General features: G+C 36.5%; 4 protein-coding genes across 4 annotated transcripts; all 4 read right to left on the reverse strand.

Annotated features, from left to right (window-relative positions):
* Window positions 1-211: 211 nt before the first annotated feature.
* LOC123668080 lies at window positions 212-7,585 on the reverse strand. Its single transcript, XM_045601874.1, has 5 exons — window positions 7,500-7,585; window positions 7,087-7,184; window positions 2,062-2,243; window positions 1,296-1,462; window positions 212-407 (listed from the first exon to the last, which is right to left on the reverse strand). The coding sequence occupies exons 1-5, from the start codon at window positions 7,583-7,585 to the stop codon at window positions 212-214; spliced, it is 729 nt and encodes a 242-aa protein (XP_045457830.1).
* Window positions 7,586-14,833: 7,248 nt separating this feature from the next.
* LOC123668081 lies at window positions 14,834-18,921 on the reverse strand. The gene is made up of 5 exons (XM_045601875.1): window positions 18,836-18,921; window positions 18,421-18,518; window positions 16,681-16,862; window positions 15,915-16,081; window positions 14,834-15,026 (listed from the first exon to the last, which is right to left on the reverse strand). Exons 1-5 carry the CDS (start codon window positions 18,919-18,921, stop codon window positions 14,834-14,836), a joined length of 726 nt encoding a protein of 241 aa, XP_045457831.1.
* A 6,614-nt stretch (window positions 18,922-25,535) lies between these two features.
* Window positions 25,536-30,276, reverse strand: LOC123668082. The gene is made up of 5 exons (XM_045601876.1): window positions 30,191-30,276; window positions 29,777-29,874; window positions 27,383-27,564; window positions 26,617-26,783; window positions 25,536-25,731 (listed from the first exon to the last, which is right to left on the reverse strand). Exons 1-5 carry the CDS (start codon window positions 30,274-30,276, stop codon window positions 25,536-25,538), a joined length of 729 nt encoding a protein of 242 aa, XP_045457832.1.
* A 21,492-nt stretch (window positions 30,277-51,768) lies between these two features.
* On the reverse strand, window positions 51,769-55,864 carry LOC123668083. Its single transcript, XM_045601877.1, has 5 exons — window positions 55,779-55,864; window positions 55,367-55,464; window positions 53,619-53,800; window positions 52,853-53,019; window positions 51,769-51,964 (listed from the first exon to the last, which is right to left on the reverse strand). Exons 1-5 carry the CDS (start codon window positions 55,862-55,864, stop codon window positions 51,769-51,771), a joined length of 729 nt encoding a protein of 242 aa, XP_045457833.1.
* Between the last annotated feature and the right edge of the window lie 7,997 nt (window positions 55,865-63,861).

Below are 63,861 nucleotides of genomic sequence, written 5' to 3' on the forward strand. Positions count from 1 at the left end.
ATTAAAAAATGGCTATCTACTATAGCTAACAAATACACAATTATAAATTCATTCAATTAATTATAAAATTGTAAAAAGAATATTATTTCTATTGTATAGTTAATGTCTACGTATTAAAAGCTTATCAACTCTGTCTTCTACCTCTCTCCTTTTAATGTCAACCATTTTCATTCGTTTCTGGTACTTTGGGGTTAAACTTAATCTTTAAAGTTTATTCATATTTCTTCCCCATAACTTTGGCACAAGGACTCTCACAATTTCGTAGGTCGATGCCATAGTTCAACATTATGGAGTACTCCATTGTGGCTAGCACTTCAAAGCCAGCTCGGGCGGCTGCAATTTGTGAGGACGTCGCTGTGAACGTTGAACATGTAGCTTTGATCCCGAATGTTTCGCAAATCTTCTCTCTGGAAAATAAAACAAATTTGTAAATATGCTATTAATTGAGGTAGAGATTATCTTATTCAAAATATGGAGCTGCCCGACTGGGACAGTATCTCAACCTTATAGAAAATTACTCCCAAATCATACTGTTTCTAGTTCTGGGGTGAGAAAAAAGCTTGCAATGCTCCTGGTGTTGATGGCTTCCGTAGCTTACGGACCAGGCCACCAGGTAAACCAACCAACCACCGCTTGATGCGGTAAGATCCGCTTACCACCAGGTACCGTACGTTCACTTGTTTTACCACGAAGTCGGTCGAGTGAGGTCCGATTCTCACTAAGAACTCTAGCTACCTTACTCATAACGAACACAATACATCTTCAGAGCAGTATTATTTAGCTGTGACCTTCTATAAGGTAGAGGAACTTCTCCAGTCTAATTTGTAATGCTCTAAATTTGGAGCAAGATCCTGTTGTGACGTATGTCACTACTCCTATATCTAGGGCACGGACATTGAACGTATTAAGGTGTAATCTGATAAATAAGATTGACGATAAATTTACGTAATAAAATATATAGAAAAAAGATGCATAATGTCCTTTTAGAAAATTTTCCGATGATATTCTCAGTTTAGATCGATTGTTATCAACAGTATCAAACAACATCACTTCGAGGAACTGAATAGCTATATCAGTGAATTATGGCTGTTGCGCTGGAAGTCAAGGGGTCGATCCCGGCACATGGCATACATTTGTATTGTCCATACAGATGTTTGTCGTGGTCTGGTGTTTGTGCTTGTATACTGAGTGTTTCTGGACCACAACGCAGGATTTAATCCTAGCGGAGGCTGTTGAGCGTGAGGCGTTTATTATTTCTTTAAAAATATTATCACTTATAGTTTTTTCAAACTCACCGAGCTTCTAAAAGTTTCGCACCAATATTGTTCCCCCTGTGCGCCGGAAGCACGACCAGAGCACAGGAAGTCAAAAAAGTATCTGTGCTGAAATATTCGTAAACGTTCACTAATGTCTCGATGACTGTCAACGTCCTTATAATATTTTTCAACGTTTCTCCTTGTGGCTGAAAAAATAAGATATTTATTTATCTTTGGACATTTAAGGACTACTGTATAGTTATAGCAGTAAAGAATGTAGCCACCACCTCTCTCGCCAAGGATGTCGTAAGAGACGACTAAGAGATAACACAGTTCCACTACTACCTTGGGACTTAAAAAGCCGACCGATGGCGGGATAACCATCCAACTGTTCGCTTTGAAATACAGAGGTCGAAGACGGGCAGCAGCGTCTTCGGTCATCAACTCGCCTGTCCAGCGTGATTACTATGGGCAAACCACAACGAGTTCATTCCATTTTTGATGCGAACTTATGGAAGCCTATGTCAATGATGATGATGAATGATTTAAGGAGCCTGTTGTTCATCACGTAGATGAACGTAGAACGCTGACCTTTAACTTTACTTCAAAGTTTCTAACACTTTGTAGAAGGTTCTTATGAAATTAAAATTTAAGAAAATTGCGCATAAAATGATAAAATAACAAGAAAGATTAACTACTGTTTAAACTTGACTTAAATGACAGCTCTTGCGTTTCACAGTTGAGATGGGACAGCGGCTGTCGGATCAGCTGGTACTTAAATATAAAAAAAAGTACTGTTAAAAACTTTCAGCACCAGTGGCAATAAATCCTTGTCGTTTTTACACACAACCACGAGAAGATTAAAGCCAACCAAGTACTTTGGTTTTCCATCGACTTCAGTATAACAAGCTATAGACATTTTCTGATCGATGTACTTCGACCAGTACTCTCTGGCGTTGTTTGTCGATTCGTAATCGTTGGCTAAGCCTGTAAAAAAGGGTTCTTTTCAATTCGCATAAATAAAAATTAATCTCTAAATGTATTGCTAAGCGTTCCTATACATCTAAGCGTTCCTATACATCTAAAAAGAAACTAATGCTCAGAAATATTCCAGTAGTCAATCAAAATATAAATGTTGGTCGTGGTCTGGGCGTTTTTTTTTTCTATGTTATGTTCCGGACCTCCGACGCTGGATCTCATCCTACTGTAGCATTGAGAAGCGTTCACACTTCAGCCTATCGCAGTCCACTGCTGGACATAGGCCTCCCCAAGTTCGCGCCACACATCCCTGTCTTCCGCAATCCTCATCCAGCCTACACCGGCAATCTTACGTAGATCGTCGGTCCAACGGGCCGGAGGACGTCCCACACTGCGTTTGCCAAGACGCGGTCTCCACTCTAGGACCCGTCTACTCCAACGGCCATCGGTCCTGCGACACAGATGACCAGCCCACTGCCACTTCAACTTGCTAATTCTGTGGGCTATGTCGGTTACTTTCGTTCTCTCGCGGATAGTCTCATTTCTAATCCTGTCTTTGAGAGAGACCCCAAGCATAGCCCGTTCCATTGCACGTTGTGCGACTTTAAACTTGTGGACCAGTCCCTTGGTCAGTGTCCACGTCTCGGCTCCGTATGTTAACACAGGCAGGACGCATTGCTCGAAAACTTTTGTCTTCAAGCATTGCGGAATCTTCGAAGTGAAGACTCGACGGAGTCTGCCAAACGCCGCCCAGCCCAACCGAATCCTCCTATCGGCCTCCTTCTCGAAGTTATTGCGGCCTAGTTGGATAGTATGGCCTAGGTAAATATAATCCTGAACAACTTCGAGACGGGTACCATCGACCGATACCGGTATCGGTATGACTTGGTTGTTAAACATAACTTTCGTCTTATCCAAGTTCATACAGAGACCGACACGTCGGGAAGACTCGTTTAGGCCGGCCAGCATTTGGCCTAACTCATCCAGCGTCTCCGCAAAGATGACAATATCGTCGGCGAAACGAAGGTGAGAGATGAATTCACCGTTGACGTTGATGCCCCGTTCCCCCCAATCCAAGGTCTTAAAAACATCCTCTAGCGCAGTGGTAAACAGTTTCGGTGATATTACATCCCCCTGTCTTACCCCGCGCCGGAGGGAAATAGGTCTTGTTCTTTGGTCATTGACATGAACGGTCATCGTCGCCGCGTCGTACATAGATTTCAGTACCTCGATATATCGCCAGTCGATATGACATCTCTGCAGAGAGTCCAGGACAGCCCAGGTCTCGACGGAGTCGAAGGCTTTCTCGTAGTCCACAAATGCCATACACAACGGTTGATTATATTCTTCCGTCTTTTGGATAATCTGCCGAACAGTATGGATGTGGTCCACGGTGCTGTAGCCATTTCGAAACCCAGCCTGCTCTGGTGGTTGGAATTCGTCGAGTCCTCTGGCGAGACGATTCGTAACAACCCTCGAAAACAGCTTATAGACGTGGCTCAGAAGTGAGATCGGTCTGTAATTCTTTAACAGAGACTTATCGCCTCTCTTAAAGAACAGCACCACCACACTCCTGGACCACGCCTCCGGCGTGGTACCTCGGTGGATGACGGCGTTAAATAGTCTTGCCAAGGCTTTCAGGACAGGTCGCCCTGCGGCTTTAAGGAGTTCAGTGGTAACTCCGTCATCCCCCGGGGCCCTTCCGTTTTTAAGCTGCCCGAGCGCTGCACCAATCTCATCCTCTTCGAAGTCCGGGATACACTCCGAATAATGGCGCAACAATGGTGCCCGTGGATCTTCGGTGTCCCAAGTCGCAGGCTTGCGTGCGCTCGACGAGTACAGCTGTCCATAAAAATTCTCAACCTCTTCTCGGACCTGAGGGCGAGAGCAGACGGTTCTGCCATCTGCTGTTTTAAGCTTCGCAAGAAGGCTTCTCCCCAATGGTCTTTGGAAAACTTTGGACCCCCTATTCTGCTCAATCAGAGTAGCCACCTCTCTCGTATTTGAGCAGCGGAGGTCTCGGCGAATAATTTTCCGTACCCTCTTGGAAAGAGCCCTCTGTTCTGGCGAAGCAGCCGGCAACTCGCGCCTCTGCCGCATCAGATCCAAGGCTTCGGGAGAAAGTTTGGACTGCTTCGTTGGCTTTGTTGGTGGAAAGTGCCTGCGACCCAGTGTACACACCGTCTTCACCACGTTGTCGGTTATCTCGTTCACGTCGCTAGTAGTTTCCAGCGAATCGAATCGGTTTTGGAGTTCCAACTGAAACTGCTCGGAGCCACATAGTATTTGGGGCAGCGTAGGTCGGAGAGTAGATTTCATCAAGCGGGTCCGCTCCTTTCGGAGACATATATTCAGAGTGCCCCGTACTAGCCGGTGGTCGCTGCCGGTGTTAAACCTGTTAACCACTGAGACATTTCTGAATATATGCCTTTTATCCGCTATGATGAAATCTATCTCGTTCCTCGTCACAGTATCGGGGCTTTGCCATGTCCACCTCCTTTGGGGCTTCTTCTCAAAAAATGAGTTCATCAAGAAGAGCCCCTCCGATTCGAGGAAGTTGACAAGCGTCTGCCCCCTGTGATTCCTGTGCCCCAATCCGTGTGGTCCGATGCTCGATCCGTCGCGGCCTTGTACTCCCACTTTAGCGTTGAAGTCTCCCATAACAACGCTGTAGAAGGTCGAAGTAGTGCCATGTATGGCCCTTGTAATATCTTCATACAAGGCTTCGACCTCATCGTCAGAGTGTGCCGAGGTCGGCGCATATACCTGTATCACTTTCAGGGAGTACCTGTCGGTGAGCTTAAGTACAAGGTACGCTACCCGGGTCGACACACTACTGACTTCCACAACGTTGTTAGTGAGAGTCTTGTGAACCAGAAAACCGACGCCACCTTGGGAAAGCCCATCACCTTCACGGAAGTAGAACAAGTGCCCGGAGTCCAGGATCATCGTGTCCTCTCCCTCTCTTCGGACTTCAGACAACCCCAGTATGCTCCACTTAATGTGACTAAGTTCTACCTCAAGTTCGGTGAGGTGATGGTCCAACCGTAGCGTGCGTCCATTATACGTAGCCAGGAATATTTTTCTATGGCAGCCTCCCGTACCCCGGTGATTCTTAGCACCCTCTACCCCACCGTTACCACGGCCGCTGCCGTAGCCGGGAATAGTGGGGCTGCCGGGAACTGAGGGCCTTATTTTTAGGTTCGAACTCATGGGGGTTTTTGCCCATAGTCACCACGCTGGGCAGGTGGGTTGGTGACCGCAGGGCTGACTTTGTCGCACCGAAGACGCTGCTGCCCGTCCTCGGTCTGTGCATTTAAAAAGCCAGCAGTTGGATGGCTATCCCGCCATCGGTCGGCCTTTTAAGTTCCAAGGTGGTAGTGGAACTGTGCTATTCCTTAGTCGCCTCTTACGACACCCACGGGAAGAGATGGGGTGGCTAAATTCTTTAGTGCCGTAACCACACAGCATTGAGAAGCGTTCATTATTGCATAATATATATATTAATACGTGAAGAAAAAATTTTGTACACCTTTTTACGAAAATTACGCGGACGGAAGAGTATGAAATTTCAGACATTTGTTGTTTATATAGAGATGAAGTGCAGATGCTAATATATTTGTAAAATTATGCATTATAATTGTGTTTGCTGACAAACGAAAAAAACCGACTTCAATTACATCGACAAGTAATACAATGTAGTTAGATGAAAAAATAGTCAAGTAAATACGCATTATCAAAGATTACTCCAAAAGTTATAATCAGATCTCGATGAAATTTAAATGTGACCACGTGATAAACATCGGCTTTCGATTAAATTAAAAATCATTAAAATCAATACACCCAATAAAATGTTATGCAGACTTTTTAGAGTTTCCCTCGATTTCTCTGAGATTTAAATCACACAAACAATCACACACAATCAAAATAAGATTATTTCAACTTAACGTCTTTGATAGTTTTTAAGACAGTCTTCAACTTTCCATCGGTTTTCATCTGTATCAAAATAGACTGGCTGATTAGCGCAGTTTATATCAGTTACCTGACAACGCTATGATGTAGTGGTGGGTGCGTCTACCATGTATGCGCTTAAACACCGGCGATTCAGGTTTAGGTTTCCGCTCGAGATGGATACGTATTTGTGCAAATATTTCTTTTTGATCTGGTTGTCTATCCTTGTGTGACTTCTCACTGTGCCTCGGAGAGCACGTTAAGCTATCGGTCCCGGTTGTTATCATAAACAGATACACCTGATAGTTATTATTTCGTTACTCGTTGTAGGAAACATATCCGCCAACCAGCAGTGGAACAGAGTGGTGAATTAGGCTCTGATACTACTCTTACACGGAGAAAGAGGCCAGCAGTGGGATGTTTCAGGCTGAATCGATCGATCGATGTCAGTTACTTTCCTGATAGATTTGATCCTAGCATTAGATCCTCGGTCAAGTCTGGGTGCAAATACATTTGTATATTTAAAGCCGATGTGCGCACATTACGGAAAGTACGTCTGGATGAATTACAATTAAGTATTCTAAATTTTACTTTAAAAAACTTAATTCTTTTCCAGTTATTATATTTTAGGATATTGTGTACAATCGAGGAGTGTATGGATAGGTTAGAGTTATTTTTTTTTTTTTTTGTATAACGAAACTGTCGTTAAACGTTGTACTTTTTAAGTTAGATAGGTTAGGGTTAAATTACACTCCTCGATTGTACAATTACCATATTTTAATTTTTGTTGATTGTCACGGTTTTGAACATAACATTTCTAACTTTGACGAATCGTGAGCAAAACGGACGGTTTTTGGGATCAGAACAGAACATTGTGTAATTCCAACTAAGACGAAATTACCTAAAAGTCGATTTAAGGGCTCGTCCCGTATGAACGATTCGCACAGCAGGTCGAGGCAGGTTTCCTTGTCACCCTCATTCATATCACGAATTTGGTACCTGAAATTAAGTTATATGGGATAAGAAATCTATAAAAGTAGGTTTAGAAATTAATTCTAGATAGTATGCCACTTATGAGAGTGCCAAGGATTCCCTGTAACTAACGAGCAATGTTTTTTTTCGTCTACCGACGTTGTATTCCTTATTGATGTAATTGAAGTCGGTTTTTTTTTTCGTTTGCGTGGAAACAATTATTAAATCCTTTTTCGATCGGTTTCTTCGATCCTGAGATTAGCACTTGCAACAAACTCTTGATAGCTTCATAAGATGATCTTAAAGATATATTATTAAATTTTCATCTGAATCTACACTCACATTAATCCAGGAACACCGTCCTTATCTTTTCCCTGGAACCTGCTCCACACGATACCGACTGGAATATTTTCAGGTCTTGTATACATTTTTGGTTAATCTGTTAAATAAAAACATTTAATTAAAAAATTAGAAATAAGCAATGCATAAATAAATAAAAAAAACTTGTGTAAACAAAACTTTACAAAAAAAAAAACTGAATAGAAAATACTATTTCATAGCTGTGATAAAAATTCTTTTAATTTGATAAATTTTATATTGTGATTTGATTAAAATATTACTGTCAAATAAAACAACAACATACAGTACAAATTGATACAATTTCAAACTAATAAAATAAAACTTCCTTTTGTCTATTGATTATCATTCTACCTTCAAATATTATTCTTTCAATGTTTGTTAATTTTACGTGTCATATTCAAAATATGATTTTTTATAATATTCCTAGTCATAATTACGGCACTTTCCTATAAGCATACGAGAATCTTCCAAGATAGTTGAATAACTTTGATAAAAAATATAGTAACAGAACTTATACCTACATAAATTTGTTTTCTCCGACAAGCACAAAAATTACTTCTTACAAACACTTTCAAACACTTATCGTTTATTAATGTATATTTTGATACACATCTGTATAAAAATTCTTTTTTTTTTATAATTACTTTTTAATATTTTGATACAGAGGCAAAGCACTTGGCCAGCAGTTGTGCGACGAAATAATGACATACGTAGGTAGTTTACTATGTTGGCTAACAATCAATTTGTGTTGTCTATTTATTATTTACTAACCCTCAAGATCTACAAAAAGCCTTCAACAGACTGTTTATTGAATGAGAATTATTTACTTAGCTACACTCTTTAAGCGTTGCTACGTTTTTTATATTTTCGTCGTGCCAACTCAGAAACCATTGTGTGCTCATGCACGACACTTTGCGGAAGATCATGCCATGATCAAATGCATAATTTACGATTCTATAAAGGACATACAGACAAACATTAATTTTATAAATATAGATTCACTGTTTAAAAAATGGTTGACTAGATAATTCCTGTCCTAGATCTCCTACTATCCATTATTTAGCAAATGATTCGACCAATGTTGTTTATATTTCGAACAGGTTAAGCGTTAAGTTAAAATAAAGGCTACGTTTTTTGAAATTTTATCTAATTATGTGTATGTGCAATTTTTTAAAATTTTGAACAAAAAAATCTTCTTTACGTACGCTTGATTTATGAGAGATGAGAGCGTTACGAAAAGTGTGATCGGGCGAGATGAACGGAGCAAAAGAGAGAGAGGTGCGAGCACACATTTTCCTTTTGTCATAGCCATTTACGTTTCGTATATCTAAGACTCGAAGTTTTACTTCAGTCGTGTGGTCGAAAGCACACTCGTTTTACTTATTATTCCATAAAAACTTTCTATAGTGTATTATTTATTTATTTTATTTATTTATTACTTCTTGCATACATATAATCAAACACTTTTACGTAGTAAAAAAAAAGAAGAAAAAAAAAACAAAAGAACAGAAATAAAATTAAACAAAAAGTAGTTACAATGACAGCATGCAAAGGCGGTCTTATTGCTTTAAGCAATCTCTTCCAGACAACCCCAGGTAAAAGGAGATTATGAGTAACAAAGTGCGGGATTGTGCAAAAGTAGATAAATATAAATAGAATTATAAATACATAAAAAAAAATACATACATACACTTACAGAAGAATAAGATAAACATACAAAATCATGAGAATAAATAAATTTACGTAAACCATACGTAAAAATATAGGTACACATATTAAATACTTACAACATACACAAAATACATACATACATACATACATACATACACATACATAAATACATACACACACATACATACATAAATACATACACATACAACATAAGTACACAAATGCATATCACAAAATAATATAAAAATAAAAATAAACATTTAAAGCGATAGGTAATGTTTGTATAAGCGATTCTTAAAAATTGATAACGAATCAGAATGACGAACGTTTCCAGGTAGGCTATTCCATAGTTTCGCAGCCTTAATCGTAAAAGAGTTTCTGTACACTTGCGATTGGGAAACAAACATCTTCAGCCGATTGTCTTTACGTGATCGAAGGTTTAGGTCAGAATTTGAGCCAAGAAATAAAAAACGTTCTTTTAAATAAGAAGGAGATAAGGGATTATAAAGAATGGAGTAAAGAAGGGAAAGCATGTGGAGATTACGGCGCAGTCTGATTGGTAGCCACTTGAGTCTTGTTCGGTATTCGGATATGTGATCAAACTTACGCAATCCATATACGAAACGTATACAATGGTTTTGAAGTCGTTCAAGTTTGTTCAGCAATTCCTCTGAAAGATCGGGATAAGAGGAGTCTGCATAGTCTAAAAGCGGTAGAAGAAGTGAATGTGCTAATGATAATTTGGTCTTGACAGGAAGTAAACGCTTCCACCGTCGCAAACAGCCAATAGTCGCAAAAAATTTTCTGCTCATCTCATTCACCTGTGGAGCCCATGACATAGTACTGTCAATAATAATACCAAGATTCTTTACTGAGATTCCCACAACTAAGCTAGTATTATTTATTTTAATTAAAGGTAGACTATTAATATTAACATTCGCGATCTGTTTTGCGCCACCTAACAAAGCCACCTGGGATTTATTGGGGTTTAACGCTATTCCAAAAGACTCACTCCACGAACTAATTTTATTCAAGTCAGAATTCAAGTCTTCGATTGCCTTGTTGATATTGTTAGCAGGGGCAGAAGTATAAACTTGCAAATCGTCAGCATATAGATGATAAGACGAGGAAAGAGATTTGGCGACAGTGTTAATAAAGATGGAAAAAAGGAGAGGAGAAAGAACACCACCTTGTGGCACACCAGCAGTAAGTGAACAATAAGTTGAAAGGCGGTCATTACTGCGAACACACTGTTCACGACCACGCAAATAACTGTCGAACCATTGGATGGCATCAGATGAAATATTAATGGACTTTAGGACGGCTAGAAGGATGTCAAAATCAACCGCATTAAAAGCGTTGCTGAAGTCTAGCAACGCTATGACTGTAATGCGCTTATTGTCCATATTAAGTCTTACGTCATCAGTTACCTTAACTAGAGCTGTTACTGTACTATGGCCAGACCGGAAGCCAGACTGAAAAGGACTAAGTATATCATTTTTAATTAGAAATAGATGAAGTTGATGATACACTATACGTTCAAGGACTTTAGAGAGAAAAGGGAGAATAGAAATCGGTCTGAAGTGAGAAAACGAAGTTGGATTTTTAATCTTAGGGATAGGGATTATTTGAGCTTTACGCCAAGAACTAGGAAACTTATGACAGGTTAAAGAGCAATTAAAAATGTGAGATAGGATAGGAGCTATATGGTCAAGTAGTAAAATAATCATTTTTCGATTTATTCCATCGTAGCCAGCTGCATCCGATTTGACAGACAAAATGTGTTTTTTGACGTCATCTGGAGTAACTGGTTCTAACTGAAAAGAGGAAGAGATAGTAACAGGAATAGATTTGAGGTAATTAATAGTATTCTGTTTGATATCAAGATCCATGTGCGGAACGGAAGCGAAGTGCTTATTAAGCGCATCTATATCGACGCTAGAGGGGAGACTCTCTCGTTGACGACCGATACCTAGTGTGTTGAGAAATCGCCACACCTTAGTAGAATTACTGTTACGTATTGTTTCATTAATGTACGTACGTTGAGCATCTCTACAAGCAGTACTGCAACGGTTGCGTAATAATTTATATTTACAGAGATTTTCTTCAGTCGGTCTTATTTTGTATTTATATTTGGCAGCATTCCGCCTCACCATCAATGACCTGATATCGTTCGTCAACCATGGTGCTGGAAGATGCTTTAGTTTTGTTGGACGAAGAGGGGTGTGCTTGTCGAACAGTTCGTACATTATTGAGTTAAAAATTTCTATTTTGCCGTCAATATTTGACTCGTCGTTAATGGTATCCCATGCGATGTTATTTAAGTCGCTCGTAAAATGATCAATATCAATATTTTTAAAACACCGACGCATAGTTATCGTTGGTCGTACTTTAGGTGGTCGTACTTTATATGACAGAAAGAGAAGGTCGTGGTAGGAGAACGCATCAGCAGAAAATTGACCGTGTGTATCAACATGCTCCACAGAGGAAGTTATCATTAGGTCTAGTTGTGATGTGGTGCAGTTAGGGAAAAAATGAGTTGCGTTAGTGGGAAGTATGTTAAGATTAGAAATGTTAACTATACTAATAAGACGTTTAGCGCGTTGATCATTTTTTAATAAACATGTATTAAAATCTCCCATAATTATACTGTGATCCATAACCGGAACATACTCCTCAATAAGACTCTCGAACGCCTGAAAGTAATCTATATGGAGAGAGGGACTATAGAAAACGCCTAAAAGTACCCTCAAGCGCCCGAAAATAACCTCCATAAGAATATGCTCCAAAGATTCTGAGTATTGTGACGGGGATTTACTTAAAATAGTGAAAGATATATGGTCTCGCAAATAAATCGCCACACCACCACCACCCCTACCAGTACAGTCATTGCGAATTAAGTGAAAGTTAGGTAAACAGAAAGACTTTGAAGGTAAGCAAGGTTTTAAAAAAGTTTCAGAGACTAGGACAGCGTGAATGTTATTATTGTTAAAAGAGGAGAGGAGGTCAGGAAAATGAGAAGGAACACTTTGTGCATTGATGTGAACAACATTGAAATTTTTAGGATAGGCAGAGAAGGCAGAATCAAGGAGTGTATTAGAAGATATGTAAGTCAAGCCGGTTAAGTCGTTTCCAAGTTATGGCAAACAAAGGGAAAAGGGGACTCATTTTTAACTGACTTCAAAAAAGGGGGAGATACTCAATTATTTTTGCATTCGTACAAATATTTATTTCCAGTCTTGGTATCTTGTGACTCTGGTGAGTCTCTCCATCGTGGCCTGGAGAGCACGTAAGCTGTCAATACCGGTTGTTATCATATACAACTGATATCAATAGTTACTCACAGTGTCAGTCAGTCAGTTCAGCATATTGCAGTCCGCTGCTAGACATAGGCCTCCCCAAGTTCGCGCCAGACAGCCCGGTTTTCCAGTATGGACTGGATGAGGTATGTAATATGCCCACACTGGCAATCTTACGTAGATCGTCGGTCCAATGGGCCGGAGGACGTCCCAAACTGCGTTTGCCAAGACGCGGTCTCTACTCCAAGATTCGTCTGCTCCAACGGCTATCGGTCCTGCGACACAGATGACCAGCCCACTGCCACTTCAACTAGCTAATTCTGTGGGCTATATTGGTTACTTTCGTCTATCTTTGAGAGAAACCCCAAGCATAGCCCACTCACAATGTTATAGTAGGGAATAAATCCATCAACTTGCAGTGCAGCAGCGTGATGGATTAAGCTCTGATCCTTCTCCTACATGGGGAAAGAGGCCTATGCCCAGCAGTGGGATATTACAGGCTGAAGCATATAAAGTTACAGTTACAGTAATACGTACATTTTAAAATTAATGTTAACCATATCACATCTATAGAAATAAATAAAATTGACGTGTCTACTTATAATATTAAAATAACCGCTTTTTACTAAATTCACATGTATGTATGTATACACGGTACATATACCAAAATGACTTTTTTTATGATTTTTGTCCGTTTGTCTGCCTGCCTGTTTGTTGCGACTAATCTCTGAAATGGCTGAACCGAATTTGACGGAACTTTCACTGGGATAGCTGATGTAATAAGGAGTAACTTAGGCTACTTTTATTTTAGTTTTTATTTATTTTATAACTCTGCAAACTGAACTATAACTTGTTAAATTCCACGCGGACGAAGTCGCGGGCAAAGCTAGTTTAAGATAAAGTTATTGTAAAAAAAACAATGTACTAAAATTAAATGTGGATTTCTTGTCTAAATTTACTGAAATAATAAAAAATAAATGAAACAACACACTGACATTAAAATTGTAAAATTTTATTTTAATGATTGTACTTGTACGTAAGGTGACAAAACATGTTTTTTGGACGACGGTACTGCGTTTATAGCATTAAATCAAAGACAGACAACGCTCACATAACGCCGTGACGTCCATCGACATGAGTCTTACAACTATTTCAAATTATATTTCATAATATCTTAGGTACAGACGTACAGTGGACCGAGCGTAAACGGTCATGACATTTAATATAAAATCATTATTAATTAATTATTACTTATCACTATTTTCGATATATAAAACAATAATATTTAAAAAAATCGATATTATTAATTTCATACATTCAAATGCTACAAAATAGTCGTATACTTATAGGCCATTTTAAATTTGCGGTGACGTCATATAGGTACAGTTCTAAAAACGTTTGAGGCGGGTTGCTCGACAGGGGATTATGCGCAAAACACGGTTTCGTCAAATTTGACAGTCAAAAACTAACTATAGGGGGACGGAATAGGGGGGGGTGGATGGGATGAAATAACCATATAATCATTAATATAAATATTGACGATTACTCGTATATGGTTAGCCGAGAGATCTGAGGCCGAATTGTTTTTCTTTATAATAATGAATTTGCGCGTAACGTATATAGAAAGGGAGCTGGATGGTCCGTGCCCACCCCAGTATGGTCTTTTTCCCACCCCAGGATATGGGGCTACCGTTTTAAAATTTCAGGCTGATGCCTAAGAAGTCTGTACCTGGCCCAGACCATCGCTCCCCTTAAAATAATCCTAGATACGTCGATGACTTGATGTTTATACCAGAATACAATTAGGCCATTTAAATATTAATCACAGTGACTTACAGCGAGGTTAAATTTGACGTCGGTTGAAATTTTTTTAAATGCGTACGAGTAACCTGCCAAGTGCTTAAGTGTTAAATTATAAACTGATTTCTTTATTCAAAAAGCGGTTCGTTATCTTTCAAAACTAAACGCTTCGTTAATAAAATGAATGAATTTTTATTAATATAGGAACGAGCTATTTGTCTATAACAATAATGCAGTAATTATGATTGTGTCACAGTCAAACAAATTAAATTGTATATATAAAAATGCGTCAAACTGTGAAATTGAATTGTATTTAAAAAAATTGCTATCTATTATAGCTAAACATACAACAACTAAATACACATGTATAAATTCATTCAATTAATTATAAAATTATTAAAAAATATTTTTTCTGTTACATAGATAATGTCTACGTATTAAAAGCTTATCAATTCTGTCTTCTATCTCTCTCCTTTTAATGCCAACCATTTTCATTTTTTTTTCTGGTACTTATACTTTGAAGTTAAACTTAATCTTTAAAGATTATTAATATCTTCGTCCCATAATTTTGACGACAGGACTCTCACAGTCTCGTAAGTCGATGCCATATTCCAGCATTTTGGAGAGCTCAAATGTGGCTAACACTTCGAAGCCAGCTCGGGTGGCTGAAATTTGTGAGGACGCCGCTGTGAACGTTGAACATGTAGCTTTGATCCCGAACGTTTTGCAAATCTTCTCTCTGGAAAATAAAACAAATTTGTAAATATGCTATTAATTGAGGTAGGGATTATCTTATTCAAAATATGGAGCTGCCCGACTGGGACAGTATCTCAACCTTACAGAAAATCACTCCCAAATCATACTGTTTCTAGTTCTAGGGTCAGAAAAAAGCTTGCAATGCTCCTGCTGTTGCAGGCTTCCGTAGCTTACGGACCAGGCCACCAGGTAAACCAACCAACCACCGCTTGATGCGGTAAGATCCGCTTACCACCAGGTACCGTACGTTCAATTGTTTTACCACGAAGTCGGTCGAGTGAGGTCCGATTCTCACTAAGAACTCTGGCTACCTTACTCACAACGAACACAATACATCTTCAGAGCAGTATTATTTATCTATTATCTTCTATAAGGTAGACGAACTTCTCCAGTCTAATTTGTAATGCTCTAAATTTGGAGCAAGATCCTGTTGTGACGTATGTCACTACTCCTATATCTAGGGCACGGACATTGAACGTGTTAAGGTGTAATCTGATAAATAAGATTGACGATAAATTTACGTAATAAAATATATAGAAAAAAGATGCATAATGTCCTTCTAGAGAATTTTCCGTTGATATTCTCAGTTTAGATCGATTGTTATCAACAGTATCAAACAACATCACTTCGAGGAACTGAATAGCTATATCACTGAATTATGGCTGTTGCGCTGGAAGTCAAGGGGTCGATCCCGGCACATGGCATACATTTGTATTGTCCATACAGATGTTTGTCGTGGTCTGGTGTTTGTGCTTGTGTATTGAGTGTTTCCGGACCCCAACACAGGATTTAATTCTAGCGGAGGCTGTTGAGCGTTAGGCGTTTATAATTTCTTTAAAAATATTATCACTTATAGTTTTTTCAAACTCACCGAGCTTCTAAAAGTTTCGCACCAATATTGTTCCCCCTGTGCGCCGGAAGTACGACCAGAGCACAGGAAGTCAAATAAGTATCTGTGCTGAAATATTCGTAAACGTTCACTAATCTCTCGATGACTGCCAACGTCCTTATAATCTTTTTCACCGTTTCTCCTTGTGGCTGAAAAAATAAGATATTTATTTATCTTTGGACATTTAAGGACTGCTGTGTAGTTATAGCAGTAAAGAATGTAGCCACCACCTCTCTCGCCAAGGATGTCGTAAGAGACGACTAAGAGATAATACAGTTCCACTACTACCTTGGGACTTAAAAAGCCGACCGATGGCGGGATAACCATCCAAATGTTCGCTTTGAAATACACAGGTCGAAGACGGGCAGCAGCGTCTTCGGTCATCAACTCGCCTGTCCAGCGTGATTACTATGGGCAAACTACAACGAGTTCATTCCATTTTTGATGCGAACTTATGGAAGCCTATGTCAATGATGATGATGGATGATTTAAGGAGCCTGTTGTTCATCACGTAGATGAACGTAGAACGCTGACCTTTAACTTTACTTCAAAGTTTCTAACACTTTGTAGAAGGTTCTTATGAAATTAAAATTTAAGAAAATTGCGCATAAAATGATAAAATAACAAGAAAGATTAACTACTGTTTAAACTTGACTTAAATGACAGCTCTTGCGTTTCACAGTTGAGATGGGACAGCGGCTGTCGGATCAGCTGGTACTTAAATATAACAAAAAGTACTGTTAAAAACTTTCAGCACCAGTGGCAATAAATCCTTGTCGTTTTTACACACAACCACGAGAAGATTAAAGCCAACCAAGTGCTTTGGTTTTCCATCGACTTCGGTATAACAAGCTATAGACATTTTCTGATCGATGTACTTCGACCAGTACTCTCTGGTGTTGTTTGTCGATTCGTGATCGTTGGCTAAGCCTGTAAAAAAAGGTTCCTTTCAATTCGCATAAATAAAAATTAATCTCTAAATGTATTGCTAAGCGTTCCTATACATCTAAAAAGAAACTAATGCTCAGAAATATTCCAGTAGTCAATCAAAATATAAATGTTGGTCGTGGTCTGGGCGTTTTTGTTTCTATGTTATGTTCCGGACCTCCGACGCTGGATCTCATCCTACTGTAGCATTGAGAAGCGTTCATTATTGCATAATATATATATTAATACGTGAAGAAAAACTTTGTACACCTTTTTACGAAACTTACGCGGATATATATATATAGAGATGAAGTGCAGATGCTAATATATTTGTAAAATTATGCATTATAATTGTGTTTGCTGGCAAACGAAAAAAACCGACTTCAATTACATCGACAAGTAATACAATGTAGTTAGATGAAAAAATAGTCAAGTAAATACGCATTATCAAAGATTACTCCAAAAGTTATAATCAGATCTCGATGAAATTTAAATATGACCACATGATAAACATCGGCTTTCGATTAAATTAAAAATCATTAAAATCAATACACCCAATAAAATGTTATGCAGACTTTCTAGAGTTTCCCTCGATTTCTCTGAGATTTAAATCACACAAACAATCACACACAATCAAAATAAGATTATTTCAACTTAACGTCTTTGATAGTTTTTAAGACAGTCTTCAACTTTCCATCGGTTTTCATCTGTATTGAAATAGACTGGCTGATTAGCGCAGTTTATATCAGTTACCTGACAACGCTATGATGTAGTGGTGGGTGCGTCTACCATGTATGCGCTTAAACACCGGCGATTCAGGTTTAGGTTTCCGCTCGAGATGGATACGTATTTGTGCAAATATTTCTTTTCGATCTGGTTGTCTATCCTTGTGTGACTTCTCACTGTGCCTCGGAGAGCACGTTAAGCTATCGGTCCCGGTTGTTATCATAAACAGATACACCTGATAGTTATTATTTAGTTACTCGTTGTAGGAAACATATCCGCCAACCAGCAGTGGAACAGAGTGGTGAATTAGGCTCTGATCCTACTCTTACACGGAGAAAGAGGCCAGCAGTGGGATGTTTCAGGCTGAATCGATCGATCGATGTCAGTTACTTTCCTGATAGATTTGATCCTAGCATTAGATCCTCGGTCAAGTCTGGGTGCAAATACATTTGTATATTTAAAGCCGATGTGCGCACATTACGGAAAGTACGTCTGGATGAATTACAATTAAGTCTTCTAAATTTTACTTTAAAAAACTTAATTCTTTTCCAGTTATTATATTTTAGGATATTGTGTACAATCGAGGAGTGTATGGATAGGTTAGGGTTATTTTTTTTTTTGTATAACGAAACTGTCGTTAAACGTTGTACTTTTTAAGTTAGATAGGTTAGGGTTAAATTACACTCCTCGATTGTACATGTTTACCATATTTTAATTTTTGTTGATTGTCACGGTTTTGAACATAACATTTCTAACTTTGACGAATCGTGAGCAAAACGGACGGTTTTTGGGATCAGAACAGAACATTGTGTAATTCCAACTAAGACGAAATTACCTAAAAGTCGATTTAAGGGCTCGTCTCTTATGAACGATTCGCACAGCAGGTCGAGGCAGGTTTCCTTGTCACCCTCATTCATATCACGAATTTGGTACCTGAAATTAAGTTATATGGGATAAGAAATCTGTAAAAGTAGGTTTAGAAATTAACTCTAGATAGTATGCCACTTATGAGAGTGCCAAGGATTCCCTATAACTAACGAGCAATGTTTTTTTTCGTCTACCGACGTTGTATCTCTTATTGGTGTAATTGAAGTCGGTTTTTTTTTTCGTTTGCGTGGAAACACAATAATTAAATCCTTTTTCGATCGGTTTCTTCGATCCTGAGATTAGCACTTGAAACAAACTCTTGATAGCTTTATAAGATGATGTTAAAGAAATATTATTAAATTTTCATGTGAATCTACACTCACATTAATCCAGGAACACCGTCCTTATCTTTTCCCTGGAACCTGCTCCACACGATACCGACTGGAATATTTTCAGGTCTTGTATACATTTTTGGTTAATCTGTTAAATAAAAACATTTAATTAAGAAATCAGAAATAAGCAATGCAGAAATTAAAAAAAAAGACTTATGTAAACAAAACTTTACAAAAAAAAAAACTGAATAGAAAATACTATTTCATAGCTGTGATAAAAATGATTTTAATTTAATAAATTTTATATTGTGATTTGACTAAATTATTACTGGCAAATAAATCAATAACATACAGTACAAATTGATACAATTTTTAAACTAATAAAATGAAATTTCCTTTTGTCTACATAGATGAAGTAAAAAAAAGTAGATAATGCGCGGTCTTTGTTGTTAGTGAAGCCACAAAACTCGGCTCCTTCAAGTAAACACACACGCTCACGCACACATATGCATCAAACTACGCTCATTTTCGTCAGTATCTCACGGGGCCTCGTACAGTAATTATGCCTATAAAATGCCGTTTTTGTGTAATTAAATGGTACAAAAACAATACCAAAGTGAATAAAAAGTCTGAAGAAATATCGTTTAACACGTAAGTACATACAAAACTTTATATTTCTTGTTATTCCAAAATAATATTGAGGTTATTCGGAACTTATAATTTCCATGTCCCGAAATGACGTACCGAGGGAGTGTTACCTGTAATTCTTATTTCCATTAGCCCAAAATGCGGGTAAGTAAATTGTAGCCAATCATAGAAAAATAATTAAGTAGAAAGTGGACATCATTATTGTTTTTTCTTTTATCGTGTGATTTTATGTTTTACCTAAATTGAAGTCAAGTTAAATATAAATTTTTAACTCGTTTGTTTCTGTTTAAATTTGTAAATTAACTACTCATATTTTACTACTAAATATCATGGTTTTAGGTTTCCAACGAATATTTTAATAGGAGATAGATAGAATAGGTAGCTGCTGTGCGACTGAGCTGAAATGAACTACAACGACAGCCATCCTCATCTAGTGTGGTTTGTTCAAACCATTTTGATAAAGCTGACATTTACGGTACAAAACGTGGACTTCGCAGAGTACCATCACGTATATACTACTACTTACTACTAGGTATTTTAATGTTGAATTTTTTGTTCTAGGACCTACCGGATGAGTCTTAAATTAGTCGTTAACCAAGATTCAATCTTTGATACACCTAGAAAACATAAATATAAGTTTGAAGTCGGTTTTTTTTTTTTGTTAAAAATTATTTTATTTTACAATTTTTAGTGATGGGTAGACCTAACAAGGATGCTTTTTCTCTTGTGTCGGGGGACCGGAAACATACACAATACACAAGCACAAACACCCAGACAATGACAAACATCTATATGGCCAATTCAAATATCTGTCGTGCGCGGAGATTGAACCCACTAACGCCAGCGCAACAGCCGGTGCTGTGACCGCTGCGCTAACGCGTTGACATACTATGAGTAAAGTTCGCTATCAGGTGTACATAATAACAACCGGGACTGACAGCCTAGCGTGTTCTCTGAGGCTAGGTTGGGAGAACCACAAGCAATAACAACTAGACCGAAAATAAATATTTGTATAAACATAAATATCCACTCCGAGCGGGAATAGAACCCGCGACCGTCGGTGTTTAGGCGCCGCCGACACGGCACATGCACCATTATATCAAAGCGGTCGTCAAACAGCAAAAGGTAACTGCTGTAAATTGTTGAGAAATTCCCTCGAGTGTTTATGGGCTCCGTCATCAAACCTGGTCCTGCGACACAGATGATCACATAGCAGGTAATTGCTATAAATCGTTGAAAAGTTCCCTCGACTATCTTTTGTCGCCATCATCAGACTGTAATGGCACTTGTAACTCATATAGGTGCAAAGTTCTCATCAACAGAAACGAATTAAGTTCAAACACCAGGTAATTGCTATAAGTCGTTGAAGAGTTCCCTCGACTATCTTTCGTCTCCATCATCAGACTGAAATGGCACTTATAACTCATATATATGCAAAGTTCTCATCGATAGAAACGAATTAAGTTCAAACAGCAGGTAATTGCTATAAATCGTTAAAGAGTTCCCTCGACTAACTTTTGTCTCCATCATCAGACTGTAATGGCACTTATGACTCATACAGGTGCAAAGTTCTCATCAATAGAAACGAATTAAGTTCAAAAAGCAGGTAATTGCTATAAATTGTTAAAGAGTTCCCTCGACTATCTTTCTTCTCCATCATCAGATCGACTCCAGACCTTTATTAAATAGTAGTGCTTTATAGCACTTAATGAAAACATGATGAAATTTACTAGTCACCCTTACGATTTTTGAAAGTTTCCCTCGATTTATCTGGGATCCCATCATCAGATCCTGGTTTCCTTATCATGGTACCAAACTATGGATATCTCCTTTCCAACAAAAAAATAATTATCAAAATCGGTTCGTAAACGAAGAAGTTATCTCCGAACATACATAAAAAAAATATATATATATATACGGTCGAATTGAGTAACCTCCTTCTTTTTTTGAAGTCGGTTAAAAAGGAGTAAATATATTTAAAACTATAAACAGATTTTTATTTTCGCATACCCATTTTACCTATATTAAATTAATTGTGTTTAATCCCACTTAATAAAATTTTCAGGGACTTTTTTTAAAAAGTGTCAACACTTCACTCACACATATTTAAAAAAGTGGCTTCACTTTTTTGTTGTAAGTGCGTTATCTATTCTTTTTACTTGATCTATGTTTGTCTATTGATTATCATTCTACCTTCAAATATTATTCTTTCAATGTTTGTTAATTTTACGTGTCGTATTCAAAATATTATTTTTTTATATATAAAAATGAGTCGCTCAATGTGTTGCTAAGCGCAAAACTCGAGAACGGTTGGACCGATTTCGCTAATTCTTTTTTTAAAATATTCCTTGAAGTACGAAAGTGGTTCTTACTGAGAGAAAAATTCTAAAAAAAAAAATTTAAAATTTCCTGAAAAAGTCTAAAAACAACACTTTTCTATACTCCCATACAAATGATTTGTGATAATACTTAAAAGTCAATTTGAACTTTAATACCATACGATAAAGTTTGTGTTAGGCGATACGAAGTTCGCCGGGTCAGCTAGTTTTTTATAATATTCCTAGTCATAATTACGGCACTTTCCTATAAGCATACGAGAAACTTCCAAGATAGTTGAATAACTTTGATAAAAAATATAGTAACAGAACTTATACCTACATAAATTTGTTTTCTCCGATAAGCACAAAAATTACTTCTAAGAAAGATTAAACTTTCAAACACTTATCGTTAATTAATATATAGTTTGATACACAGCTGTATAAAAATTCTTTTTTTTATAATTACTTTTTAATATTTTGATACAGAGGCAAAGCACTTGGCCAGCAGTTGTGCGACGAAATAATGACATACGTAGGTAGTTTACCATTTTGGCTAACAATCAATTCGTATTGTCTGTTTATTATTTACTAACCCTCAAGATCTACAAAAAGCCTTCAACCGACTGTTTATTGGATGAGAATTATTATATATCTACTTAGCTATACTCTTTAAGCGTTGCTACGTTTTTTATATTTTCGTCGTGCCAACTCAGAAACCAATGTGGGCTCATGCACGACACTTTGCGGAAGATCATGCCATGATCAAATGCATAGTTTACGATTCTATAAAGGACATACAGACAAACATTAATTTTTATAAATATAGATTTACTGTTTAAAAAATGATTGACTAGATAATTCCTGTCCTAGATCTCCTACTATCCATTATTTAGCAAATGATTCGACCAATGTTGTTCTATATTTCGATCTGGAAAATAAAGGCTACCTACGTTTTTTGAAATTTTTTCAAATTATGTGTATGTGCAATTTTTTAAAATTTTGAACAAAAAATCTTCTTTACGTACGCTTGATTTATGAGAGATGAGAGCGTTACGAAAAGTGTGATCGGGCGAAATGAACGGAGCAAAAGAGAGAGAGGTGCGATCACACATTTTCTTTCTCTTTCTCTTATAACCAGTTACGTTTCGTATATCTTAGACCTGTGTCTACAGAAGCAGACCTATTGTGCAGAAGTTTTACTTCAGTCGTGTGATCTAAAGCACACTCGTTTTACTTATTATTCCATAAAAACTTTCTATAGTGTATAAGAAGATATATAGGTCAAACCATTTAAGTCGTTTCCTAGTTATGGCGTAACAAAGGGAAATAGGGATTCATTTTTAAGCAACTTAAAAAAAAGAGGAGATACTCAATTATTTTTGCATTCGTACAAATATTTATTTCCAGTCTTGGTATCTTGTGACTCTGGTGAGTCTCTCCATCGTGGCCTGGAGAGCACGTAAGCTGTCGATACCGGTTGTTACCATATACAACTGATATCAACAGTCACTCACAGTGTCAGTCCTCAGTCAGTTCAGCATATTGCAGTCCACTGCTCGCAAGCTCGCGCCAGACATCCCGGTTTTCCAGTATGGACTGGATGAGGATCCAGCCCACACCGGCAATCTTACGTAGATCGTCGGTCCAACGGGCCGGAGGACGTCTCACACTGCGTTTGCCAAGACGCGGTCTCTACTCCAGGATCCGTCTGCTCCAACGGCTATCGGTCCTACGACACAGATGACCAGCCCACTGCCATTTCAACTTGCTAATTCTGTAGGCTATGTCGGTTACTTTCGTCGATCTTTGAGAAAAACTCCAAGCATAGCCCATTCACAATGTGATAGTAGGGAATAAATCCATCAACCTGCAGTGCAGCAGCGTGATGGATTAAGCTCTGATCCTTCTCCTACATGGGGAAAGAGGCCTATGCCCAGCAGTGGGATATTACAGGCTGAAGCATATAAAGTTACAGTTACAGTAATACGTACATTTTAAAATTAATTTTAACCATATTACATCTATACAAATAAATAAAATTGACGTGTCTACTTATAATATTAAAATAACTGCTTTTTACTAAATTCACATGTATGTATACACGGTACATATACCAAAATGACTTTTTTTATGATTTTTGTCCGTTTGTCTGCCTGCCTGTTTGTTGCGACTAATCTCTGAAACGGCTGGACCGAATTTGACGGAACTTTCACTGGGATAGCTGATGTAATAAGGAGTAACTTAGGCTACTTTTATTTTAGTTTTTATTTATTTTATAACTCTGCGAACTTAACTACAACTTTTTTGTTAAATTCCACGCGGACGAAGTCGCGGGCACAGCTAGTTTAAGATAAAGTTATTATAAAAAAAAAACAATGTATTAAGATTAAATGTGGATTTCTTGTCTAAATTTATTGAAATAATAAAAAATAAATGAAACAACACACTGACATTAAAATTGTAAAATTTTATTTCAATGATTGTACTTGTACATAAGGTGACAAAACATGTTTTTTGGACGACGGTACCGCGTTTATGGCATAAAATCAAAGACAGACAACGCTCACATAATGCCGTGACGTCCATCGACATGAGTTTTACAACTATTTCAAATTATATTTCATTAGTATCTTAGGTACAGACGTACAGTGGACCGAGCGTAAACGGTCATGACATTTAATATAAAATCATTATTAATTAATTATTACTTATCACTATTTTCGATATATAAAACAATAATATTTAAAAAAAAATCGATATTATTTATTTCATACATTCAAATGCTACAAAATAGTCGTATACTTATAGGCCATTTTAAATTTGCGTGACGTCATATAGCTACAGTTCTAAAAACATTCGAGGTGGATTGCTCGACAGGGGATTATGCGCAAAACACGGTTTCGTCAAATTTGACAGTCAAAAACTGACTATAAGGGGACGGAATAGGGGGGGATGGATGGGATGGAATAACCATATAATCATTAATATAAATATTAACGATTACTCGTATATGGTTAGCCGAGAGATCTGAGGCCGAATTGTTTTTCTTTATAATAATGAATTTGCGCGTAACGTATATAGAAAGGGAGCTGGATGGTCCGTGCCCACCCCAGTATGGTCTTTTTCCCACCCCAGGATATGGGGCTACCGTTTTAAAATTTCAGGCTGATGCCTAAGAAGTCTGTAACTGGCCCAGACCATCGCTCCCCTAAAAATAATGCTAGATACGTCGATGACTTGATGTTTATACCAGAATACAATTAGGCCATTTAAATATTAATCACAGTGACTTACAGTGAGGTTAAATTTGACGTCGGTTGAAATTTTCTTAAGTGCGTACGAGTAACCGCCCTTAAATGTTAAATTATACATCTGATTTCTATATTCAAAAAGCGGTTCGTTTTCTTTCAAAACTAAACGCTTCGTTAATAAAACGAAACTTTTTTATTAATATAGGAACGAGCTATTTGTCCATAACAATAATGCAGTAATATGATTGTGTCACAGTCAAACAAATTAAATTGTATATATAAAAATGCGTCAAACTGTGAAATTGAATTGTATTTAAAAAAATTACTATCTATTATAGCTAAACATACAACAACTAATACACATGTATAAATTCATTCAATTAATTATAAAATTATTAAAAAATATTTTTTCTGTTACATAGATAATGTCTACGTATTAAAAGCTTATCAATTCTGTCTTCTATCTCTCTCCTTTTAATGTCAACCAATTTCATTTTTTTCTGGTACTTTGGGGTTAAACCTAATCTTTAAAGTTTATTCATATTTCTTCCCCATAACTTTGGCACAAGGACTCTCATAATTTCGTAGGTCGATGCCATAGTTCAACATTATGGAGTACTCCATTGTGGCTAGCACTTCGAAGCCAGCTCGGGCGGCTGCAATTTGTGAGGACGTCGCTGTGAACGTTGAACATGTAGCTTTGATCCCGAACGTTTCGCAAATCTTCTCTCTGGAAAATAAAACTTTGTAAATATGCTATTAATTGAGGTAGGGATTATCTTATTCAAAATATGGAGCTGCCCGACTGGGACAGTATCTCAACTTTATAGAAAATTACTCCCAAATCATACTGTTTCTAGTTCTGGGGTGAGAAAAAAGCTTGCAATGCTCCTGCTGTTGCAGGCTTCCGTAGCTTACGGACCAGGCCACCAGGTAAACCAACCAACCACCGCTTGATGCGGTAAGATCCGCTTACCACCAGGTACCGTACGTTCACTTGTTTTACCACGAAGTCGGTCGAGTGAGGTCCGATTCTCACTAAGAACTCTGGCTACCTTACTCACAACGAACACAATACATCTTCAGAGCAGTATTATTTAGCTGTGACCTTCTATAAGGTAGAGGAACTTCTCCAGTCTAATTTGTAATGCTCTAAATTTGGAGCAAGATCCTGTTGTGACGTATGTCACTACTCCTATATCTAGGGCACGGACATTGAACGGGTTAAGGTGTAATCTGATAAATAAGATTGACGATAAATTTACGTAATAAAATATATAGAAAAAAGATGCATAATGTCCTTCTAGAAAATTTTCCGTTGATATTCTCAGTTTAGATCGATTGTTATCAACAGTATCAAACAACATCACTTCGAGGAACTGAATAGCTATATCACTGAATTATGGCTGTTGCGCTGGAAGTCAAGGGGTCGATCCCGGCACATGGCATACATTTGTATTGTCCATACAGATGTTTGTCGTGGTCTGGTGTTTGTGCTTGTATACTGAGTGTTTCTGGACCACAACACAGGATTTAATCCTAGCGGAGGCTGTTGAGCGTGAGGCGTTTATTATTTCTTTAAAAATATTATCACTTATAGTTTTTTCAAACTCACCGAGCTTCTAAAAGTTTCGCACTAATATTGTTCCCCCTGTGCGCCGGAAGCACGACCAGAGCACAGGAAGTCAATAAAGTATCTGTGCTGAAATATTCGTAAACGTTCACTAATGTCTCGATGACTGCCAACGTCCTTATAATCTTTTTCGACGTTTCTCCTTGTGGCTGATAAAATAAGATATTTATTTATCTTTGGACATTTAAGGACTACTGTATAGTTATAGCAGTAAAGAATGTAGCCACCACCTCTCTCGCCAAGGATGTCGTAAGAGACGACTAAGAGATAACACAGTTCCACTACTACCTTGGGACTTAAAAAGCCGACCGATGGCGGGATAACCATCCAACTGTTCGCTTTGAAATACAGAGGTCGAAGACGGGCAGCAGCGTCTTCGGTCATCAACTCGCCTGTCCAGCGTGATTACTATGGGCAAACCACAACGAGTTCATTCCATTTTTGATGCGAACTTATGGAAGCCTATGTCAATGATGATGATGGATGATTTAAGGAGCCTGTTGTTCATCACGTAGATGAACGTAGAACGCTGACCTTTAACTTTACTTCAAAGTTTCTAACACTTTGTAGAAGGTTCTTATGAAATTAAAATTTAAGAAAATTGCGCAAAAAATGATAAAATAACAAGAAAGATTAACTACTGTTTAAACTTGACTTAAATGACAGCTCTTGCGTTTCACAGTTGAGATGGGACAGCGGCTGTCGGATCAGCTGGTACTTAAATATAACAAAAAGTACTGTTAAAAACTTTCAGCACCAGTGGCAATAAATCCTTGTCGTTTTTACACTCAACCACGAGAAGATTAAAGCCAACCAAGTGCTTTGGTTTTCCATCGACTTCGGTATAACAAGCTATAGACATTTTCTGATCGATGTACTTCGACCAGTACTCTCTGGCGTTGTTTGTCGATTCATGATCGTTGGCTAAGCCTGTAAAAAAGGGTTCCTTTCAATTCGCATAAATAAAAATTAATCTCTAAATGTATTGCTAAGCGTTCCTATACATCCAAAAAGAAACTAATGCTCAAAAATATTCCAGTAGTCAATCAAAATATAAATGTTGGTCGTGGTCTGGGCGTTTTTGTTTCTATGTTATGTTCCGGACCTCCGACGCTGGATCTCATCCTACTGTAGCATTGAGAAGCGTTCATTATTGCATAATATATATATTAATACGTGAAGAAAAACTTTGTACACCTTTTTACGAAACTTACGCGGACGGAAGAGTATGAAATTTCAGACATTTGTTGTTTATATAGAGATGAAGTGCAGATGCTAATTAATATATTTGTAAAATTATGCATTATAATTGTGTTTGCTGGCAAACGAAAAAAACCGACTTCAATTACATCGACAAGTAATACAATGTAGTTAGATGAAAAAATAATTGTGTTTGCTCGCAAACGAAAAAAAAAACCGACTTCAATTACATCGACAAGTAATACAACGTAGATCGACGAAAAAATAGTCAAGCAACTACGCGTTATCAAAGATTACTCAAAAAGTACCTATCAAATCTCGATAAAATTTAAATGTCACCACATGATAAACATCAGCTTTCGACTAAATTAAAAATTATCAAAATCGGTACACCCAGTAAAAAGTTATTACGGATTTTCGAGAGTTTCCCTCGATTTCTCTGGGATCCCATCATCAGAACCTGGTTTCCTCATCACGGTACCAAACTAGGGATATCTTCTTTCCAACAAAAAAAGAATTATCAAAATCGATACATCCAGTAGAAAGTTATGCGGTATAATACAACGTAGGTCGACGAAAAAAGCGTCAAGTAAAAACACATTATTAGATATAACTCGAAAAGTAGTTGTTAGATCTCAAATAAATTTAAATGGGACCAATTGGCACACACCACCTTTCGATTAAAACAAAATTTGTCGAAATCGGTCCACCCGGTCAAAAGTTCTGATGTAACATACATAAAAAAAAAAAAAAAAAAATACAGTCGAACTGAGAACCTCCTCCTTTTTTGGAAGTCGGTTAAAAATAGTCAAGTAAATACGCATTATTAAAGATTACTCCAAAAGTTATAATCAGATCTCGATGAAATTTAAATGTGACCACGTGATAAACATCGGCTTTCGATTAAATTAAAAATCATTAAAATCGGTACACCCGATAAAATGTTTTGCAGACTTTCTAGAGTTTCCCTCGATTTTTCTGAGATTTAAATCACACAAACAATCACACACAATCAAAATAAGATTATTTCAACTTAACGTCTTTGATAGTTTTTAAGACAGTCTTCAACTTTCCATCGGTTTTCATCTGTATTGAAATAGACTGGCTGATTAGCGCAGTTTATATCAGTTACCTGACAACGCTATGATGTAGTGGTGGGTGCGTCTACCATGTATGCGCTTAAACACCGGCGATTCAGGTTTAGGTTTCCGCTCGAGATGGATACGTATTTGTGCAAATATTTCTTTTCGATCTAGTTGTCTATCCTTGTGTGACTTCTCACTGTGCCTCGGAGAGCACGTTAAGCTATCGGTCCCGGTTGTTATCATAAACAGATACACCTGATAGTTATTATTTCGTTACTCGTTGTAGGAAACATATCCGCCAACCAGCAGTGGAACAGAGTGGTGAATTAGGCTCTGATCCTACTCTTACACGGAGAAAGAGGCCAGCAGTGGGATGTTTCAGGCTGAATCGATCGATCGATGTCAGTTACTTTCCTGATAGATTTGATCCTAGCATTAGATCCTCGGTCAAGTCTGGGTGCAAATACATTTGTATATTTAAAGCCGATGTGCGCACATTACGGAAAGTACGTCTGGATGAATTACAATTAAGTATTCTAAATTTTACTTTAAAAAACTTAATTCTTTTCCAGTTATTATATTTTAGGATATTGTGTACAATCGAAGAGTGTATGGATAGGTTAGGGTTATTATTTTTTTTTTGTATAACGAAACTGTCGTTAAACGTTGTACTTTTTAAGTTAGATAGGTTAGGGTTAAATTACACTCCTCGATTGTACATGTTTACCTTATTTTAATTTTTGTTGATTGTCACGGTTTTGAACATAACATTTCTAACTTTGACGAATCGTGAGCAAAACGGACGGTTTTTGGGATCAGAACAGAACATTGTGTAATTCCAACTAAGACGAAATTACCTAAAAGTCGATTTAAGGGCTCGTCCCTTATGAACGATTCGCACAGCAGGTCGAGGCAGGTTTCCTTGTCACCCTCATTCATATCACGAATTTGGTACCTGAAATTAAGTTATATGGGATAAGAAATCTGTAAAAGTAGGTTTAGAAATTAATTCTAGATAGTATGCCACTTATGAGAGTGCCAAGGATTCCCTGTAACTAACGAGCAATGTTTTTTTTCGTCTACCGACGTTGTATTCCTTATTGATGTAATTGAAGTCGTTTTTTTTTTTTCGTTTGCGTGGAAACAATTATTAAATCCTTTTTCGATCGGTTTCTTCGATCCTGAGATTAGCACTTGCAACAAACTCTTGATAGCTTCATAAGATGATCTTAAAGATATATTATTAAATTTTCATCTGAATCTACACTCACATTAATCCAGGAACACCGTCCTTATCTTTTCCCTGGAACCTGCTCCACACGATACCGACTGGAATATTTTCAGGTCTTGTATACATTTTTGGTTAATCTGTTAAATAAAAACATTTAATTAAGAAATTAGAAATAAGCAATGCATAAATAAATAAAAAAAACTTGTGTAAACAAAACTTTACAAAAAAAAAAACTGAATAGAAAATACTATTTCATAGCTGTGATAAAAATTCTTTTAATTTGATAAATTTTATATTGTGATTTGATTAAAATATTACTGTCAAATAAAACAACAACATACAGTACAAATTGATACAATTTCAAACTAATAAAATAAAACTTCCTTTTGTCTATTGATTATCATTCTACCTTCAAATATTATTCTTTCAATGTTTGTTAATTTTACGTGTCGTATTCAAAATATGATTTTTTATAATATTCCTATTCATAATTACGGCACTTTCCTATAAGCATACGAGAATCTTCCAAGATAGTTGAATAACTTTGATAAAAAATATAGTAACAGAACTTATACCTACATAAATTTGTTTTCTCCGACAAGCACAAAAATTACTTCTTACAAACACTTTCAAACACTTATCGTTTATTAATGTATAGTTTGATACACATCTGTATAAAAATTCTTTTTTTTTTTATAATTACTTTTTAATATTTTGATACAGAGGCAAAGCACTTGGCCAGCAGTTGTGCGACGAAATAATGACATACGTAGGTAGTTTACTATGTTGGCTAACAATCAATTTGTGTTGTCTATTTATTATTTACTAACCCTCAAGATCTACAAAAAGCCTTCAACCGACTGTTTATTGAATGAGAATTATTTACTTAGCTACACTCTTTAAGCGTTGCTACGTTTTTTATATTTTCGTCGTGCCAACTCAGAAACCATTGTGTGCTCATGCACGACACTTTGCGGAAGATCATGCCATGATCAAATGCATAATTTACGATTCTATATAGGACATACAGACAAACATTAATTTTATAAATATAGATTCACTGTTTAAAAAATGGTTGACTAGATAATTCCTGTCCTAGATCTCCTACTATCCATTATTTAGCAAATGATTCGACCAATGTTGTTTATATTTCGAACTGGTTAAGCGTTAAGTTAAAATAAAGGCTACGTTTTTTGAAATTTTATCTAATTATGTGTATGTGCAATTTTTTAAAATTTTGAACAAAAAAATCTTCTTTACGTACGCTTGATTTATGAGAGATGAGAGCGTTACGAAAAGTGTGATCGGGCGAGATGAACGGAGCAAAAGAGAGAGAGGTGCGAGCACACATTTTCCTTTTGTCATAGGCATTTACGTTTCGTATATCTAAGACTCGAAGTTTTACTTCAGTCGTGTGGTCGAAAGCACACTCGTTTTACTTATTATTCCATAAAAACTTTCTATAGTGTATTATTTATTTATTTTGTTTATTTATTACTTCTTGCATACATATAATCAAACACTTTTACGTAGTAAAAAAAAAAGAAGAAAAAAAAAACAACAGAACAGAAATAAAATTAAACAAAAAGTAGTTACAATGACAGCATGCAAAGGCGGTCTTATTGCTTTAAGCAATCTCTTCCAGACAACCCCAGGTAAAAGGAGATTATGAGTAACAAAGTGCGGGATTGTGCAAAAGTAGATAAATATAAATAGAATTATAAATACATAAAAAAAATACATACATACACTTACAGAAGAATAAGATAAACATACAAAATCATGAGAATAAATAAATTTACGTAAACCATACGTAAAAATATAGGTACACATATTAAATACTTACAACATACACAAAATACATACATACATACATACATACATACACATACATAAATACATACACACACATACATACATAAATACATACACATACAACATAAGTACACAAATGCATATCACAAAATAATATAAAAATAAAAATAAACATTTAAAGCGATAGGTAATGTTTGTATAAGCGATTCTTAAAAATTGATAACGAATCAGAATGACGAACGTTTCCAGGTAGGCTATTCCATAGTTTCGCAGCCTTAATCGTAAAAGAGTTTCTGTACACTTGCGATTGGGAAACAAACATCTTCAGCCGATTGTCTTTACGTGATCGAAGGTTTAGGTCAGAATTTGAGCCAAGAAATAAAAAACGTTCTTTTAAATAAGAAGGAGATAAGGGATTATAAAGAATGGAGTAAAGAAGGGAAAGCATGTGGAGATTACGGCGCAGTCTGATTGGTAGCCACTTGAGTCTTGTTCGGTATTCGGATATGTGATCAAACTTACGCAATCCATATACGAAACGTATACAATGGTTTTGAAGTCGTTCAAGTTTGTTCAGCAATTCCTCTGAAAGATCGGGATAAGAGGAGTCTGCATAGTCTAAAAGCGGTAGAAGAAGTGAATGTGCTAATGATAATTTGGTCTTGACAGGAAGTAAACGCTTCCACCGTCGCAAACAGCCAATAGTCGCAAAAAATTTTCTGCTCATCTCATTCACCTGTGGAGCCCATGACATAGTACTGTCAATAATAATACCAAGATTCTTTACTGAGGTTCCCACAACTAAGCTAGTATTATTTATTTTAATTAAAGGTAGACTATTAATATTAACTTTCGCGATCTGTTTTGCGCCACCTAACAAAGCCACCTGGGATTTATTGGGGTTTAACGCTATCCCAAAAGACTCACTCCACGAACTAATTTTATTCAAGTCAGAATTCAAGTCTTCGATTGCCTTGTTGATATTGTTAGCAGGGGCAGAAGTATAAACTTGCAAATCGTCAGCATATAGATGATAAGACGAGGAAAGAGATTTGGCGACAGTGTTAATAAAGATGGAAAAAAGGAGAGGAGAAAGAACACCACCTTGTGGCACACCAGCAGTAAGTGAACAATAAGTTGAAAGGCGGTCATTACTGCGAACACACTGTTCACGACCACGCAAATAACTGTCGAACCATTGGATGGCATCAGATGAAATATTAATGGACTTTAGGACGGCTAGAAGGATGTCAAAATCAACCGCATTAAAAGCGTTGCTGAAGTCTAGCAACGCTATGACTGTAATGCGCTTATTGTCCATATTAAGTCTTACGTCATCAGTTACCTTAACTAGAGCTGTTACTGTACTATGGCCAAACCGGAAGCCAGACTGAAAAGGACTAAGTATATCATTTTTAATTAGAAATAGATGAAGTTGATGATACACTATACGTTCAAGGACTTTAGAGAGAAAAGGGAGAATAGAAATCGGTCTGAAGTGAGATTATTTGAGCTTTACGCCAAGAACTAGGAAACTTATGACAGGTTAAAGAGCAATTAAAAATGTGAGATAGGATAGGAGCTATATGGTCAAGTAGTAAAATAATCATTTTTCGATTTATTCCATCGTAGCCAGCTGCATCCGATTTGACAGACAAAATGTGTTTTTTGACGTCATCTGGAGTAACTGGTTCTAACTGAAAAGAGGAAGGGATAGTAACAGGAATAGATTTGAGGTAATTAATAGTATTCTGTTTGATATCAAGATCCATGTGCGGAACGGAAGCGAAGTGCTTATTAAGCGCATCTATATCGACGCTAGAGGGGAGACTCTCTCGTTGACGACCGATACCTAGTGTGTTGAGAAATCGCCAAACCTTAGTAGAATTACTGTTACGTATTGTTTCATTAATGTACGTACGTTGAGCATCTCTACAAGCAGTACTGCAACGGTTGCGTAATAATTTATATTTACAGAGATTTTCTTCAGTCGGTCTTATTTTGTATTTATATTTGGCAGCATTCCGCCTCACCATCAATGACCTGATATCGTTCGTCAACCATGGTGCTGGAAGATGCTTTAGTTTTGTTGGACGAAGAGGGGTGTGCTTGTCGAACAGTTCGTACATTATTGAGTTAAAAATTTCTATTTTGCCGTCAATATTTGACTCGTCGTTAATGGTATCCCATGCGATGTTATTTAAGTCGCTCGTAAAATGATCAATATCAATATTTTTAAAACACCGACGCATAGTTATCGTTGGTCGTACTTTAGGTGGTCGTACTTTATATGACAGAAAGAGAAGGTCGTGGTAGGAGAACGCATCAGCAGAAAATTGACCGTGTGTATCAACATGCTCCACAGAGGAAGTTATCATTAGGTCTAGTTGTGATGGGGTGCAGTTAGGGAAAAAATGAGTTGCGTTAGTGGGAAGTATGTTAAGATTAGAACTGTTAACTATACTAATAAGACGTTTAGCGCGTTGATCATTTTTTAATAAACATGTATTAAAATCTCCCATAATTATACTGTGATCCATAACCGGAACATACTCCTCAATAAGACTCTCGAACGCCTGAAAGTCATCTATATGGAGAGAGGGACTATAGAAAACGCCTAAAAGTACCCTCAAGCGCCCGAAAATAACCTCCACAAGAATATGCTCCAAAGATTCTGAGTATTGTGACGGGGATTTACTTAAAATAGTGAAAGATATATGGTCTCGCAAATAAATCGCCACACCACCACCACCCCTACCAGTACGGTCATTGCGAATTAAGTGAAAGTTAGGTAAACAGAAAGACTTTGAAGGTAAGCAAGGTTTTAAAAAAGTTTCAGAGACTAGGACAGCGTGAATGTTATTATTCTTAAAAGAGGAGAGGAGGTCAGGAAAATGAGAAGGAACACTTTGTGCATTGATGTGAACAACATTGAAATTTTTAGGATAGGCAGAGAAGGCAGAATCAAGGAGTGTATTAGAAGATATGTAAGTCAAGCCGGTTAAGTCGTTTCCAAGTTATGGCAAACAAAGGGAAAAGGGGACTCATTTTTAACTGACTTCAAAAAAGGGGGAGATACTCAATTATTTTTGCATTCGTACAAATATTTATTTCCAGTCTTGGTATCTTGTGACTCTGGTGAGTTTCTCCATCGTGGCCTGGAGAGCACGTAAGCTGTCAATACCGGTTGTTATCATATACAACTGATATCAATAGTTACTCACAGTGTCAGTCAGTCAGTTCAGCATATTGCAGTCCGCTGCTAGACATAGGCCTCCCCAATTTCGCGCCAGACAGCCCGGTTTTCCAGTATGGACTGGATGAGGATCCAGCCCACACTGGCAATCTTACGTAGATCGTCGGTCCAATGGGCCGGAGGACGTCCCAAACTGCGTTTGCCAAGACGCGGTCTCTACTCCAAGATTCGTCTGCTCCAACGGCTATCGGTCCTGCGACACAGATGACCAGCCCACTGCCACTTCAACTAGCTAATTCTGTGGGCTATATTGGTTACTTTCGTCTATCTTTGAGAGAAACCCCAAGCATAGCCCACTCACAATGTTATAGTAGGGAATAAATCCATCAACTTGCAGTGCAGCAGCGTGATGGATTAAGCTCTGATCCTTCTCCTACATGGGGAAAGAGGCCTATGCCCAGCAGTGGGATATTACAAGCATATAAAGTAACAGTTACAGTAATACGTACATTTTAAAATTAATGTTAACCATATCACATCTATAGAAATAAATAAAATTGACGTGTCTACTTATAATATTAAAATAACCGCTTTTTACTAAATTCACATGTATGTATGTATACACGGTACATATACCAAAATGACTTTTTTTATGATTTTTGTCCGTTTGTCTGCCTGCCTGTTTGTTGCGACTAATCTCTGAAACGGCTGAACCGAATTTGACGGAACTTTCACTGGGATAGCTGATGTAATAAGGAGTAACTTAGGCTACTTTTATTTTAGTTTTTATTTATTTTATAACTCTGCAAACTGAACTATAACTTGTTAAATTCCACGCGGACGAAGTCGCGGGCAAAGCTAGTTTAAGATAAAGTTATTGTAAAAAAAACAATGTACTAAAATTAAATGTGGATTTCTTGTCTAAATTTACTGAAATAATAAAAAATAAATGAAACAACACACTGATATTAAAATTGTAAAATTTTATTTTAATGATTGTACTTGTACGTAAGGTGACAAAACATGTTTTTTGGACGACGGTACCGCGTTTATAGCATTAAATCAAAGACAGACAACGCTCACATAACGCCGTGACGTCCATCGACATGAGTCTTACAACTATTTCAAATTATATTTCATTAGTATCTTAGGTACAGACGTACAGTGGACCGAGCGTAAACGGTCATGACATTTAATATAAAATCATTATTAATTAATTATTACTTATCACTATTTTCGATATATAAAACAATAATATTTAAAAAAAATCGATATTATTAATTTCATACATTCAAATGCTACAAAATAGTCGTATACTTATAGGCCATTTTAAATTTGCGGTGACGTCATATAGCTACAGTTCTAAAAACGTTCGAGGTGGATTGCTCGACAGGGGATTATGCGCAAAACACGGTTTCGTCAAATTTGACAGTCAAAAACTGACTATAGGGGGACGGAATAGGGGGGGATGGATGGGATGGAATAACCATATAATGATTAATATAAATATTAATGATTACTCGTATATGGTTAGCCGAGAGATCTGAGGCCGAATTGTTTTTCTTTATAATAATGAATTTGCGCGTAACGTATATAGAAAGGGAGCTGGATGGTCCGTGCCCACCCCAGTATGGTCTTTTCCCCACCCCAGGATATGGGGCTACCGTTTTAAAATGTCAGGCTGATGCCTAAGAAGTCTATAACTGGCCCAGACCATCGCTCCCCTAAAAATAATCCTAGATACGTCGATGACTTGATGTTTATACCAGAATACAATTAGGCCATTTAAATATTAATCACAGTGACTTACAGTGAGGTTAAATTTGACGTCGGTTGAAATTTTCTTAAGTGCGTACGAGTAACCTGCCCTTAAATGTTAAATTATAAATCTGATTTCTATATTCAAAAAGCGGTTCGTTATCTTTCAAAACTAAACGCTTCGTTAATAAAACGAAACTTTTTTATTAATATAGGAACGAGCTATTTGTCTATATAACAATAATGCAGTAATTATGATTATGTCACAGTCAAACAAATTAAATTGTATATATAAAAATGCGTCAAACTGTGAAATTGAGTTGTATTTAAAAAAATTGCTATCTATTATAGCTAAACATACAACAACTAACACACATGTATAAATTCATTCAATTAATTATAAAATTATTAAAAAATATTTTTTCTGTTACATAGATAATGTCTACGTATTAAAAGCTTATCAATTCTGTCTTCTATCTCTCTCCTTTTAATGTCAACCAATTTCATTTTTTTCTGGTACTTTGGGGTTAAACCTAATCTTTAAAGTTTATTCATATTTCTTCCCCATAACTTTGGCACAAGGACTCTCATAATTTCGTAGGTCGATGCCATAGTTCAACATTATGGAGTACTCCATTGTGGCTAGCACTTCGAAGCCAGCTCGGGCGGCTGCAATTTGTGAGGACGTCGCTGTGAACGTTGAACATGTAGCTTTGATCCCGAACGTTTCGCAAATCTTCTCTCTGGAAAATAAAACAAATTTGTAAATATGCTATTAATTGAGGTAGGGATTATCTTATTCAAAATATGGAGCTGCCCGACTGGGACAGTATCTCAACCTTACAGAAAATTACTCCCAAATCATACTGTTTCTAGTTCTGGGGTCAGAAAAAAGCTTGCAATGCTCCTGGTGTTGCAGGCTTCCGTAGCTTACGGACCAGGCCACCAGGTAAACCAACCAACCACCGCTTGATGCGGTAAGATCCGCTTACCACCAGGTACCGTACGTTCACTTGTTTTACCACGAAGTCGGTCGAGTGAGGTCCGATTCTCACTAAGAACTCTGGCTACCTTACTCACAATGAACACAATACATCTTTAGAGCAGTATTATTTAGCTATTATCTTCTATAAGGTAGACGAACTTCTCCAGTCTAATTTGTAATGCTCTAAATTTGGAGCAAGATCCTGTTGTGACGTATGTCACTACTCCTATATCTAGGGCACGGACATTGAACGGGTTAAGGTGTAATCTGATAAATAAGATTGACGATAAATTTACGTAATAAAATATATAGAAAAAAGATGCACAATGTCCTTCTAGAAAATTTTCCGTTGATATTCTCAGTTTAGACCGATTGTTATCAACAGTATCAAACAACATCACTTCGAGGAACTGAATAGCTATATCATTGAATTATGGCTGTTGCGCTGGAAGTCAAGGGGTCGATCCCGGCACATAGCATACATTTGTATTGTCCATACAGATGTTTGTCGTGGTCTGGTGTTTGTGCTTGTATACTGAGTGTTTCTGGACCACAACACAGGATTTAATCCTAGCGGAGGCTGTTGAGCGTGAGGCGTTTATTATTTCTTTAAAAATATTCTCACTTATAGTTTTTTCAAACTCACCGAGCTTCTAAAAGTTTCGCACCAATATTGTTCCCCCTGTGCGCCGGAAGCACGACCAGAGCACAGGAAGTCAAAAAAGTATCTGTGCTGAAATATTCGTAAACGTTCACTAATGTCTCGATGACTGCCAACGTCCTTATAATCTTTTTCGACGTTTCTCCTTGTGGCTGAAAAAATAAGATATTTATTTATCTTTGGACATTTAAGGACTACTGTATAGTTATAGCAGTAAAGAATGTAGCCACCACCTCTCTCGCCAAGGATGTCGTAAGAGACGACTAAGAGATAACACAGTTCCACTACTACCTTGGGACTTAAAAAGCCGACCGATGGCGGGATAACCATCCAACTGTTCGCTTTGAAATACAGAGGTCGAAGACGGGCAGCAGCGTCTTCGGTCATCAAGTCGCCTGTCCAGCGTGATTACTATGGGCAAACCACAACGAGTTCATTCCATTTTTGATGCGAACTTATGGAAGCCTATGTCAATGATGATGATGGATGATTTAAGGAGCCTGTTGTTCATCACGTAGATGAACGTAGAACGCTGACCTTTAACTTTACTTCAAAGTTTCTAACACTTTGTAGAAGGTTCTTATGAAATTAAAATTTAAGAAAATTGCGCAAAAAATGATAAAATAACAAGAAAGATTAACTACTGTTTAACAACCTACCCGTAGATTTATGCAAAAGTATTTCAAATAGAAATATCAAAAATAAATTAAAACAACATTACTTAAATATTTTGAACTAAACATTTACTTACTTAATTGTATTTTATTGTATTATTGTATTTATTTATTATATTACAAATTGTTTTCTTATTTTCTTATTAAAAGAATTTGAACATTGTCTGTAACCGTTATAAATAATGAATGTGTATAATTAGACTAAGATAGCACAGGTTGAAACCTTAGTGGTTTTTTGTTGCTATTTTTTTTTTAATATTTCGTGTATTACTACTTTTATAAACGATAATTAAATAAATAAAATAATAAAAAAACTTGACTTAAATGACAGCTCTTGCGTTTCACAGTTGAGATGGGACAGCGGCTGTCGGATCAGCTGGTACTTAAATATAAAAAAAAGTACTGTTAAAAACTTTCAGCACCAGTGGCAATAAATCCTTGTCGTTTTTACACTCAACCACGAGAAGATTAAAGCCAACCAAGTACTTTGGTTTTCCATCGACTTCAGTATAACAAGCTATAGACATTTTCTGATCGATGTACTTCGACCAGTACTCTCTGGTGTTGTTTGTCGATTCGTGATCGTTGGCTAAGCCTGTAAAAAAAGGTTCCTTTCAATTCGCATAAATAAAAATTAATCTCTAAATGTATTGCTAAGCGTTCCTATACATCTAAAAAGAAACTAATGCTCAGAAATATTCCAGTAGTCAATCAAAATATAAATGTTGGTCGTGGTCTGGGCGTTTTTGTTTCTATGTTATGTTCCGGACCTCCGACGCTGGATCTCATCCTACTGTAGCATTGAGAAGCGTTCATTATTGCATAATATATATATTAATACGTGAAGAAAAACTTTGTACACCTTTTTACGAAACTTACGCGGATATATATATATAGAGATGAAGTGCAGATGCTAATATATTTGTAAAATTATGCATTATAATTGTGTTTGCTGGCAAACGAAAAAAACCGACTTCAATTACATCGACAAGTAATACAATGTAGTTAGATGAAAAAATAGTCAAGTAAATACGCATTATCAAAGATTACTCCAAAAGTTATAATCAGATCTCGATGAAATTTAAATATGACCACATGATAAACATCGGCTTTCGATTAAATTAAAAATCATTAAAATCAATACACCCAATAAAATTTTATGCAGACTTTCTAGAGTTTCCCTCGATTTCTCTGAGATTTAAATCACACAAACAATCACACACAATCAAAATAAGATTATTTCAACTTAACGTCTTTGATAGTTTTTAAGACAGTCTTCAACTTTCCATCGGTTTTCATCTGTATCAAAATAGACTGGCTGATTAGCGCAGTTTATATCAGTTACCTGACAACGCTATGATGTAGTGGTGGGTGCGTCTACCATGTATGCGCTTAAACACCGGCCATTCAGGGTTAGGTTTCCGCTCGAGATGGATACGTATTTGTGCAAATATTTCTTTTTGATCTGGTTGTCTATCCTTGTGTGACTTCTCACTGTGCCTCGGAGAGCACGTTTTTTTTTTTTTTTTTTTTTTTTTTTTTATTACGATATGGGCTTACTCTTGACCTCAGTCTAGCCCTAGAGCACAGACGAGGTCGAAGATGGAGCGAGTTCGCCCAGAAGAAGCCTGTTCACTCGCGCTTTAAATATGTTCGGGTTATATGAACTCGGAAATACAGACGCCGGCAGGGAATTCCATTCCTTGGCTGTGCGCATTAAAAAAGATGATTCGAAGCGCTTTGTACGTATGAAAGGTATATCAATCAGGTAGGAATGAAAGCCTGCGGTACGTCTGAAAGTCCGATGGAAGAAAGGAGATGGGGGTATGAGCTCGTGCAGCTCCAGGGCACACTCTCCAAAGTACAACCTGTAAAAGACCGTTAGACTGGCAACCTTTCTTCGGTGAGCCAGAGTGTGAAGAGATTTCACCAAACTGGCATTACCGATAAGCCGCTTGGCTCTGCGTTCCACTGAGTCCAGTGTGGCGAGTTGATATTTGGCTGAGCCATCCCACAAGTGACTACAATATTCCATGCACGATCGGATTTGAGCTTTGTATAGCGTAAGAAGTTGTTTAGGCGTGAAATATCGCTTAACCTTATTTAAGATGCCAAGCTTTCTGGCCGCAGTTTGCGCTTTGGACTCAATGTAATTGCCAAAGTTGAGGTTAGAATTCAACTCTATGCCAAGGAGGTCGAGGGTATCGGACACAGGGACAGGTGTACCACGGAAAGTAGGAGTCAAGTTGAAAGGACTCCGTTTGGTGGAGAATAAACAGGCCTGCGTTTTGGCGGCGTTGAACGTGACCAGGTTGCAATCACCCCATTGGGATACTTGCTCCAGTATTGAATTTGTTCGTTCCACCATGGCCTCTCTCTGAGAACGTATTACGTCCCTGCTGTCTTTTGCGCTGGACAAATATCTCTCAACAATCGTACTGTCATCTGCGTATCCAACAATGCCTGGTCGTAGCATGTCGTTAATATGGAGCAGGAAAAGAGTTGCAGAGAGAACAGAACCTTGAGGGACGCCGGCGTTTATATCCATCAGGTCAGAGGAGCAGCCGTCCACGACCACTCTGATCGACCGTTCACTCAAAAAGTCTGAAATCCAGCTACAAAAGTCAACAGGGATGCCGTAAGCAGGAAGTTTGCTAAGGAGACTTGCGTGCCAAACCCTGTCGAAGGCCTTCGACACGTTAAGCTATCGGTCCCGGTTGTTATCATAAACAGATACACCTGATAGTTATTATTTCGTTACTCGTTGTAGGAAACATATCCGCCAACCAGCAGTGGAACAGCGTGGTGAATTAAGCTCTGATCCTACTCTTACACGGAGAAAGAGGCCAGCAGTGGGATGTTACAGGCTGAATCGATCGATCGATGTCAGTTACTTTCCTGATAGATTTGATCCTAGCATTAGATCCTCGGTCAAGTCTGGGTGCAAATACATTTGTATATTTAAAGCCGATGTGCGCACATTACGGAAAGTACGTCTGGATGAATTACAATTAAGTCTTCTAAATTTTACTTTAAAAAACTTAATTCTTTTCCAGTTATTATATTTTAGGATATTGTGTACAATCGAGGAGTGTATGGATAGGTTAGGGTTATTTTTTTTTTTTTTGTATAACGAAACTGTCGTTAAACGTTGTACTTTTTAAGTTAGATAGGTTAGGGTTAAATTACACTCCTCGATTGTACATCATTACCATATTTTAATTTTTGTTGATTGTCACGGTTTTCAAATTCAAATTCAATTCAAATTCAAAATATTTTATTCAGCATAAAATTATTACAATTTCTTACTGAACGTCATGAGTCTACTACCAGTTCGGAAAGAAGAAGCCTCTGACCTGAGAAGAACTGGCGGAAGAAACTCAGCGGGACTAATATCATTTTTTTTTTTTTTTTTTTTTTTTTACAGTAATGTTTTTTTTTCCCCAAAGCAAATCGAATTGAACAATAATTTTATAAGTTGAAATAGCCTGGAAGCGATCACATCATTCCCAAGGCGTACTGTCTTCTAGAAAATCATTAATCGAATAATATCCTTTACTACACAATCGTTTTTTCACAATTTTTTTAAATTTAGCAATAGAAGCTTTTTGAACGTTTTCTGGGAGCCTGTTGTATAAGCGTATACATTGTCCATAAAAGGAATTACTGACTCGGCGTAAGCGAGTTACAGGCACTACAAGTTTATGTTTGTTCCTAGTATTAATGCTATGCATGTCACAATTCCTGGGAAATTCGTGTATATTTTTATGAACATACATAACATTTTCGTACACATATTGAGAAGCAACAGTCAATATTTTTATTTCTTTAAACTTATCTCTTAATGATACTCTAGGGCCTAAACTATAAATTGCACGAATAGCTCTTTTCTGCAGGACAAAAACAGTATTGACAGTAGCTGCATTTCCCCATAATAAGATTCCATATGACATAATGCTATGGAAATAACTAAAATATACTACGCGAGCTGTATCTACGTCAGTAATAAGTCTAATTTTTTTAACCGCGAACGCTGCAGAGCTGAGCCTATTCGCTATCCCCTCAATATGAAGATCCCACCGCAATTTCGAATCTATAGTGATGCCTAGGAATTTAGTGGACTCCACCGGTTTTAACATCTCTCCTCCCAATTCTACACCATTATCAACAAGTTTAACATTAGGTGTCGTGAATTTTATTAATTTTGTTTTTTTGTTATTTAATAATAAATTATTTGAATCAAACCAGTAGACAACCTTTGAGAGAGCATCGTTTACATCGTCGTACATAAGTAAATTACGTTTCACCTTAAAAATAAGTGAAGTGTCATCAGCGAACAATACTATCTCATGCTTGTCCTGTACAAAAAATGGCAAATCATTTATGTAAATAAGGAAGAGAAATGGGCCAAGGATAGAGCCCTGTGGAACCCCCATATCCAGAGGAGCCCCAGGAGATCTCTTACCATTTACATCAACCCTCTGTATTCTATTATTCAAATAGGAATTCAGGAGGCTGAGTGCCCTATCTCTAATCCCATAATGATGCAGTTTCCTGATCAACGTCTCATGGTGCACACAATCAAAGGCCTTGGATAAGTCACAGAATATCCCAAGAGCATCCTGCGACCTCTCCCATGCCTCAAAAATATTTCTAATTAGCTCAACACTAGCATCTGTTGTGGAGCGACCTTTTGTAAAACCAAACTGTTTCTTATGTAGTAGATTGTGTGCATTAAAATGCGATAACATTTGCCCGAGGATGATTTTTTCAAAAATTTTACTAAATGTTGGGAGTACTGAAATTGGTCTGAAATTATTAGGATCTAGGGTACTGCCTGATTTAAAAATAGGAATTACTTTACTGTGTTTCATTAGATCAGGAAACACACCATGTTCTATACAGCCATTAAATATAGTAGCTAGATGAGGTGCGACAACATCAATTATCGAACTAACGACTTTTACAGATAAACCCCATAGATCAGCTGTTTTCTTGACGTCCAGGCTTCTGAAGGCTATTATTATATCTTTGGGGTTTACAGGTTTAAATGTAAATATTACATTACATTCTTTAACGTTTTTCTTTAGCAAAAATTCGGCAATGCCTGGAGACGAATTAAGTGATTGCGTTGTTGAAAGCGGAATGTCAGTGAAAAATTTTTCAAACTCAGATGCAACTTCTCGGTCTGAGGTAACAAATTTATCATTGACATTTAACTTAAAATCGAAGCTGCGATCTGTGACTCTTCCACTTTCACAAGCAATTATGTTCCATGTCATTTTAATTTTATTATGCGCATTTCTTATTTTGTCTTTAATATACAAGGATTTTGCCATGGAACATACTCTTCTAAACATTTTTGAGTAGGCACTTATAAAAGAAGCAAACGATACACTATGATTATAGGCTTTTTCACTGTACAATTCATAAAGCCTTTGCCTGCTCTTATATATGCCAGTAGTTGCCCATTCACCAAATGTCAAGAGACCCCCTGAATTGACTGTTTTTGAAGTAAATATTGTAGAAAATTCAGTTTTTACTAATTTAAATAAAGAGTTATATAAGTAGTTAGGGTCATTAATGTATGATAAATAAGGAAGTTTTGCCACAATACTACCTCTAAACTTCTCCATACGTGTAGCACTTATAGGTACAAAGGTCTTTTTTAAAATATTTTTGTTGACATTTAAAGAATAAGAAAAGGAAGCTAACTGGCCACAATGGTCTGAGCTTAACTTATTAATAATAGCTTTAGAATAAGGTTTACAGAATAAGGTAAGGTTAGAATAAGGTTTTGAACATAACATTTCTAACTTTGACGAATCGTGAGCAAAACGGACGGTTTTTGGGATCAGAACAGAACATTGTGTAATTCCAACTAAGACGAAATTACCTAAAAGTCGATTTAAGGGCTCGTCCCTTATGAACGATTCGCACAGCAGGTCGAGGCAGGTTTCCTTGTCACCCTCATTCATATCACGAATTTGGTACCTGAAATTAAGTTATATGGGATAAGAAATCTGTAAAAGTAGGTTTAGAAATTAACTCTAGATAGTATGCCACTTATGAGAGTGCCAAGGATTCCCTATAACTAACGAGCAATGTTTTTTTTCGTCTACCGACGTTGTATCTCTTATTGGTGTAATTGAAGTCGGTTTTTTTTTTCGTTTGCGTGGAAACACAATAATTAAATCCTTTTTCGATCGGTTTCTTCGATCCTGAGATTAGCACTTGAAACAAACTCTTGATAGCTTTATAAGATGATGTTAAAGAAATATTATTAAATTTTCATCTGAATCTACACTCACATTAATCCAGGAACACCGTCCTTATCTTTTCCTTGGAACCTGCTCCACACGATACCGACTGGAATATTTTCAGATCTTGTATACATTTTTGGTTAATCTGTTAAATAAAAACATTTAATTAAGAAATCAGAAATAAGCAATGCATAAATTAAAAAAAAGACTTGTGTAAACAAAACTTTGCAAAAAAAAAAACTGAATAAAAAATACTATTTCATAACTGTGATAAAAATGATTTTAATTTAATAAATTTTATATTGTGATTTGACTAAATTATTACTGGCAAATAAATCAATAACATACAGTACAAATTGATACAATTTTTAAACTAATAAAATGAAATATCCTTTTGTCTACATAGATGAAGTAAAAAAAAGTAGATAATGCGCGGTCTTTGTTGTTAGTGAAGCCACAAAACTCGGCTCCTTCAAGTAAACACACACGCTCACGCACACATATGCATCAAACTACGCTCATTTTCGTCAGTATCCAAGTAAAATGCCAAGTAAAACAATAACTACTCTAGTATCTACTCGTAAGTTGTATTCAGTTTTCTTTCATAATTTGTTTCATTGACTATTAGGTTGAATACTGTTATTATTCTGTTATTGTTTTGACATATCTAATAATATTTTTTGTACTTGTTTGTTGTGTGTGTGTTGGTTTGCATTTGTTATTGAAGCCAGGTTGTTGTAGTATTTACTTGGCACCAACTTCAAAATTATAAAATATTTATTTAATCATTTCTGATTAACTAAATCAAAATACGAATTACTTTGTACTAAGTAAATTTATTTTTCACTTTTTAGTTTCCTGTTTGAAGTCGGTTTTTTTTTTGTTAAAAATTATTTTATTTTACAATTTTTAGTGATGGGTAGACCTAACAAGGATGCTTTTTCTCTTGTGTCGGGGGACCGGAAACATACACAATACACAAGCACAAACACCCAGACAATGACAAACATCTATATGGCCAATTCAAATAACTGTCGTGCGCGGAGATTGAACCCACTAACGCCAGCGCAACAGCCGGTGCTGTGACCGCTGCGCTAACGCGTCGACATACTATGAGTAAAGTTCGCTATCAGGTGTACATAATAACAACCGGGACTGACAGCCTAGCGTGTTCTCTGAGGCTAGGTTGGGAGAACCACAAGGAATAACAACTAGACCGAAAATAAATATTTGTATAAACATAAATATCCACTCCGAGCGGGAATAGAACCCGCGACCGTCGGTGTTTAGGCGCCGCCGACACGGCACATGTACCATTATATCAAAGCGGTCGTCAAACAGCAAAAGGTAACTGCTGTAAATTGTTGAGAAATTCCCTCGAGTGTTTATGGGCTCCGTCATCAAACCTGGTCCTGCGACACAGATGATCACATAGCAGGTAATTGCTATAAATCGTTGAAAAGTTCCCTCGACTATCTTTTGTCGCCATCATCAGACTGTAATGGCACTTGTAACTCATATAGGTGCAAAGTTCTCATCAATAGAAACGAATTAAGTTCAAACACCAGGTAATTGCTATAAGTCGTTGAAGAGTTCCCTCGACTATCTTTCGTCTCCATCATCAGACTGAAATGGCACTTATAACTCATACATATGCAAAGTTCTCATCGATAGAAACGAATTAAGTTCAAACAGCAAGTAATTGCTATAAATCGTTAAAGAGTTCCCTCGACTAACTTTTGTCTCCATCATCAGACTGTAATGGCACTTATGACTCATACAGGTGCAAAGTTCTCATCAATAGAAACGAATTAAGTTCAAAAAGCAGGTAATTGCTATAAATTGTTAAAGAGTTCCCTCGACTATCTTTCTTCTCCATCATCAGATCGACTCCAGACCTTTATTAAATAGTAGTGCTTTATAGTACTTAATGAAAACGATGAAATTTACTAGTCACCCTTACGATTTTTGAAAGTTTCCCTCGATTTATCTGGGATCCCATCATCAGATCCTGGTTTCCTTATCATGGTACCAAACTATGGATATCTCCTTTCCAACAAAACGGTCGTCGTATACGGTCGAATTGAGTAACCTCCTTCTTTTTTTGAAGTCGGTTAAAAAGGAGTAAATATATTTAAAACTATAAACAGATTTTTATTTTCGCATACCCATTTTACCTATATTAAATTAATTGTGTTTAATCCCACTTAATAAAATTTTCAGGGACTTTTTTTAAAAAGTGTCAACACTTCACTCACTCACACATATTTAAAAAAGTGGCTTCACTTTTTTGTTCTAAGTGCGTTATCTATTCTTTTTACTTGATCTATGTTTGTCTATTGATTATCATTCTACCTTCAAATATTATTCTTTCAATGTTTGTTAATTTTACGTGTCGTATTCAAAATATTATTTTTTTATATATAAAAATGAGTCGCTGAATGTGTTGCTAAGCGCAAAACTCGAGAACGGTTGGACCGATTTCGCTAATTCTTTTTTTAAAATATTCCTTGAAGTACGAGGATGGTTCTTACGGAGAGAAAAATTCTAAAAAAAAAAATTTAAAATTTCCTGAAAAAGTCTAAAAACAACACTTTTCTATACTCCCATACAAATGATTTGTGATAATACTTAAAAGTCAATTTGAACTTTAATACCATACGATAAAGTTTGTGTTAGGCGATACGAAGTTCGCCGGGTCAGCTAGTTTTTTATAATATTCCTAGTCATAATTACGGCACTTTCCTATAAGCATACGAGAAACTTCCAAGATAGTTAAATAACTTTGATAAAAAATATAGTAACAGAACTTATACCTACATAAATTTGTTTTCTCCGACAAGCACAAAAATTACTTCTAAGAAAGATTAAACTTTCAAACACTTATCGTTTATTAATATATAGTTTGATACACAGCTGTATAAAAATTCTTTTTTTTTATAATTACTTTTTAATATTTTGATACAGAGGCAAAGCACTTGGCCAGCAGTTGTGCGACGAAATAATGACATACGTAGGTAGTTTACTATGTTGGCTAACAATCAATTTGTGTTGTCTATTTATTATTTACTAACCCTCAAGATCTACAAAAAGCCTTCAACCGACTGTTTATTGGATGAGAATTATTATATATCTACTTAGCTATACTCTTTAAGCGTTGCTACGTTTTTTATATTTTCGTCGTGCCAACTCAGAAACCAATGTGGGCTCATGCACGACACTTTGCGGAAGATCATGCCATGATCAAATGCATAGTTTACGATTCTATAAAGGACATACAGACAAACATTAATTTTTATAAATATAGATTTACTGTTTAAAAAATGGTTGACTAGATAATTCCTGTCCTAGATCTCCTACTATCCATTATTTAGCAAATGATTCGACCAATGTTGTTCTATATTTCGATCAGGAAAATAAAGGCTACGTTTTTTGAAATTTTTTCAAATTATGTGTATGTGCAATTTTTTAAAATTTTGAACAAAAAATCTTCTTTACGTACGCTTGATTTATGAGAGATGAGAGCGTTACGAAAAGTGTGATCGGGCGAAATGAACGGAGCAACAGAGAGAGAGGTGCGATCACACATTTTCTTTCTCTTTCTCTTATAACCAGTTACGTTTCGTATATCTTAGACCTGTGTCTACAGAGGCAGACCTATTGTGCAGAAGTTTTACTTCAGTCGTGTGATCTAAAGCACACTCGTTTTACTTATTATTCCATAAAAACTTTCTATAGTGTATAAGAAGATATATAGGTCAAACCATTTAAGTCGTTTCCTAGTTATGGCGTAACAAAGGGAAATAGGGATTCATTTTTAAGCAACTTAAAAAAAAGAGGAGATACTCAATTATTTTTGCATTCGTACAAATATTTATTTCCAGTCTTGGTATCTTGTGACTCTGGTGAGTCTCTCCATCGTGGCCTGGAGAGCACGTAAGCTGTCGATACCGGTTGTTACCATATACAACTGATATCAACAGTCACTCACAGTGTCAGTCCTCAGTCAGTTCAGCATATTGCAGTCCACTGCTCGCAAGCTCGCGCCAGACATCCCGGTTTTCCAGTATGGACTGGATGAGGATCCAGCCCACACCGGCAATCTTACGTAGATCGTCGGTCCAACGGGCCAGAGGACGTCTGACACTGCGTTTGCCAAGACGCGGTCTCTACTCCAGGATCCGTCTGCTCCAACGGCTATCGGTCCTGCGACACAGATGACCAGCCCACTGCCATTTCAACTTGCTAATTCTGTAGGCTATGTCGGTTACTTTCGTCGATCTTTGAGAAAAACTCCAAGCATAGCCCATTCGCAATGTGATAGTAGGGAATAAATCCATCAACCTGCAGTGCAGCAGCGTGATGGATTAAGCTCTGATCCTTCTCCTACATGGGGAAAGAGGCCTATGCCCAGCAGTGGGATATTACAGGCTGAAGCATATAAAGTTACAGTTACAGTAATACGTACATTTTAAAATTAATTTTAACCATATTACATCTATACAAATAAATAAAATTGACGTGTCTACTTATAATATTAAAATAACTGCTTTTTACTAAATTCACATGTATGTATACACGGTACATATACCAAAATGACTTTTTTTATGATTTTTGTCCGTTTGTCTGCCTGCCTGTTTGTTGCGACTAATCTCTGAAACGGCTGGACCGAATTTGACGGAACATTCACTGGGATAGCTGATGTAATAAGGAGTAACTTAGGCTACTTTTATTTTAGTTTTTATTTATTTTATAACTCTGCGAACTTAACTACAACTTTTTTGTTAAATTCCACGCGGACGAAGTCGCGGGCACAGCTAGTTTAAGATAAAGTTATTATAAAAAAAAAAACAATGTACTAAAATTAAATGTGGATTTCTTGTCTAAATTTATTGAAATAATAAAAAATAAATGAAACAACACACTGACATTAAAATTGTAAAATTTTATTTCAATGATTGTACTTGTACATAACATGACAAAACATGTTTTTTGGACGACGGTACCGCGTTTATGGCATAAAATCAAAGACAGACAACGCTCACATAATGCCGTGACGTCCATCGACATGAGTTTTACAACTATTTCAAATTATATTTCATTAGTATCTTAGGTACAGACGTACAGTGGACCGAGCGTAAACGGTCATGACATTTAATATAAAATCATTATTAATTAATTATTACTTATCACTATTTTCGGTATATAAAACAATAATATTTAAAAAAAAATCGATATTGTTTATTTCATACATTCAAATGCTACAAAATAGTCGTATACTTATAGGCCATTTTAAATTTGCGGTGACGTCATATAGCTACAGTTCTAAAAACATTCGAGGTGGATTGCTCGACAGGGGATTATGCGCAAAACACGGTTTCGTCAAATTTGACAGTCAAAAACTGACTATAAGGGGACGGAATAGGGGGGGGATGGATGGGATAAAATAACCATATAATCATTAATATAAATATTAACGATTACTCGTATATGGTTAGCCGAGAGATCTGAGGCCGAATTGTTTTTCTTTATAATAATGAATTTGCGCGTAACGTATATAGAAAGGGAGCTGGATGGTCCGTGCCCACCCCAGTATGGTCTTTTTCCCACCCCAGGATATGGGGCTACCGTTTTAAAATTTCAGACTGATGCCTAAGAAGTCTGTAACTGGCCCAGACCATCGCTCCCCTAAAAATAATGCTAGATACGTCGATGACTTGATGTTTATACCAGAATACAATTAGGCCATTTAAATATTAATCACAGTGACTTACAGTGAGGTTAAATTTGACGTCGGTTGAAATTTTCTTAAGTGCGTACGAGTAACCTGCCCTTAAATGTTAAATTATACATCTGATTTCTATATTCAAAAAGCGGTTCGTTTTCTTTCAAAACTAAACGCTTCGTTAATAAAACGAAACTTTTTTATTAATATAGGAACGAGCTATTTGTCTATAACAATAATGCAGTAATATGATTGTGTCACAGTCAAACAAATTAAATTGTATATATAAAAATGCGTCAAACTGTGAAATTGAATTGTATTTAAAAAAATTACTATCTATTATAGCTAAACATACAACAACTAATACACATGTATAAATTCATTCAATTAATTATGAAATTATTAAAAAATATTTTTTCTGTTACATAGATAATGTCTACGTATTAAAAGCTTATCAATTCTGTCTTCTATCTCTCTCCTTTTAATGTCAACCAATTTCATTTTTTTCTGGTACTTTGGGGTTAAACCTAATCTTTAAAGTTTATTCATATTTCTTCCCCATAACTTTGGCACAAGGACTCTCATAATTTCGTAGGTCGATGCCATAGTTCAACATTATGGAGTACTCCATTGTGGCTAGCACTTCGAAGCCAGCTCGGGCGGCTGCAATTTGTGAGGACGTTGCTGTGAACGTTGAACATGTAGCTTTGATCCCGAACGTTTCGCAAATCTTCTCTCTGGAAAATAAAACAAATTTGTAAATATGCTATTAATTGAGGTAGGGATTATCTTATTCAAAATATGGAGCTGCCCGACTGGGACAGTATCTCAACCTTATAGAAAATTACTCCCAAATCATACTGTTTCTAGTTCTGGGGTCAGAAAAAAGCTTGCAATGCTCCTGCTGTTGCAGGCTTCCGTAGCTTACGGACCAGGCCACCAGGTAAACCAACCAACCACCGCTTGATGCGGTAAGATCCGCTTACCACCAGGTACCGTACGTTCACTTGTTTTACCACGAAGTCGGTCGAGTGAGGTCCGATTCTCACTAAGAACTCTGGCTACCTTACTCACAACGAACACAATACATCTTCAGAGCAGTATTATTTAGCTGTGACCTTCTATAAGGTAGAGGAACTTCTCCAGTCTAATTTGTAATGCTCTAAATTTGGAGCAAGATCCTGTTGTGACGTATGTCACTACTCCTATATCTAGGGCACGGACATTGAACGGGTTAAGGTGTAATCTGATAAATAAGATTGACGATAAATTTACGTAATAAAATATATAGAAAAAAGATGCATAATGTCCTTCTAGAAAATTTTCCGTTGATATTCTCAGTTTAGATCGATTGTTATCAACAGTATCAAACAACATCACTTCGAGGAACTGAATAGCTATATCACTGAATTATGGCTGTTGCGCTGGAAGTCAAGGGGTCGATCCCGGCACATGGCATACATTTGTATTGTCCATACAGATGTTTGTCGTGGTCTGGTGTTTGTGCTTGTATACTGAGTGTTTCTGGACCACAACACAGGATTTAATCCTAGCGGAGGCTGTTGAGCGTGAGGCGTTTATTATTTCTTTAAAAATATTATCACTTATAGTTTTTTCAAACTCACCGAGCTTCTAAAAGTTTCGCACCAATATTGTTCCCCCTGTGCGCCGGAAGCACGACCAGAGCACAGGAAGTCAATAAAGTATCTGTGCTGAAATATTCGTAAACGTTCACTAATGTCTCGATGACTGCCAACGTCCTTATAATCTTTTTCGACGTTTCTCCTTGTGGCTGATAAAATAAGATATTTATTTATCTTTGGACATTTAAGGACTACTGTATAGTTATAGCAGTAAAGAATGTAGCCACCACCTCTCTCGCCAAGGATGTCGTAAGAGACGACTAAGAGATAACACAGTTCCACTACTACCTTGGGACTTAAAAAGCCGACCGATGGCGGGATAACCATCCAACTGTTCGCTTTGAAATACAGAGGTCGAAGACGGGCAGCAGCGTCTTCGGTCATCAACTCGCCTGTCCAGCGTGATTACTATGGGCAAACCACAACGAGTTCATTCCATTTTTGATGCGAACTTATGGAAGCCTATGTCAATGATGATGATGGATGATTTAAGGAGCCTGTTGTTCATCACGTAGATGAACGTAGAACGCTGACCTTTAACTTTACTTCAAAGTTTCTAACACTTTGTAGAAGGTTCTTATGAAATTAAAATTTAAGAAAATTGCGCATAAAATGATAAAATAACAAGAAAGATTAACTACTGTTTAAACTTGACTTAAATGACAGCTCTTGCGTTTCACAGTTGAGATGGGACAGCGGCTGTCGGATCAGCTGGTACTTAAATATAAAAAAAAGTACTGTTAAAAACTTTCAGCACCAGTGGCAATAAATCCTTGTCGTTTTTACACACAACCACGAGAAGATTAAAGCCAACCAAGTGCTTTGGTTTTCCATCGACTTCAGTATAACAAGCTATAGACATTTTCTGATCGATGTACTTCGACCAGTACTCTCTGGCGTTGTTTGTCGATTCGTGATCGTTGGCTAAGCCTGTAAAAAAGGGTTCCTTTCAATTCGCATAAATAAAAATTAATCTCTAAATGTATTGCTAAGCGTTCCTATACATCTAAAAAGAAACTAATGCTCAGAAATATTCCAGTAGTCAATCAAAATATAAATGTTGGTCGTGGTCTGGGCGTTTTTGTTTCTATGTTGTTCCGGACCTCCGACGCTGGATCTCATCCTACTGTAGCATTGAGGAGCGTTCATTATTGCATAATATATATATTAATACGTGAAGAAAAACTTTGTACACCTTTTTACGAAACTTACGCGGATATATATATATATATAGAGATGAAGTGCAGATGCTAATATATTTGTAAAATTATGCATTATAATTGTGTTTGCTTGCAAACGAAAAAAACCGACTTCAATTACATCGACAAGTAATACAATGTAGTTAGATGAAAAAATAGTCAAGTAAATACGCATTATCAAAGATTACTCCAAAAGTTATAATCAGATCTCGATGAAATTTAAATATGACCACATGATAAACATCGGCTTTCGATTAAATTAAAAATCATTAAAATCAATACACCCAATAAAATGTTATGCAGACTTTCTAGAGTTTCCCTCGATTTCTCTGAGATTTAAATCACACAAACAATCACACACAATCAAAATAAGATTATTTCACCTTAACGTCTTTGATAGTTTTTAAGACAGTCTTCAACTTTCCATCGGTTTTCATCTGTATCAAAATAGACTGGCTGATTAGCGCAGTTTATATCAGTTACCTGACAACGCTATGATGTAGTGGTGGGTGCGTCTACCATGTATGCGCTTAAACACCGGCGATTCAGGTTTAGGTTTCCGCTCGAGATGGATACGTATTTGTGCAAATATTTCTTTTCGATCTGGTTGTCTATCTTTGTGTGACTTCTCACTGTGCCTCGGAGAGCACGTTAAGCTATCGGTCCCGGTTGTTATCATAAACAGATACACCTGATAGTTATTATTTAGTTACTCGTTGTAGGAAACATATCCGCCAACCAGCAGTGGAACAGAGTGGTGAATTAGGCTCTGATCCTACTCTTACACGGAGAAAGAGGCCAGCAGTGGGATGTTACAGGCTGAATCGATCGATCGATGTCAGTTACTTTCCTGATAGATTTGATCCTAGCATTAGATCCTCGGTCAAGTCTGGGTGCAAATACATATGTATATTTAAAGCCGATGTGCGCACATTACGGAAAGTACGTCTGGATGAATTACAATTAAGTCTTCTAAATTTTACTTTAAAAAACTTAATTCTTTTCCAGTTATTATATTTTAGGATATTGTGTACAATCGAGGAGTGTATGGATAGGTTAGGGTTATTTTTTTTTTTTTTTTTGTATAACGAAACTGTCGTTAAACGTTGTACTTTTTAAGTTAGATAGGTTAGGGTTAAATTACACTCCTCGATTGTACATAATTACCATATTTTAATTTTTGTTGATTGTCACGGTTTTAAACATAACATTTCTAACTTTGACGAATCGTGAGCAAAACGGACGGTTTTTGGGATCAGAACAGAACATTGTGTAATTCCAACTAAGACGAAATTACCTAAAAGTCGATTTAAGGGCTCTTCCCTTATGAACGATTCGCACAGCAGGTCGAGGCAGGTTTCCTTGTCACCCTCATTCATATCACGAATTTGGTACCTGAAATTAAGTTATATGGGATAAGAAATCTATAAAAGTAGGTTTAGAAACTCTAGATAGTATGCCACTTATAAGAGTGCCAAGGATTCCCTGTAACTAACGAGCAATGTTTTTTTTCGTCTACTGACGTTGTATCCCTTATTGGTGTAATTGAAGTCGGTTTTTTTTTTTCGTTTGCGTGGAAACACAATAATTAAATCCTTTTTCGATCGGTTTCTTCGATCCTGAGGTTAGCACTTGCAACAAACTCTTGATAGTTTCATAAGATGATGTTAAAGAAATATTATTAAATTTTCATCTGAATCTACACTCACATTAATCCAGGAACACCGTCCTTATCTTTTCCCTGGAACCTGCTCCACACGATACCGACTGGAATATTTTCAGGTCTTGTATACATTTTTGGTTAATCTGTTAAATAAAAACATTTAATTAAGAAATTAGAAATAAGCAATGCATAGATTAAAAAAAAAAAAGACTTGTGTAAACAAAACATTACAAAAAAAAAAAACTGAATAGAAAATACTATTTCATAGCTGTGATAAAATTTATTTTAATTTGATAAATTTTATATTGTGATTTGATTAAAATATTACTGTCAAATAAAACAACAACATACAGTACAAATTGATACAATTTTTAAACTAATAAAATAAAACTTCCTTTTGTCTATTGATTATCATTCTACCTTCAAATATTATTCTTTCAATGTTTGTTAATTTTACGTGTGGTATTCAAAATATTATTTTTTATAATATTCCTAGTCATAATTACGGCACTTTCCTATAAGCATACGAGAATCTTCCAAGAATTTTGAATTAATGATGAATGAACTTTGAATAACTTTGATAAAAAATATAGTAACAGAACTTATACCTACATAAATTTGTTTTCTCCGACAAGCACAAAAATTACTTCTAAGAAAGATTAAACTTTCAAACACTTATCGTTTATTAATATATAGTTTGATACACAGCTGTATAAAAATTCTTTTTTTTATTACTTTTTAATATTTTGATACAGAGGCAAAGCACTTGGCCAGCAGTTGTGCGACGAATTAATGACGTACGTAGGTAGTTTACCATTTTGGCTAACAATCAATTTGTATTGTCTGTTTATTATTTACTAACCCTCAAGATCTACAAAAAGCCTTCAACCGACTGTTTATTGGATGAGAATTATTATATATCTACTTAGCTATACTCTTTAAGCGTTGCTACGTTTTTTATATTTTCGTCGTGCCAACTCAGAAACCTATGTGGGCTCATGCACGACACTTTGCGGAAGATCATGCCATGATCAAATGCATAGTTTACGATTCTATAAAGGACATACAGACAAACATTAATTTTCATAAATATAGATTTACTGTTTAAAAATTGATTGACTAGATAATTCCTGTCCTAGATCTCCTACTGTCCATTATTTAGCAAATGATTCGACCAATGTTGTTTATATTTCGATCTGGTTAGGCGTTAAGTTAACATAACGCTACGTTTTTTTAATTTTTTCAAATTATGTGTATATGCAATTTTTTAAATTTTTGATCAAAAAATCTTCTTACGTACGCTTGATTTATGAGAGATGAGAGCGTTACGAAAAGTGTGATCGGGCGAGATGAACGGAGCAAAAGAGAGAGAGGTGCGCGCACATATTTTCCTTTTCTCATAGCCAGTTACGTTTCGTATATCTAAGACCTGTGTCTACAGAGGCAGACCTATTGTGCAGAAGTTTTACTTCAGTCGTGTGATCTAAAGCACACTCGTTTTACTTATTATTCCATAAAAACTTTCTATAGAGATATGTAAGTCAAGCCGGTTAAGTCGTGTCCAAGTTATGACGTAACAAAGAGTAAAAGGGACTCATTTTTAACTGACTTAAAACAAGGAGGAGATATTCAATTATTTTTGCATTCGTACAAATATTTATTTCCAGTCTTGGTATCTTGTGACTCTGGTGAGTCTCTCCATCGTGGCCAGAAGAGCACGTTAAGCTGTCGATACCGGTTGTTACCATATACATCTGATATCAATAGTTACTCACAGTGTCAGTCCTCAGTCAGTTCAGCATATTGCAGTCCACTGCTAGACATAGATCTCCCCAAGTTCGCGCCAGACAGCCCGATTTTCCACAATCCTCATCCAGCCCACACCGGCAATCTTACGTAGATCGTCGGTCCAACAGGCCGGAAGACGTCCCACACTGCGTTTGCCAAGACGCGGTCTCTACTCCAAGATTCGTCTGCTCCAACGGCCATCAGTCCTGCGACACAGATGACCAGCCCACTGCCACTTCAACTTACTAATTCTGTGGGCTATGTCGGTTACTTTCGTCTATCTTTGAGAGAAACCCCAAGCATAGCCCACTCACAATGTGATAGTAGGGAATAAATCCATCAGTCACGTGCTAGCGTTCATTGGGTAAACACGTACTTTGACATCTCGCATTTTATTAACGTCAACTGTTATACGATCTAATAATATTGTGACAATATGTTTACAACAAAGTGTGCTATGTGTAAGGAAGTTGTGGGCCATGGGCCAGAATGTTCTGCTTGTAAGTTGAAGTACCACTTTGGATGCGGAGGAATTTCGGAGCGGGGATTTGACAGACTGGGTTTGGCAAGAGATACGTGGAAATGTAATCCGTGCCGCGATGAAGACGTTAAATCTTATACTTCAAACGACGAGACCCTCCTTACTTCCGATGGTATACCTGGCCACTCAAGATTCTGTTCTGAAATTAATTTAGATCATAGTTCTACGCCTAAGCAGTTTAGCATGAATAAAGAAGCTCAGCTTGACTGGTCGGCTCGTGAAGTTCTCAATGATATTTTATCCAAAATGGCGGTGCTTCAATCACAATTTTCTGCTATTCATTTAATTCAAAGTGACCTAAAGCAAGTGACGAAGGACATCGCGGATCTAAAGTTAACTGTTAACTCAAGAATGGATGAGTTTTCTGAACGAGTAACCGCAATCGAAAACAGGGTTTCAGTTCTTGAAACATCTAAGACCGATTTAGATGAGATCAAAAATATAACAAATAGAATCATCGAGGATAACTATAAGAATGAACAATGGGTACGCCGATCGAACATTCAAATAAATGGTATCCCACAAAAAGTCGGTGAGAATCTACTGAAAATTATTCAAACACTGTCGGATCGCTGTAGTTTTCCAATCAACTTAAGTACAGACATTGATTTTGTGACCAGAGTCGCAGTTAAAAATAATACTGAGGTAAAGAAACCTAAACCGATAATTGTGAAGATGCAGTCTAGGTATAAAAAAGATGATTTTTTATGTGCACTTCGTAGACTTAAGGACCTGAAAGCACATGATCTAGGATTCGCCGGCGTGAATAATCGCATCTATATAAACGACCATCTATCGACACGCAATAAATTTCTTTTACAACAAGCACGGATTAAGTCAAAGGAGAAGAATTATGCCTACTGCTGGGTACGCAACTGTACGGTTATGGTACGTCGATCTGATAATTCACCAGTTCTGCATATTTCGACTGAGGACGACTTAAAAAAAATTGTATAAGTGATAACCTGACTTACTTTCAGTTTAATCGTCATATTTTTGTAAGAATTGCATTTATTTTGTTTCGTTTTTTCTCCCCTTTACTCAGTTTATTTAAATGTAAGCTTGATGACAAATTCTTAAATATGAAAACTTTTTTTTGTCGATTAACGAATTATATAATATTATATTTACATCATAAAATACATAAGGTTTACATAAACATAAGTAAAGCGATTAAGGCTCATACATTAATCAATTTCGACTACTTTAATTATTATTATATCTTTAGTTGTTATTTTAGTAATAGTTTTTTGCAGTATGTATTCGAGGTGTTCACGTCATGTTTTGTTGCTAAGCTTATATTGCTGGCCTATTCACAGCGAGCATCGTATAACGTACAACGCGGTTTTATCGGTTGTCAACAGTTTATTTTCGTTATGCGGATACGCAGATCGAGGCTATTCATGCGATCGAGCGATGTGCTTTGTACTTTATTATACATGTTTACAACGCAAAATACATTATTTTTTACAAATCTACCTCCTATTTACAATTCTTTTATAATCAACGACTTTTTCTTTGTATGTTTACTTACGATTCACTTGGATCGATATAGAATATTATTTCATGTATCTGTTAATATTATAACTAAACTCATTGGTATATTTGCCGCAATATGGATATTTTTACGTATAACTATTGTTCAAAATGTTGTAAAACATTGTTACTTTTTCTCTTATTATAATCACTATTATCACTATTATCAGAAGCATCTCATGTTTTCGGATTCTGTATTAAAATTATACGACTATGCTATTGAGGTATACAGAGTGATATTAAACGAATTTAGCGTGTTTCGAATGTCACTATACTACTACTTTTTTACCACTTCAACCATTTTATTTTATTTGGGTCTACTTGCTGATTCAAGTAAAATTAATTTTCTGTTCATATTAAATAAATACGATAATTATAAAAAGCTAACTCAGTTTCAATGGCCACGTTGAATATATTTTACCAAAACGTACGCGGCTTACGTACAAAAACCAAAGAATTTTTAACTAATGTATTGAATTCCGATTATGACATCATATGTATTACGGAGACATGGCTACTTCCAGGTATTTTCGATAGTGAATTATTCGACCCACGTTACAGTGTATACAGAGTCGGCCGGGATTACGGAAGGTTGGGGCTGCGCTTGGGCGGCGGCGTGCTGGTGGCGGTACGCCGTGAGCTGGCGCTGGCGGTGGGCCCGCCGCGCGAGCCGCCGCTGCTGCCTGGCGCGCCCGATGTGCTCGGCGTTGGGATCGCACTTGATAGCGGCGGTGTTGTTGCTACTAATTATTTATATATATTTTGCTGTTATTTTCCACAAAATAAGGATCAGGTTGCAGCACAGCAACTGTTTTTAGACTATTTAGCAGATTTAAGTGATGGCATGCCTAATAGTGAATTCGTCATATTGGGAGATTTTAATATCCCCGATGCCATTTGGGATACTCAGACTATTAATTCAGATGTTTATTTCTTAATTAACCCCTCTTTTAATTTATTAACTAATCAATTATTTTCATTTATGACTTATAAAGATTGGTCGCAATACAATGGAATTAAAAACTTTAATAGTAAGTGTTTAGATCTCGTAATTAGCAGTCGTCCCTGCTTGGTACGTCGCACGTCGCCGTTGGCGCTGCCGGAGGATGCGCATCACCCGTCGCTGAGCGTCGAGTGTGTTGTCGCTCGATCAGTACAAGAGCTGCGCCCGTCACCTCGCACTATACGCAAGTTTTTTGCGGCTGACTATGACGCGGTCAATAATAGGTTAAGTGATATAGATTGGCGAAGTCTGCTTTCGTCTACCGATATTAATTCGGCCGTTGATAGTTTCTACGGTGTATTGAACACAGTTATTTCAGAGTTCGTACCTGAGAAAAAAATAATCGGTGACAGCAAGTATCCGGTCTGGTACTCATCTCATTTAATTAAACTTATTAAGAAAAAAATTAAAGTACATAAAAAATGGAAATGTTATAATAGACTTAGTGATTACGAAAAATTCTCTGAACTTCGAAAAAAAACAAAAGGATTATCCAAGAATTGCTATAATTTATTTATATCCAGGGCTGAAATGAATATTAAAGGTAATCCTAAATTATTTTGGGCCTTTATTAAGTCTAAAAAATCTGTCGGAGGTATACCGGATACCTTGTATTTTAGGGACTCATATGCCTCAGATGGCCAGTCAATAGCTAATCTTTTCAACACATATTTTCATTCAGTCTTTGAGAGTGATGTGTGTGATTCACCGTCATCATTATATGGTGCTAATGCAATTATTGACTCTGTCGTTTTCACTCCTAGTATTGTTTTAAGGTACTTGCGTCAACTTGATATAAGTAAAGGCGGTGGTCCTGATGGGTTACATCCTGTATTTCTGAAGCGATGCTGTAGTGAACTAGCATATCCTGTAAGTGTTCTTTTTAATTTATCTCTATCCAGTGGTATAATGCCACCAATTTGGAAGCGTTCTATTGTTGTACCCATTTTTAAGTGTGGGGATAGGCACGATATTTGTAATTATAGGGGTATTTCTAAAATTTCAACCTTGCCCAAGATATTCGAGAAAATCATCTACGATAGTTTATTTCCTGCTATTCGGCCCTTTTTAATCGCTCAGCAACATGGTTTTATTGATAAAAGATCCACCGAAACTAATTTATGTGAATATTTAGATATAATTTTAGACTCTATGAATAAAGGCTTTCAGGTCGACGCCGTGTATACTGATTACTCTAAAGCCTTTGATAAAATTTCCCATTCGTTGTTAATTTATAAAATAGAGCGCATCGGTATACACGGCGACCTCCTCAGGTGGCTGTCATCATATCTTAGGGATCGCTCTCAAGTGGTTGCTGTCAAAGGGTTCACATCTTGTTTCGTTCCCATTACGTCTGGTGTGCCTCAGGGCTCGCATCTCGGTCCTCTTCTATTTAACATCTTTATAAATGATGTTTTGGAATGTTTTCGTCACTCTAGCGTTTTATTATATGCTGATGACACTAAAATTTTTACTAGAATAAAATCTGTTCAGGATTGCATACATTTACAGAAGGATTTAAATGCTCTCAATGAGTATTGTTTGGGCAATAAGCTATTTTTAAATGTTAGTAAATGCTGCATTATCTCTTTTAGTAGGAAGAAAGCAACTATTCAATATAACTATAGGATTAATAATTCAATCCTTAATAGAGTGACCGAGGTGAGAGATTTGGGTGTCTTTTTGGACAGCCAGTTGCTTTTCCGATCACATTTTGAGAAAATTACTGCCAAGGCGTACAAAATGTTGGGTTTCTTGATTCGCCAAACAGCTGATTTTAAAGATATCAATACTTTCATTATTCTATACAATGCACTCGTAAGATCACATCTAGAATATGCTTCTGTTACATGGAATCCGCAATATGACAAATATAAGCATATGCTTCAAAGTATTCAAGATAAATTCTGTAAGCTACTCAAATATAAGTTTAAGACATCTCCGCCTAGAACATTAATAGCCCTTGAAGCTCGACGTGAACACCGTGATATCATTTTTCTGTATAAGATTTTAAATAACCAAATTGATTCACCATATTTATTAAATGAAATATCCTTCAATTGTCCTAAATATAATCCGCGATCAAATCGAACTTATACATTTGCTATTCCATTCTGCAGAACCAATTATGCTTCGAATCGATTTGTCGTTAGGGCCTGCAGACTGTATAATAATAATTACAATATGCTAGACATTTTTCATTTAAAACCTAATATATTTAAAACTGTCATCAAGCAATTAAATTAATTAAATGAACTGTGATTGTCACAAAATACTGTTACTGTAATTCTTGTATCATGTATAATGTTGTGTTAAAAAAAACTAAGTTTGTATTGTTTGTATAACTTTAAAGTTTGCCCAATTAATATTTGTCAGAAGTAATAAGTGAAAACTTAATTGGCTTATGAATTTTCTAGTTTGTAAGAATCATATGTGTAATTATAAGCTGTATGTTTTCTTCATAAATAAAATAAAATAAAAAAATAAAAATCAACCTGTAGTGCAGCAGCGTCGTGGATTAAGCTCTGAGGCTTCTCCTACATGGGGAAAGCGGCCTATGCCCAGCAGTGGGATATTACATACTGAAGCATATCTAAAACGTACATTTTAAAATTAATTTTAACCTCTATACAAATACATAAAATTGACTTGTCTGCTTGTAATATTAAAATAACCGCTTTTTACTAAATTCACATGTATGTATACACGGTACATATACCAAAATGACTTTTTTTATGATTTTTGTCCGTTTGTCTGCCTGCCTGTTTGTTGCGACTAATCTCTGAAACGGCTAGACCGAATTTGACGGAACTTTCACTGGGATAGCTGATGTAATAAGGAGTAACTTAGGCTACTTTTATTTTAGTTTTTATTTATTTTATAACTCTGCGAACTGAACTACAACTTTTTTGTTAAATTCCACGCGGACGAAGTCGCGGACTAAGCTAGTTTAAGATAAAGTTATTATAAAAAAACATTGTACTAAAATTAAATGTGAATTTCTTGTCTAAATTTATTGAAATAATAAAAAATAAATGAAACAACACACTGACATTAAAATTGTAAAATTTTATTTCAATGATTGTACTTGTACATAAGGTGACAAAACATGTTTTTTGGACGACGGTACCGCGTTTATGGCATAAAATCAAAGACAGACAACGCTGACATAACGCCGTGACGTCCATCGACATGAGTTTTACAACTATTTCAAATTATATTTCATTAGTATCTTAGGTACAGACGTACAGTGGACCGAGC

Source organism: Melitaea cinxia, chromosome 30 (genome assembly GCF_905220565.1).
Source record: "Melitaea cinxia chromosome 30, ilMelCinx1.1, whole genome shotgun sequence".
NCBI lineage: Eukaryota > Metazoa > Arthropoda > Insecta > Lepidoptera > Nymphalidae > Melitaea > Melitaea cinxia.

Excerpts from the sequence above, each read along its gene's own strand:
- LOC123668080 (XM_045601874.1), bottom strand. The coding sequence starts at position 7,585 with ATGTATACAAGACCTGAAAATATTCCAGTCGGTATCGTGTGGAGCAGG. Across the intron at positions 7,185-7,499 it reads GACGGTGTTCCTGGATTAAT|GTACCAAATTCGTGATATGA; the intron begins GTGAGTGTAGAT and ends ACTTAATTTCAG. Across the intron at positions 408-1,295 it reads GCGAAACTTTTAGAAGCTCG|AGAGAAGATTTGCGAAACAT; the intron begins GTGAGTTTGAAA and ends TTTATTTTCCAG.
- LOC123668081 (XM_045601875.1), bottom strand. The coding sequence starts at position 18,921 with ATGTATACAAGACCTGAAAATATTCCAGTCGGTATCGTGTGGAGCAGG. Across the intron at positions 18,519-18,835 it reads GACGGTGTTCCTGGATTAAT|GTACCAAATTCGTGATATGA; the intron begins GTGAGTGTAGAT and ends ACTTAATTTCAG. Across the intron at positions 16,082-16,680 it reads TATTGCCACTGGTGCTGAAA|CCACAAGGAGAAACGGTGAA; the intron begins GTTTTTAACAGT and ends TTATTTTTTCAG.
- LOC123668082 (XM_045601876.1), bottom strand. The coding sequence starts at position 30,276 with ATGTATACAAGACCTGAAAATATTCCAGTCGGTATCGTGTGGAGCAGG. Across the intron at positions 29,875-30,190 it reads GACGGTGTTCCTGGATTAAT|GTACCAAATTCGTGATATGA; the intron begins GTGAGTGTAGAT and ends ACTTAATTTCAG. Across the intron at positions 27,565-29,776 it reads GCCCTTAAATCGACTTTTAG|GCTTAGCCAACGATCATGAA; the intron begins GTAATTTCGTCT and ends CCTTTTTTACAG.
- LOC123668083 (XM_045601877.1), bottom strand. The coding sequence starts at position 55,864 with ATGTATACAAGACCTGAAAATATTCCAGTCGGTATCGTGTGGAGCAGG. Across the intron at positions 55,465-55,778 it reads GACGGTGTTCCTGGATTAAT|GTACCAAATTCGTGATATGA; the intron begins GTGAGTGTAGAT and ends ACTTAATTTCAG. Across the intron at positions 53,801-55,366 it reads GCCCTTAAATCGACTTTTAG|GCTTAGCCAACGATCACGAA; the intron begins GTAATTTCGTCT and ends CCTTTTTTACAG.